The following is a 72,089-nucleotide window of genomic DNA, read 5'->3' as shown; positions in this document are numbered from 1 at the left end:
GCTATCCATACTCGGTCATCCCGCCATCCATACTCGCCCATCAATACTCATCCATCCCTCCATCCATACTTCCATACTCATCCATCCCATCATCCATACTCGGTCATCCCACCATCAATACTCAGCCATCAATACTCATCCATATGATAATCACTCCCCCTACAGCAGCTTTAGCCATTCTTAATATAGGTGTAGACTCTTTCCCGCCTGACTCTCGCAGAATAGTCACTCATATTCTGTTGGCTGCAAGGATGCTTATAGCCAGAAAATGGAAGATGAACCTAGCACCTAATATATCAGAAGTAATAGATATGGTGAAATATAATTTTGCTTTTGAGCACATATTGGCATGTAGACAAGGTACAAAACGGCCCTTTGACTTTCAGTGGAAATTTTGGTCGTCCTGGGCGGAACGTCGATAGATTATAAGATTTGGCCCCAAATGGGGAGAGGCAGTAGCTCCCGAGGTTGCCTGTGTAGACCTTCATGCTGAGATGTCGAGACTTTCTCAATAGATTTAAGTTGCGTTAATTGACTTTTGTTTTTACTTTCCTTCTCTTTGCACTATCTAATGTTTTGCAATGAGGTCAGTGTTGTCACACAACTTTAACAGTAATAATACCCTAGATGGAAATGTTTATAGCAAGATTCCAATAATATACATTACAACCCTATGAATGTGAATCACATGTAAAGCCTCACTGTTTATGTTTTAAGTTACTGTATACATTAAATCTTTTCAATAAAAACAAATGTAATAAAAAAAAAAAGACTCAATGTGCCACATAGATTATATGTTGGGTTGTTTTCTTTCCAAAATTGGGTAATTTTTGGGGTGTTTTCATTGTCCTGGTACTCCAGGGCCTTCAAAGGTATAAGAGGTAATCAGGAAATTAGATGTGTAATTTATGCTCCAGAATTCCCCAAGGTGCATGTTGGTGCTCTGTATGTGGCCACGCTGTGTAAAAGTGTTACACATGTGGTATCATCATACTCGGGAGTAATAGCAACATGTGTTTTGGGGTGTAATTTGTTGTATACATATGCTGTGTGTGAGAAATAACCTAATAATATGACAATTTTGTGGAAAAAAAAAAAAGAAAAAAAATCTTGATTTTGCCAAGAATTGTGGGAAAAAATGACAACTTCAAAAAATTCACCATGCCTCTTACTAAATACCTTGGAATGTCTAATTTCCAAAAAGGGGTCATTTGGGGGGTATTTGTACTTTCCTGGCATGTTATGGTCTCAAGAAATAAGATAGGCCGTCAGTACTTCAGGTGTGATGCATTTTCAGTGATTGGCACCATAGCTTGTGGACTCTATAACTTTCACAAAGACCAAATAATATACACCAATTTGGGTTATTTTTACCAAAGATATGTAGCAGTATAAATTTTGGGCAAAATTGATGATGAAAAATTACTAATTTGCAAAATTTTATAACAGAAACGAAGAAAAATGCTTTTTTTTTTTTACAGAATTCTCAGTCTTTTTTCTTTTATAACTCAAAAAATAAAAAACCCAGAGGTGATTAAATACAACCAAAAGAAAGCTCTATTTGTGGGAAAAAAATGACAAAAGTTTCATATGGGTACAGTGTTGCATGACTGAGTAATTGTCATTCAAAATGTGAGAGCACCGAAAGCTGAAAATTGGTCTGGTTAGGAAGGGGGTTTAGGTTCCCAGTGGACAAGTGGTTAAAGGAATATTTCATTTTTATTGTTTCACTGTAATCATTATTAAAATCACTGCTCCCGAAAAAAGGCAAAAAGTTAAAAACATAAAACTTTTTTTTGCATTGATACATGTCCCCTGGGGCAGGACCCGGGTCCCCAAACACTTTTTATGACAATAACTTGCATATAAGCCTTTAAAATGAGCACTTTTTATGTTTCATGTTCGTGTCCCATAAACTTCAACGATGTTCACATGTTCGTCCAAATGTTTTGCCTGTTCGTATGTTCTGGTGCGAACGCGAACCGGGGGGTGTTCGGCTCATCCTTAATACTGACTATGCTAGCATGGATCAGCATCTGTGCTTAGCATGGTCAGTTTACAACTAAGAAGTGGGAAACTGGCAGGATCGATCAGGTACTGCCTAAGAAAAATTACATATTGATATGCTAAAAGCATTATAGAGAGAGATTTAATACATTTTATTTTTAAGGTTACAAACACCTTAACATAAACTCCCCAATCCTAAACATAGCCTAACCCTTAACATGATTCATATCATGGGATTACCCCTTAACTATGTAGTTATCATGAAAAGTATCAGCTCTTAAAGCGGAGGTCCACCTTAAAATGGAGCTTCCGCTCATCGGAATCCTCCCCCCCTCCGGCGCCACAATTGGTACCTTTCAGGGGGGAGGGGGGTGCAGTTACCTGGATAATCCAGGTAACTGCACCCACTTCCGGGATAGCTCTCTGCGGAAAGGGGCGTAGATTACGCCCCTTTCCGCAAGTGCCCGCCCCCTTCCGCAAGTGCCCCGCTGCCTGCTGGGAAACACACAGATCCCAGAGGCAGCGGGGACCGTCCTTATTGCGCAGCGCAACTCGCGCATGCGCAGTAGGGAACCGGGAAATGAAGCCGAAATTCCCATACCCAAGATGGCGGCGGCAGCACCCGAGATACGATCTAGCGATCGGCTTCGGGTGCCGACATCGCGGGCGCGCTGGACAGGTAAGTGTCACTATTTTAAAAGTCAGCAGCTGCAGTATTTGTAGCTGCTGGCTTTAAAAAAAAAAAAAAAACGCGGAGTCCCGGCGGACTCCCTCTTTAAAGTATATGTAAATCCAACATTTCATATTCCTGATATGTGCCTACTGTACCATGTACTTGTATGAAAAGTATCCTCTTTGTATTGCTTCCTTGGTGTGTCTGTCAGTCCCTTTGTTTTCATATTAAAAACTGACTACACTAGGCAGGAGAGCAAATTGTGGTTAGTTCTCTAGCTGTGCTGGGAACTTAGCCTATTCTCCTTCAATTATCAGACTTGTCCCAACAAGTTTCCCCCAGCACAGCCATTCATTGGGAAGCTTAGTGTAAGGCTGTTTCTCCTCCCCCAGCTCTTATGCAACTGACAACAGAGATTATGTGATCACTTATAAAAAAAGGTGGAAATTTTTTTATTATTATTATTATTTTTTGTTTATATTTATACACAAATGTTCTGCCTTTCATTTCTATTTTAACCTGAATGGGTTATTCTACAAGGTGAGGGGTTGCTATCACTTTAAACCTCACAGTTCCTACATAAAGATCTAGGAGATCTGAGACTGTGGTACAAAAAAACAAATTTTTCAAACCTGTGACTAAAGAACAATAAGCAGTGTGCTTTAGCTGTGGTCAGTGACTGGATCACATGTATCAAAGGTGAATTATTTAGCTATAATTGTTTTAAAGGTTGTAAGAGAATAAAAATACCAACCCGAAGTAGATGTTATTGTAGATTCTGACACTTTATTTCAGGTACATTTGGTACACAAAATAGTATTTTGTAAAGATAAGATGAGAGAAGGTTCTAATGACAAACCACATTTTTTGTATGTGAAAGGGAAAAAAATGAGAATAGTACTTGACTTGCAAATATATTCTTTTTGACAAGCACACTATTACCAGATAAGGTAGTGTCAGAAAGTACTCCATACAGAAACTGCACACAAAAGAAGATACAACAATCCAGAAAACAAAAATCCAACACTTTAGAGCCCCTATGGGAGATTCAATGTGGCAGGAAGTTAAAAAGAAAAAAAACAACTTCTGGGTTGTCTTCAAGAAGTAATACAACGTAGAAGAAACTTACCTTTGAAAAATTTGGCAAAAAACATGCCCATCTAAAATTACAATCTTCACACATTTTATATTAAAAGGGAATAAAATCTTGAAACATTTGCTTCCCAGAAAAAGGAAATACGAAGTTGGAACGTTTTCTACTAACCCGCATAAATCATACTTGAGATCTTCGGCATGTTTTACTTAGTCATCACAGTTGTTGCGGTTCACAGTACACTTCTTGTAACTGGTTTATCTGGAAATATTTTTATCCTGATAGTTCACTTTCTAGGCTGGCTTAACACACATGAGCATAATCCTTGTGACATCATCATCAACAGCATTGGGACTTCCAACATCTTTCTTCAAGGAGCTGTTGCTTTCCAAGAGATTACTTTCTTCATGTTTCCATGTTTATTCAGTCAAGCATGGGTATCTAATTTACTCATAGGCATCATGACATCGCTGGTATTATCCAGTCTTTGGTGTGCTACGTGTCTTTGTTTCTACTACTCCATAAAGATCATCACTATCAATAGACCTTTGTTTTATATGTTGAAGGCAAATCTTCCCAAAGTAGTACCTTGGCTAATAGTTTTCTCGATTATTCTTTCATGGTCATCTGGAATGCCAGCCTACTGGGATCTGTACCATGACATATCTTTTTTCCCGGTTAATATTACAGGAAATGTAACAATATTAATGTTTCATCATTATCGAGACAAATGTAATTGTTTTTTTCAGATGAGTATGTTTCTTGCTTCTGTGGCCTTTTCTATAATTATCTTGACAGGTGGAGGTCTTGTAATCTCTCTTTGTAGGCACATGTCAAGGATGAGACAGAATAATGAAGGGTCTGGCCGTTCTAGAATCCAAACTCACTTATCAGCTACTAAAACTGTAACTTCTCTCCTACTGCTTTACCTGATTTTTTATATTACCTTTGCTGTATTAAGCAATCCCACAACTATGAAAGATAGCACAACCATCACAGTTGGGTTCATTGTGGTTGCTTGTTTTCCAACAGTAAATTCTATTATTTTAATCGTGGGGAACAGGAAATTGCTAAACATTCTAAAGAAGATTTGGGGTATGAATTCAAGCTTGAGCAATATTGAAGTCTCAGTTACTACACATGATTAACTTGCATACAGAGCTGTGCGCCAAAGCAAACTCAGCTCATGATTGAACTTATTTGTTATGTCCAAAATACAAGTCTACTCCAATTAGAAGGGAAAAGAATTTAAAAGACCTGTTATTACTTTAGAGCATGCTGTGTATATTTTGCTAATTTTCTACAGCTGCAGCAACCATTTATTGCAGACGAGTCACCTTTCTGACCCATGTCTGGAATTTTTATTAGTCATGTAAAAGGTCCTAAGCTAAGTTAGAAAACAAAACGTCAATTTATTATTAGTCAATGAGATAAATCTGGCCTAACTAGTGGCCCAATCTATTGCACATACACAATTGTTGTAGTTTATAAAGTAATCATCTATTAGGCTAAAATGTTTGAGAGACAATTAATCACCAGCTTGCAGCTCCCACAATCTGTTGAGACCAGCTGTGCCTCCCATTCTCTCCCTCCCTGGGCAATGTAAAGAAAGGTTGACTAAGACAGTAATAGGGGCTGAGTACAATAATGGGGGCTGAGGAATGTAATGGGGGCTTAAAACAGTAATGGGGAGCTGAGGACAATTATGGGGGCTGAGGACAATTATGGGGAGGCTGAGGACAATTATGAGGGCCAAGAACAGTAATGCAAGGGGGGCTGAGGACAGTAATGGGGGTACTGAGGACAGTAATGTGAGGTGGGGCTGAGGACAGTAATGGGGGGACTGAGGGCAGTAATGTGAAGATGAGATTTTAATGTGAAGGGGAGGAAACTGTGATGTAAAGAGAGGGACTGTGATATGAGGCTCAGTTCAGATCTGTGCATGCATATTTGTGCGCGCACATCGCAGGTTGGGCAGCCAATTCATTTTAAAGGGCTGCCCTACTTGTGAGAAGGGAAAGAAGTCCTAACTCCCCTTTTTATTTGTGGATAGTAGGTTCCATAGTAGGTAAGGTTGAATAAAGACGCTAGTCCATCCAGTTCAATTTCCCATATCCCTGTATGTTGTCTTCACTAAGACGCAGAACCAATAGTCTTTTAACCCTTTCACTGCCAGATCCGCACGCACCTTAAAAAGTGCCTGCAGGTGGCCAAGTTCGTATACCATATGGACCTAATTTTTAGACATGTGCACTGACAAAAAAGTGTTAGTTTTTGTTTTATTTGTTTTTTTGCTTTTTTCAGAAATTTGAACATTTGGATTTTGAAATTTCCAAATTTTAAAATTCTGAATTTCAGAATTTTTGAATTCCAAATTTCCAAATTTTCGGAATTCGGAAATTCTGAAATTCAAAAATCTGAAAATTTGAAAATCTGGAAAAAAAGAAAGAAAATCCCTTAAAATTTAAATTAATAACTAATAATAACTATTAAATTATAGGTATTGGAATTTCCTTTCAAATTTGTCTGTTTGTGAATGTAACAAATACAAATTTATCTGAAGTTATGAATTATCCAAAATAACAAGTGGTGCATCTAAACAAATGGAATGGAACAAATAAATAATAAATAATAATAAAAAGGTTTTATTATTATTGTTATTTATTATTATTAGATCATTATGTTCCATTCGTTTAGATACGGCATTCGTTATTTCATATAATTTGTTCAAATACGTTCACTAACAGCCACATTTGAAAGGAAGTTCCAATACTTATAATTTCATACTTATTATTAGTTATTATTTCAGGTTTTCAGGTTTTCAAATTTTCAGATTTCCATTCTTATGAATGTTGAGATTTTCATTCTTATTTTTGGATTTTCAAATTTCCAATTTTTTGAATTTTTGAATGTCCTCATTTCGAATTTTGAATTTTCCAATTTTCCAATTTCTGAAAATACAGAAATTTGAAAATTTGAAATTCAGAAATTTAAAAATTCAGAAATTAATGGATTTGTCAAAATTTGTTAAAAAACTAATTAGAAACTAAATGAATTGCACATGTCTACTTATTTTTCCATCTCTTCTAAGCTTATGGTGACTTCAATGACCATAAGCTTATATCTGAATTGTTCAGCAGACTATGCTGAACAATTCTCTAACTCTGATCAGCAGAATACAACCTGCCGAGTTATTAACCTCTAATGTGACCGTCCCCTCCCCCCACCAATGCTACTGCTTCCCTCCCCCCTGTTTCTTCACCTACCGCTGCTCCCTTCCACCTAAAACTGCCCTCACTCACCTTTCTTTTCCTATCCCCTTTACCCCCTTCCTTCCCCCATCACTGATTACCCCCCCTCCACCGGATCTGGCCCCCCGCAAACCTGATCCACCATCATTAGCCGACATCCCTGCTCTTCCACTCCCACTCCAAAAAAGAAATTTAAAAACGTACACTTTTTTTTTTATTTATTAACTGAATACAGTTTTACCTTTTATATTTGATAGGAATTTAGCAGGAATTTTGTACATTTTGCCATGTATGAATCCACTATTAATGATTTTAGTGTATTTTTAGGGAAAATTTTGTGTTGATAAACATTTGCGCAAATACCACTGGGCCTAAAAAATCAGTAGTACCTTTTTATTCCAGAGGTCATATGCTTTCAGAAAATATATGGTTTGGGGGTATTTTACAAACTCTAAGAGCTGTAGGTGAAAAATGAAAACTTCCAGATTTTTTGAGAAATTTTTTGGGTACGTTCAAATTTCCCAGTTTTGCAAAAATGCACAATTAAGAATTTACAAAATTTGTTATTTATTAACTTAAAACTTTATATTTTTTCGTATGTTCGATGTTCATCATTTTGCAAAAAAGCACAATGTAAAAATTTAAATTGTTTAATATGTATTACCTCCATACAGGTTAAGCTTTTTGTAAAATTAGTTGCGTTTTTATCTGCTAATAATGGTTTAAGTGTATTTTTAGCGACAATATTGTTTGATAAACATTTGCGCAAATATCGCGGGGCCTGAGAAATCAGTAGCACCTTGTTTTTATTTTAGAGGTTATATGCTTTCAGAAAATATATGGTTTGGGGGGTCTTTCACAAATTCATACAAATTGATTTTGCGAATGTTCTCCAGCCACAGAGATGTGAACCTAAGCTAAGAGAAGTGGGGTGGGGTCTGTGATGTGAGGGATCTGTGTTATACAGTTTGATTTCTTTCTGAAGAAACCGCAAACACAGTAAAAAAGCCTACCCCCTGTTAGCAGCTGCAGAGTAAGACCCTAGCTCTCTGTTGTGCGGTGACCCTTGCTGGGATTCACTGACTTTTTGGATCTGGAGAGAACTTGTTTCAACAGTAGCTGTACATATCGTTTCTTTTCATGTGGGATACCATGCAGAATCACCATTGATGTAAGATCTTATATCTTTCTCCATGTCCTCATTCATTTGCCCTTGTACACTACATTTGCTGGACAGAAAGAAATGTATGTTTTAACTGATATACTAATATAATATGTTCTTTCATTAGACATTTGGCTTTATACGTTTGTAAAGACCCTGAAGAAGGGCATCAAGCCGGAAACGATCGTTGGGTCTTACTATGAGCCATTTTTATGTATTTTATTCAAATTGGATTTGTATATTCCACATGATTTATTTTTATCCCATGAATGTTTGTACTATATAAAATAAACGTTATACTTTTTTGATACACTGTTTTCAGACACTTTTAAAATCCCATTCCCTAGGGGGATTGTTCTATTTTGTTCATATAACCGGGATAAGTTGACTGTCAACATTTGCTCTCTGTGAATAGTGGGCTTCTTTCTTTTAGCTCTCTGTAAGGAAGCAGTTGTCTCTTTCAGAACTTAAACACAGAGCTATTGCACAATAGTTCAAGCTCTGTCAGATTGGATGGAGAGCATCTGTTAACAGCAATTTTCAAGTCTTGACACAGATTCTCAATTGGATTTAGGTCTGGACTTTGACTAGGCCATTCTAACACACGAATACACTTTGATCTAAACCATTCCATTGTAGCTCTGGCTGTATGTTTAGGGTCGTTGCCCTGCTGGAAGGTGAACCTCCGCACCAGTCTAAAGTCTTTTGCAGACTCTAACAGGTTTTCTTCTAAGATTGCCCTGTATTTGGCTCCATTCATCTTCTCATACCTCTCTGACTCTGACCAGCTTCCTTGTCCCTGCTGAAGAAAAGCATCCCCACAACATGATGCTGCCACCACCATGTTTCAAGGTGGGGATGATGTGTTCAAGATGATGTGCCGTGTAAGTTTTCCGCCACACATAGCGTTTTTCTTTTAGGCCAAAAGGTTCAATTTTGGTCTCATCTAACCAGAGCATCTTCTTCCACATATTTGCTGTGTCCCCCATATGGCTTCTCACTGCGAACAGGACTTCTTATGGCTTTCTTTCAGCCACTCTTCCATAAAGGTCAGATTTGTGGGGTGATTGACTGAGGCCCCTTTCACATAGGCGAATCATATGTCCGTTTTACATCCATCCATTTTCGGATAGCGGATGTCAGCGGATGAACATTCGCTGACATCCGATGACATCAGTCTCCGCTATGCTCCGAAACTGATGACAGAGGAAAACCCTATTTTTCCATCCGTCTGTGGATCGGATTAAAATGGACAGACAATTCATTTTCATCCAACCCCCCCCCATAGAGGAAAGCGGAGGGAGATCTGAGCGGTCCGTTTCTGCACAGTGTGCAGAGACCGACTAGTCATCCGCCGGAACAATGGAGGGATGCCCACTGAGCAAGCGGATGTCCAAAAACAGATCCTCCCGGGATCCGCACGTGTGAAAGGGGCCTAATAGTTGTCCTGTGGCAGATTCTGCCACATGAGTTGTGGATCTCTGCAGCTCCTTCAGAGTTACCATGGGCCTCTTGGTTGCTTCACTGATTAATGCCCTCCTTGTCCAGCCTGTCAGTTTAGGTGGATGGCCATGTCTTGGTAGGTATGCTGTTGTGTCATACTCTTTCCATTTTCCAATGATGGATTAAACAGTGCTTTGTAAGATGTTCAAAGCTTAGGACATGTTTTTTATAACCTAACCCTGCTTTACAATTCTCCACAATGTTATCCCTGACCTGTCTGGTGTGTTGCTTGGCCTTCATGATGCTGTTTGTTCACTAGGTTTCTCTAACAAACCTCTTAGAGCTTTAGAGAACAGCTGTATTTATACAGAGATTACAATTACACACAGGTAGACTTTATTTACTAATCAGGTGACTTCTGAAGGCAATCGGTTCCACTAGATTTTAGTTAGGGGTATCAGAGTAAAGGGGGCTGAATACAAATGCTTGCCATACTTTTCAGATAGTTATTTGTAAGAAATTTTGAAAACCGTTGATCATTTTCCTTCCGCTTCACAATTATGTGCCACTTTGTGCTGGTCTATCACATAAAATCCCAATAAAATACATTTACGTTTTTGGTTGTAACATGACAAAATGTGAAAAATGTCAAGGGGTATGAATACTTTTTCAAGGCACTCTATGTACCATATGCACAATTATTTGTTTGATTAAATCGATTAATAAACTGTATTATGCACATTCTAGCATGTGTCATGTTTGATTCTTTTTTTGTGAAGAAAGGGGGGGTCAGGAAACTAAACAGATGTTTGAGCAATGGGTTACTGCCCCCCACATTAAGCTGCAAAACCAGCCGGACAGGGTTGTATGTATGCAAAATGTATCCCCCCATTGCACTCAACGGGCATTACCACTGCCAAAAGTGGCCCATTCAAATTCACGGGCATCACCACAATTGCATTATATGCAGTTGTGGAGTGTTGGGGCTGCATTTACAGGATTTAAGCAGATGATGAGGGGGAAACACATCCTCTCCTCACTGAATATCAAGTGCTTGTAGGTGGGTGGGCTACTTTTTCAGGCTTTTTGGATTCAGCCTACCCACCGGTGATAAAAATATGGGTGAAGGCGGGGTTTAGGGTCTCTTTTTGGCTGCACTAAGCAGGACATGCTGTGACTACTGTAGAGGAGGATCAGCCAACACTTGGAGGATGCCTTGATGCACTACTACCTTTTGGAGGTATGCCTGGGCAACCAGGTTAGGATAGATAGGGTTCTTCTAATACTAATGTTTACCATGGACTTTAATGCTGAAAGGCTTTTAAGTAAAGATGCATCAATTGTTCTAAAGGCTGGTCTGAAGTTAGTCAAAGGGTTTCCTATTGGTTCAGACTCAACAAAAGTACTTGGGTAAGTAAAACACGTATGAAGTAAAGCCACTACCAGAGGTTTACCCGGCAGGACAGGTAAGAGGAGTAATGTAGTTACTATGGGTAAACAAGGAATAGTTTGAAGTACATTGCAGTCAGTTGTGAAGCATGGTACCTGGTATAGGTGACGGGTCCCTTGGTAGCAAGGGGCACAGTTATCTAGCTTGAAGCTTCCTCCCCAGTAGCAATCGGGACTGAACCCACGTGTCATGGACCAGAATTGTGTGGACTGAAACAGAGTGAACCAATCTTGTGTAAAGTGAAAATAATATAATTTATTATAAGAAAAGTAAATTATTATTATTATTATTATACACAATTTATATAGCACCAACAGTTTACGCAGCACTTTACAATGTATAGGGGGACAACACAATTACAGTACAGTTCAATACAAAAGGTACAGAAGGGCCCTGCTCGAAGAGCTTACATTCTAAAAGGGAGGGGGTAGTACAAAAGATAATAGCTGCAGAGAATGATTTCATGGGGGTGGCTCGGGGACAGTTAGGTGTGTGTGGGATAGGCTTCCCTGAATAAATGAGTTTTCAGGGATCTCCTTATAGGTGGACAGGGTAGGGGCTGATCATATATACTGGGGCAGGGAGTTCCAGAGGATCAGAGAAGCTCTGGAGAAGTCTTGAAGGTGAGCATGGGAGGAGGTAACAAGGGAGCTAGAGAGCAGGAGGTCCTGGGAGGAGCGGCGGGGACAATTTGGGCGATATCTGCAGATGAGGTTGGTGATGTAGATGGGGGCGATGTTGTGAATGGCCTTGTATGTTATGGTTATCATTTTGAATTTTACACGGTGGGGTAGGGGGAGCCAGTGAAGGGATTGGCAGAGAGGAGTAGCAGTCACGGATTGGTTAGTGAGGTGTATTAGTCTAGCAGCAAAATTCATAATAGACTGAAGGGAGGATAGCCTGCTTAAGGGTAGGCCATTAGGGAGAGAGTTGCAGTAGTCAAGGCAGAAAATAATCAAGGAGTGAATAAGTTGCTTTGTGGTGTCATTAGTCAGGAAGGGTTGAATTCTGGAGATGCTGCAGAGATTAAGGCGGCAGGATTTAGCCAGTGACTGGATATGGGGGCTGAAGGAAAGGTCAGAGTCAAGGACCCTGGCATGTGTGGAGGGACCAATGGTTGTGTTGTTGATATTAATGGTGAAGTCACGGGGGGGGGGGGAATCATCATGAAGGAGGAAATATAACAAGCTCAGTTTTAGAAAGATTGAGTTTGAGGAAGTGGTGTGACATCCATTTCGAAATGTCATTCAGTAAGTTTGAGATCCGTAAGGAGATTGAGGGGGTGAGTTTAGCAGTGGAGAGATAGATCTGGGTCTCATCGGCATAGAGGTGGTATTGGAAACCATGGGAGGTTATCATCTGGCCCAGGGAAGAGGTATAGACGGAGAATAGGAGAGGCTCAAAGACGGAGCCTTGGGGTACCCCAGCAGAAAGAGGAAGGGGAGTAGAGGAGATGGAGTTGTAAGTGACACTGAAAGTGTGCTGAGATAGGTAGGAGGAGAACCAGGATAAAGCAGAATCACGGAGGCCAAGGGAGTATAATTTGCTGAGGAAGAGCAGGTTGTCAACTGTGTCAAAGGCAGTAGAGAGGTCTAAAAGTATGACTATGGAGTAGTGCCCATTGGTTTTAGCAGTTAGTAAGTCATTGGTGAATTTTAGTAGGGCAGTTTCAGTAGAATGTTGTGGGCGGAAGCCAGACTGTAGTGGGTCGAGAAGGTTGTTGTCCATGAGGTAGCGACTCATTCGGTGATGGACAAGGCGTTTGATGAGGTTGGAGGAAAAGGGGAGCAGGGAGATGGGTCTTAAGTTATTCAAACAAGTTGGGTCTTGTGAGGGTTTTTTGAGTATGGGGATAACCAGTGCATGTTTCAGCAGGGAAGGAAAGGTGCGGGAGGAGAAGGAGAGGTTGAAGATGTGGATTAGGGAGTTTAGGATAGAGTGGGAAGGTGGTCACAGTAATTGAGAGGGCACAGGGTCCAGGGGACAGGTAGTGAGGTGGGCCATGGAGCCTCAGAGAGCTCACCATCAAAGGTAAAACACTGGCACTCCACAGCAAGATTCTCTTTGTGTTGCAGTACCTCGCCACTGAGGCTTTGTATCAACAACAGAACGCTGAACAGAAGGACCATTCCTAACCAGTACACCACCCCATGAACAGAAGAAGCATTGCAGAGCTTGTCAGGGGCAAAATGATTCAGCGTGCTTAACCTAAAGAGCGGGTACTATCAAATCTCCATGCATCCTGAGGATCGGGAGAAGACCGCCTTCATTACCCCGGTGGGGTTCTTTGAATTCGACCACATGCCTCAGGGATGTCTTGCACCCCAGCCACTTTCCAAAGGCTCATGGAGAAGACTGTGGGTGACATGAACCAGATAGAGGTGTTGGTGTATTTAGACAACATCATCGCCTTTCGGAAGACCTTAAAAGGAGCACAAAGAGCGTCTGGAGAAGGTTCTGAAGAGCCTCTATGATGAGGGGGTTGAAGCTGTCTCTGGAGAAGTGCCAGTTTTATCAACCCTCGGTCAACTACCTTGGTCACCTCGTGTCTGCCGACGGAGTGGCCACTGACCCCCAGAAGCTGAAAGCCATCACCTCCTGGCCGAAGCCCGCTAATGTGACTGAGTTTAGGTAATTTCTGGGATTCTGTTCTTATTACAGAAGATTTGTCGAGGAATTCGCTAAAATAGCTCGCCCACTCAATGAGCTACTGAAAAGCGAAGAGGAAGACGATGACCCGACAAAACCTGTCAGACAAGCCGGAGGGCCCAGAAAACCCAGAAATCCATTCAGGAACAGTGGACTGCCCAATGTGAAGGGGCCTTTAGGCAGCTAAAATGGAGCCTAACAACTGTTCCAGTCCTGGCCTATGCAGATATAACCAAGCCATATGAACTACACGTTGACGCCAGTTGAGGTGGGTTAGGCGGGGTGCTGTATCAAGAGCACGGCAGCCACCTATGGCCTGTTGCTTATGTGAGTCTGAGCTTGACACCCACTGAGAAGAACTATCCCACAAACTCGAGTTTCTGGCCTTGAAGTGGGTAGTAGTGGATAAACTGTCGGATTATGGAGCGGAGTTCGTGATTAAGACTGACAATAATCCTCTCACCTACATCCTCACCACTGCCAAGTTAGATGCCACAGGTCCCAGATGGTTGGCTGCCCTATCAGGGTTTACTTTCAGCCTGAAGTATCGACCGGAGTTGGGAATAAAGACGTTTTGCATATTGTGCATTTTCTGTTAATCCAATAAACCTCATTTCACTACTGAAATATTATTGTGTCATTCAGTTATTTGATAGCTCAAAATGAAATTGCTGATCCAAACACCCAAATTTCTATAAATGACAATCATGGAAATTGTCAGGGGTTCCAAAACTTTTGCATACAACTGTATAGCCACTATTATGCATGCTTATAACAGCACCGCAAGAGATGCCACAGGATACTCCCCCTATCGTCTGATGTTTGGACGGGAGGCCCGGCTGCCAGTAGACTTGACCTTTGGCACGTCCTTAGACTATACCTCTACAACCTCCCACAGAGGGTATGTGGACCACTTACAGAAAAGTCTGAAGACCGCCTATGACAAGGCCCAAGCTGCCTCAGATGCCCGAGGACAGAGGAACAAAAGAAACTTTGACATCAGGGTATGATGGCAGGACTTGCAACCAGGCGACAGAGTGCTGCTGAGGAATCTGGGTGTCCCTGCAAAGCACAAGTTAGCTGACCTCTGGAAGCACGGTTGCTTCCTGGATCCCATTGTGCGAACACCATCCTGTTGCTGTGTGAAGGGATTGCGGCCTACCAATGGGGACACAGCCTAAAGCTCCAATCCAGAGGGTCAGGACGCCATCTGCTTTCAGAAGGACGCTCTGCAGCAATGATATAGGCCATTGAATCGACCAATTCACCAGGTCAGCAGACTGAACGCCATTGCAACTCATCTGCGATTAGGAGAATTGTTTGATCGCTCTTCAGAGAATAGCTAAATGTGTACAGGATTGATGAGGGGGCTCTTGACCAGGAATCTCATTGCCTTTAATAAATTACACATTTGAACAATGTGCACAGACATCTGTTACCTGGATTGTGTAGAGGAGTGTTATATCACAAGACAGCTATCTTACCCTGTTCCTTATCACTCTGTTACATCAAAGGAGTCTTGTTCTTAGAGCTCCAACATGGTGGTGAAGATAGTGTGAGGCCTCACTCTTAGGACACTGTTATTTACTGGTCTTAATGGGGACACAACACTGATACCTATAGTGTATTATTCCCAATAGACTTTGAGGTATTATAGGTTAGCCCGGGGTTCCCCTTTAATGATATTAATATCTACAAATATTCTTAGCTTGCTTAAAGATGTGCTGGTTACTGTTTAACACTGTACTCACTGGTGTTACTTTTGTTGTTGCTAATTGCCATTTATTGCTTTAACAGAAATTGTTTCAACCAAGTCCTGGCTACTTATAAAGGGCTTGGCTGACCAATATCACTTTAAACCTTTCTCTGGTCCAAGTAAACTTGAGAGAGCAGAACTGTGTCTGTGTGTTATTACTGTGTTATTCCATTAATCACATGCGTCAGAGGGACTGGGGCAGTTCTTTGGGGTTGAGAGGCAGAGTAACGGACTAAACAAACAAAAACAGCTACTTCGGGGGTATCGCTACATATAACTAATAAGGCAAAGCTTTTTTTGGGGTTTTGGATGCTGGGGAGAGGGATTAGAACACTTGTCAGTTTTTATAGCTGTCTGTGCCCCCAGTAGGAAGATTCACCCATTTAATTTCTCCTGTTTACCATTAATATTGAAAGTGAATGTAAAAAAAAAAAAAAAAAAAAAACACATTTTGCGTTCTCCCCAGAAAACTAATAGAGGGGAAATTTTCCAATAGGGACACTAGTTCTGGTGACCTAGGGGATCCCCAAGAGATTCCCTTAATTTTCAGAGATTTCCTCTCACTTCTTGTTTGGCTATGACGCAGGAAGTGAAGGGAAATCTCCCTAATGGGACAAAGATGGCAAAAAATAAACCTTACAGGGGTTATTACCCTCCCTTACGCTATCCAAAATGAAAAAAAAAAAAGTTTTGCCTATAGTTCTAATTTAACTATTGCAATAAGCTATACATCTTTGGCTGTGCAGGATACAACATTAATGGACGAGTATTTATAAAATTAGCAAGCTCTACGGTGGAAAAATTAGATAGTAGGCTCAGAGGAGAACAGACGTAGCACCCTTTAGTGTGCTAGAATATTTTTTTTAGTGTAGGAACATTGTTTAGGCTTGGCTAGCAGATAGGCCTATGTGTTTTTTTCTGGGCCAGGGTGAGTAACTCAGGGAGGGCTGAGTAACAGGCAGGCAGACCTCCCTCTACTTCTGGAACTTGCTGGAAACTTCCAGAAGAATGGGAGTGGAGGTGAGGAGGAGCTGCCTGGATTATTCATGAGGACCATGACCATTTCCCAACAGATGGGTTGGCATGGGACAGGCTCCCTCAAATACTCTGGGTCAGCCCAGCTGGGGCAGTAGAGTTTGGGTGGAAGCTGGAGATGGAGTATTAGGAGACACTTGAAGGTAATCCCCTAGTCTGGAGGGGTGGCCTCGGGTCTGCGAGCTCAGGTGCAGAAATGAGGCATGGGAGCAGGAGAAGGACAGCAGGAGGAGAAGACTGCTGGGCAAATCTCCAGGGAGGAAGACAGCCAGGTGGGCTGGTGAGTGTTGCAGTTAAAGAGGACTGAGAGGCAGCCTGAGGACTGGGTGAGAGCAGTCTAAGATGGATGCATAGTAAGTCCGGGAGGACTGTGGAAGTTTAGCCAAGAGGGCTGGAGAAAGGGGCAGCTGCAGCCAGGTGGGCTGGCAGTGCCTGAATAGGTGGTGGTGCCGGGATCAGTAGCCACAGAAGGACAGCCGGGCACTAACTAGGATTTTGCTACACAAACAAGGGGTCCATGGTCCCTGCCTGTAAAGGGCATTTTCTACCAACCTAACAGTGTCAGCTGGTCCTGGGAGTTTTAGTGCTTCAAGCAAGGGTTGTACTGGAGGAAGCTGAGGCATGTAAATACCTGAACAGAAGAAGTTTATCCCTAAAAGCTCTACTAAAGTCAAGTGGGCGTCCCATATTACCCTTCTCCCTATCCAAGTTAAACCCCCTAATAAAAATTGAAAAAAACTAAGTACTGTACTGTTCCTTGCCTCAAAGTGTGCTGTGAAAATGCGGTGTGCCTGGCTGTGCAGGGTGGGGAATCCCTTAGGGGGGATGCGCTACAGATAGAAATCAATTAACAGACACCATTTAACTACAGGGCAAACATTCACTTGGTCACAGAGTTTCATGCCCTTTGTAGCAGAACTACCTCAAATGATAAGCAAAATCATTCCTTCTTTGCCACACGGGGGAAGTTAATGCTTTTTTGCTCAGCTGGAAGCCCCTTTTCCTGAATTGTTTCAGTATCTCTCACACCAGTAGACCTTTGCCCTCTAGAGCCCAGCTTTACCGTAGCTAATTAAAAAGTCTGAACTGCTCAACAATGAGATCTGCTTTTTGCTCTAGGCTGGTTATGAGCTGATACTGCCAATCCATATGGGAAGGTTTCATGCCTTCATGACCTCACTTACATGGCTACTGGAACCAATTTCATCTTTATATCTGGTTGCAGGAAATACTCTACTGAGAGTGCTACCTAAGCTTTTTGATATGAGAATGCCTTTACCGAGTGCTGAGCAAATATTGATATTTTTGACAGTCACTTACTATGAGAAGAATATTACAGTTCCTTTTAAAATGTTGCTTTATGTTATATAGAAAGATCACTCATATATATCAGCAGCTTTGGAAATCCACTGAAATTAGTTTGCTTGCTAGGTGGGCAGAAAATGAATTGACATTCACTATCAAACTTGTCAGAAAGATGGAGCATCTGTGCATTCATTATTAGAAAAAAGTCAAAGCTGGACGAGCCACATTGTTTGTATATGTCAAACAGAAGCCAACTGATAAATGCTGTATTGACTTGCAAATACTGTATCTCCCTGTCGATTTGTTTGTCCATGGATGGTAAAACAAATTTTATAAATGACAAGTCCTACATTTTTTTTGAATTATGAAAGTGAAAACAGGATGTAGCGACAGGGAAATACAGAACCTTGTCCATCGCTGGTCACAGATGAATAATAAGAGCACTAAACTCTTCATTTGTAAAGGACAGATGGATACTGAATATATTTAAACTAAAGCTGCTGTTTTCTTTAGCAATGAAGCCAGTGATCATCTTACAACCAATGCAATAATATATCAAATTTAAGAATTAATTTATAACATGAATTAATCAAGATAGGCTGTCCAAACGATAACTATCAGGAACCATAATCATAACTCATCAACCTTCTGAAGACTGAGGCCTTGTTTTTTCTTGATTCAGAATGTCGGAATTAAACCCTATTTTGGCAGTGGTTATTCACTGTTTTTTATTTTTGTCAGGTGTAACAGGAAACATTTTTATTCTGATTGTCCACTTTGTAAACTGGTGGAAGACTCGGGAGATCAGCCCCTGTGATGTGATCATCAACTGCATTGTCATATCCAACATAGCCCTCCAAGGAACAATTCTAATTAATGAGGTCTGCTTTTTCATGTTTGTGACATTTTATTTCCAGAATAGGACAGTCAATGCTCTGGCAACGGTTATGTCTTCGTTGGCATTCTCCAGTCTCTGGTGTTCCACCTGTCTGTGCTTTTACTATTGTGTGAAGATTGTTAATATCAGTGGGAAATTTTTCTACAAACTCCAGGCAAGACTTAAAGTGATAGTACCTTGTCTGTTGGCACTATCAGTTGTTATGTCTTGGACAGTTGGCTTGCCCGCCTATTGGGATATGGCCTTAACAAATGCCACCTTTTCTGGAAACATCACATATCCCATGTCTTACAATATTAAGAGCAGTTGCCATTGCCTGTTTCAGGTATTCATGCTGTTTTCCTCCATTGCATTCACCATTGTCTTCATTACAGCTGGGACAATTGTCATCTCTTTATGCAGGCACATGAAACGACTCAAACAAACCAGAGAAGGATTCAGCAATGCAAAAGTCAGTTCTCACTTGTCTGCTGCTAGGACTGTTACCTTTCTTCTTATACTTTACTTAGCTTTTTATGGATCGCTTAATGCCATATTCAATGAAACTACGGAAATAGGCACCTTGATGTTTTCTATTTGTTTTATAATGATTTCAACTTTTCCAACCATAAATTCTATTATATTAATCACAGGAAACAGAAAACTGTCTAACGCTATCAAACATCTCTTGGGTTTGAAGTCTAGTACTGACTGTGCTGAAATTAAAGCAAGCCATACATGAATCGAAAAACGAATGATCTGTTGAACGAAAATCAACTGTGTCATTCGATTGTTCATCATTATGCCATCATTGTTTTGGAAATTGCCCTGCAAAACCCAATTATTTTTCCTTCATTTGCCTTTTCCTTTCATTTGGCTGATACACATTTCTTTTTCAATTTTTTTTTCTCGAATGAGTCTCTCATCAACAATTAGAAAATCATTTGTTCTTAAAGAAATTTCCAGCATGTTAGCTCAGTCATTTTCGATGGCCGCACGGAACCCAGCTGTCGTTGTAGGCACACTAATTATTTGAAAATCAAACAATCTTTCTTTGACGTGAAATTTTTTTTGTTTTTCGACTCGTGTATGGCCTGCTTAATGCTACTACCAGCTAGACACATTTCATATTCTATATGTTTTTCTGTTTATGCTAATATAGTTTTAGGATGATTGCTTTCATTTTGATGGAGGTTGGCTTAGCACTTTGTTTGTAGGAGTTTCTATGACAATTTATCATGTGAATAATCAATTTCAAAATCTAAATTTAAGTTTTATTATAGTATACATACATTATTTTGAAGATTATATATTAGTCTTTGCAATATTTAGGGACACCAGCTGATCTCGAACAGCAGTGATGGAAGATGTAGTCCAACTTGGGCAGCATAAATATACGATTGCAGACGTCAAAGATAGACTGCCAGTTTAGCCTCTTTGCTATCTGGTTGAGATACCAAAAATCTGTATTTATCTGATTTGTTTGTCACGTTCAACTGCCAGTGTTGGGTGCTTCTACTCCTAAGTCATATGATATATACAGTAGCTTCTTTTTTATTTTTATTTCATTTGCTTACTTATAGTATCTTGATGCTAATTCATAAAAGTTAAGGATAGGAGGCTCAGGGGGAATTTTTGGTCATACAGATTAGATACACATACACACACATACATAACCTTGTGAATGTGGATAGAATTTAAAGTGTTCCTGACTTTACTGCTTTGCTTTCATACTTCAGCTTCAGAACTGGTATTTGTTTCCATGCTAGTCAAGTAAAGCATTCTCTGTGTTTCTGCATATGCATGTATACATTTAAATTTAAAACATAACTATCTTAATAAAGATATTGAAATATTTGACTAAATTGTTCTGTTAAGCAAATTAATAGAAAGATGAATATTATTTTGTTGAAAGTTGTTTTAATTTTTTCACAAGTTTGATGTGAGATAAAGGTGTTTTGCGTGTGTTCCTTTATCTATGGAACAAAGTACAAATGGTATTATAGGTAAATGGGAGTCAAGGACATTACCTTTACATTATCATTTTTACAACTGTCTCCTAATCTTCCAAAAACAAAATATAGATGTTGTGTATGATGTTAATTGTAGCTCTGCGTTCTGAACGTAGAACTCTGGATCCTGCTCAGGCCACTATTATGCAGCAATGGTGGAGCACATGGGATAGAGATGTACACTCTCCGGGCTCCCTCCTGTCCTGTACAGTTGTAGTTCAGGCCCCATTACTTTCAGTGGGCAATGCACCCAAGGGGACTACATATCCCATGATCCTCCCCCAGCTTTCCAGTTTTGTCCCTCTGCAGCTTGCCAGGAGGGATTGATTGAGCAACTATATGGCAAATGAGGTTTAATGTTGATCATTGACTTAATAATAGAATGAAATACCAAGAAATTTCTAAAGCAAGAAAAATTATTTCTTGTATTAAAGCAATATGGACTCCAGAGAGAGACATAATTTTGCCCTTGTACAGTATGGGTAAAATGTCATCTGGAATATTTAGTTTTGGGCACCAGTTCACAAAAAGGATATTGGAGAATTGGAGAAAAGGCAGAGAAAACCAACCAATCAAATAAGAGGCATGGAGGAGCTCAGCTATGAGGAAACATTAGGTGAACTGAATATTTTTTTTTTTAACCACTTAAGCCCCGGACCAATTGTCAGCCTAAGGACCAGAGATTTTTTTACAATTTGGCACTGCACTGTTTTAACTGGTAATTGCGCGGTCATGCAATGTTGTACCCAAACAAAATTTGCGTCCTTTTCTTCCCACAAATAGAGCTTTCTTTTGATGGCATTGATTGCCTCTGCGATATTTATTTTTTATGATATAAAAGGAAAAAGACTGAAAATTTTTTAAAAAAAAGATATTTTCTACTTTTTGTTATAAGAAAAATTGAATAAACAAAATATTAGTCATACATTTAGGCCAAAATGTATTCAGCCACATGTTTTTAGTAAAAAAAAGTCAATAAGCGTATATTTATTGGTTTGCGCAAAAGTTATAGCGTCTACAAACTAGAGTACATTTTCTGGAATCCACACAGCTTTTAATTTATGACTGCCTATCTCATTTCTTGAGGCGCTAAAATGGCAGGGCAGTACAAACCCCCCCAAATGACCCCATTTTGGAAAGTAGACACCCCAAGGAAATTGCTGAGGGGCATGTTGAGCCCATTGAATATTTTTTTTTTGTCTCAAGTGATTGAATAATGACACAAAAAAAAAAAGTTTACAAAAAGTTGTCACTAAATGATATATTGCTCACACATGCCATAGTTATATGTGGAATTGCACCCCAAAATATATTCTGCTGCTTCTCCTGAGTACGGGGGTACCACATATGTGGGACTTTGTGGGAGTCTAGTCGCATACAGCACCCCGAAAACCAATCACTGCCTTCAGGATTTCTAAGGGTGCAAATTTTTGATTTCACTCCTCACTACCTATCACAGTTTCGAAGGCCATAAAATGCCAAAATAACACAAACCCCCCCCCAAATGACCCCATTTTGGAAAAGACACCCCAAGGAAATTGCTGAGAGGCATGTTGAGCCCATTGAATATATTTTTTTGTCCCAAGTGATTGAATAATGACACAAAAAAAAATGCATGTTGAGTCCATGAAATATTTTATATTTTGCCACAAGTTGCAGGAATATTACAATTATTTTTTTTTTGCACAAAGTTGTCACTAAATGATATATTGCTCACACATGCTATAGGCATAAGTGAAATTACACCCCAAAATAAATTCTGCTGCTTCTCCCGAGTATGGGGATACCACATGTGTGGGATTTTTTGGGAGCCTATACCTGTACGGGACCCCGAAACCCAAGCACCGCCTTCAGGATTTAAATATAAAACGCTACTACAAAAAAACTGTTAGCGATCGCAGGGGTCTGAAATGTATAAATTTTTCTAGCGGTGTTTGGGGTGCCATTTAGAATGAATGGCACCCAAATGCATGTTGTGCGTTTTGCACCGATTGCCATTTAGAATAGTGGGCAGAATCGCAGTGATTACGCTCGAAATTCCAAATCGCCAAGCGTGAACTCTGAGCAATAGCCTGCTTGTAGGGTCTGTAAGGTCTTGTAGTTAGTGCAAGGGCATGGCTAGGATTTCGTTTTTTGGAATTTGGAAATGTTTAAACACACTGCTGTTTGTCTCTACTAGGAATGAGCCGAACACCCCCCTGTTCAGTTCGCACCAGAACCTGCGAACAGACCTAAACTTCGTGTGAACTTTAGAACCCTATTAAAGTCTATGGTACTCGAACGTTCACAATCTAAAGTGCTCATTTTAAAGGGTAATATGCAAGTTACTGTCCTAAAAAGTGTTTGGGGACCCGGGTCCTGCCCCAGGGGACATGGATCAATGCAAAAAAAAGTTTTAAAAACGGCCGTTTTTTCAGGAGCAGTGATTTTAATAATGATTAAAGTGAAACAATAAAAGTGTAATATTCCTTTAAATTTCGTAGCTGGGGGGTATCTATAGTATGCTTGTGAAGGGGCGCATGTTTCTGGTGCTTAGAACTGTCCCTGCACAAAGTGTCATTTGTGAAGGAAAAAAAGTCTTTTAAAATCACTTGCGGCTAAATTGTCGGCTCCCCGTAATACAGAGAACACTCAATGAGTGTTCTCTGTATTAGCCGACAATTCATTCATTCATTGATAAAAAAATAAAAAAAAGCGTGGGGGTTCCCCTAAATTCAATTACCAGGCCCTTCAGGTCTGACATGGATATTAAGGGGAACCCCGTGTCAAATTTTTAAAAAAATTGACGTGGGGGTCCCCCTAAAAATCCATACCAGACCCTTTATCCGAGCACGCAACCTGGCAGGCCGCAGGAAAAGAGGGGGGACGAGAGAGCGGCCCCCCTCCCTCCTGAACCGTACCAGGCCACATACCCTCAACATTGGGAGGATGCTTTGGGGGTCTGTGACCCCTCAAAGCACCTTGTCCCCATGTTGATGAGGACAAGGGCCTCATCCTCACAACCCTGGCCGTTGGTTGTGAGGGTCTGCGGGCGGGGGGCTTATCAGAATCTGGAAGCCCCCTTTAACAAGGGGACCCCCAGATCCCCCCCCCCCCCTGTTTGAAATGGTAAGGGGGTACAAATGTACCCCTACCATTTCACAATGAAAGTGTCAAAATGGTTAAATAAGACAAACACACTTTTGAAAAATGCCTTTATTAAAAATAAAAAAAAGATTCCAGCGGTGCTAATCCACTCTTGCTATCCAGCGACGAATCTCCGGGGTCCAGCGATGGATAATCATATCCAGCGACGGGGGATCTCTCAGTCCAGCGCTGTCCATACATCCTTCTTCTGTCTCCACTGCGGAGACCCCAGCGCTGACGTTTCTTATATTAGGAGGGCGGGGCCACTCGTCACCTGACCCCGCCCCCTCTGACGCTGGTGAAGGGAGCCAGGGGTTCCCCAGTGACGTATGGGTGACCCCGCCCCCTCTGATGTAACGGAAACCTGCGTTACATCAGAGGGGGCGGGGTCACCCACACGTCACTGGGGAACCCCTGGCTTCCCTCTCCAGCGTCAGAGGGGCGGGGTCAGGTGACGGGTGGCCCCGCCCTCCTAATATAAGAAACGTCAGTGCTGGGATCTCCGCAGTCTCTGCAGTGGAGACAGAAGAAGGATGTATGGACAGCGCTGGACTCAGAGATCCCCCGTCGCTGGATATGATCATCCATCGCTGGACCCCGGAGATCCATCGCTGGATAGCAAGAGTGGATTAGCACCGCTGGAATCTTTTTTTTATTTTTTTTATTTTTAATAAAGGAATTTTTCAAAAGTGTGTTTGTCTTATTTAACCATTTTGACACTTTCTTTGTGAAATGGTAGGGGTACTTTTGTACCCCCTTACCATTTCATACAGGGGGGGGATCTGGGGGTCCCCTTGTTAAAGGGGGCTTCCAGATTCTGATAAGCCCCCCGCCCGCAGACCCTCACAACCAACGGCCAGGGTTGTGAGGATGAGGCCCTTGTCCTCATCAACATGGGGACAAGGTGCTTTGAGGGGTCACAGACCCCCAAAGCATCCTCCCAATGTTGAGGGTATGTGGCCTGGTACGGTTCAGGAGGGAGGGGGGGCCGCTCTCTCGTCCCCCCCTCTTTTTCTGCGGCCTGCCAGGTTGCGTGCTCGGATAAAGGGTCTGATATGGATTTTTAGGGGGACCCCCACGTCAATTTTTTTTTAAAATTTGATGCGGGGTTCCCCTTAATATCCATATCAGACCTGAAGGGTCTGGTATGAATATTTAGGGGGACCCCCACGTCATTTTTTTTTTTTAATTTGACACGGGGTTCCCCTTAATATCCATGTCAGACCTAAAGGGCCTGGTAATTGAATTTAGGGGAACCCCCACGCTTTTTTTTTTTTTTTATCAATGAATGAATGAATTGTCGGCTAATACAGAGAACACTCATTGAGTGTTCTCTGTATTACGGGGACTGACAATTTAGCCGCAAGTGATTTTAAAAGACTTTTTTCCTGCACGAATGACACTTTGTGCAGGGACAGTTCTAAGCACCAGAAACATGCGCCAATTCGCAGGCATACTATAGATACCCCCCAGCTACGAAATTTAAAGGAATATTACACTTTTATTGTTTCACTTTAATCATTATTAAAATCGCTGCTCCTGAAAAAACTGCCGTTTTTAAAACTTTTTTTTGCATTGATCCATGTCCCCTGGGGCAGGACCCGGGTCCCCAAACACTTTTTAGGACAGTAACCTGCATATTACCCTTTAAAATGAGCACTTTAGATTTCTCCCATAGACTTGTATAGGGTGTTCCGGCTTTTCGAATTTGCTGCGAACAGCCCAAATTGTTCACTGTTCGCTGAACAGGCGAACAGGCAATGTTCGAGTAGAACATGAGTTCGACTCGAACTCGAAGCTCATCCCTAGTCTCTACACTACTGGACTGGTATCTGCTTAAAAGTCACCAGGGAACATTTTACATGCTACCTATCCCCAACTCCCCAATATATATATTTGTTTATTTTGGTGTATATATATCTCCCCAACTCATTTTATATATATATCCCCAACTCATTATATATATATATATATATATATATATATATATATATACACACATACACATACACACACAGTATATGTATGTATATATATATATATATATATATATATATATATATATATATATATATATATATATATATATATATATGAAACTGTATAAGTTTTAGTATGTCACTCCATTGATCCCCTCCAAATTACTCATTTAATTTTGTTTTGTTTTGTTTTTTACATTAAGTTTAACTAGACAATGGAAATATATTTTCATTGTAAATCACATATATCAGCAGCATCTTTTCAAAGCAAAGCGTGGTCTTTCATTGTCACGCTTTCACAAAAATAAGAGCAGTGCAGTGAATGCTCTGAGTTTGCATAAAAAATGAACTACGAGACAGGATGTAATTTTAGTTATCCCACTAATATACATTTGGTGTTCTGTGTTGTGGGAAATTTTAGCAGGTGTTGCTAGGTTATTTTGCATAAACAAATCCAAATTTTAATGTGGTAATTAATTCTGCATACTATGTCTCTACTTTGCACACCACAAACCAATGTCTAAACAGCATATAAACCTCTAGACCAGCCTTTCTCAACCTTTTCAACACAGAGAAACCCTTGAAATCGTTCTCCAGTCTCAGGGATCCCCTGCTAAAAATTAGAAATCTACAACCCATGATACATTAGTGTGATGGTCAGTGGGAAGAATGGTCCTTACACTTGTGGTCATTGGGAAGAATTATCTCCTTACAGGTAGCTAAAAAGATCAATGGTGTCAGTGGCAACTTATCTGAGAGGCAGAAATGGTCCAATGCTGATGGAACACCTAGCAACCTCCGGAGGAACCCTGGTCGAGAATCACTTCTCTAGATTCAAAGACGAAGCAAATCCAGAATGTTCATAATAAACACCACAATTATTACATTTGCAGAAAAACAAATACACTTGGACAATATTGCATTAACCACTTGCCGACCGCCGCACGACGATGTACGTCCTTTTTTTGAAGAGGGATATCTCGGTAACGGCAGCAGCTGCTGCCACAACCGAGATATCCATCTCTTCAGGCGGCGGTCGGCTGTACGATAACGGTGGTCTCCGCGGTGGATTCGCCGCGAGATCACCGCTATCGGCGGCGGGAGAGGTGCCACCCCCCCTCCCGCCACCCTCCCGCACCTTCCGCCGCTTACCGGAGCCGTCGGTAGCGGCGGAGGCGATCGGGTACTCTTCCTAGCTGGGCATAGAGACAAGTGAGGCTAAGATGGCCCCCACTCGTCTCTATACCATAGGAGGGCGGAAGCGATGTCAAAACGTCACTTCCGCCCATACCTCTTAAAGGTATATATTTTTTTAAATGTCGCTTATGGAGATTTTTGAGGCTAAAAGTTTGACGCCATTCCACGAGCGGGCGCAATTTTGAAGCGTGACATGTTGGGTATCAATTTACTTGGCATACCATTATCTTTCACAATATAAAAAAAATTGGGCTAATTTTACTGTTGTCTTATTTTTTTATTCAAAAAAGTGCATTTTTTCAAAAAAAAAAGTGCGCTTGTAAGACCGCTGCGCAAATACGGTGTAAAAAAAAGTATTTCAATGACCGCCATTTTATTCTCTAGGGTGTTAGAAAAAAAACAATATAAAATGTTTGGGAGTTCTAAGTAATTTTCTAGCAAAAAAAACTGTTTTAAACATGAAAACACCAAGTCTGAAAAAGAGGCCTGGTCCTTAAGTGGTTAAGCAAAACAGCTCTCTTATAAAGAGACATCAATAACACTTTTTTTTTGTAACATGGCAACCACTCAGAGATAAAACAGGGGGTGGCTGAAGCTTGATGAAGATCATAAACCACCAATTACAAAAGATGCTGTTTTGAAAATGAAAATGTATTTTTTTTTCTGTTTTAATTTTTTAAAACCTTGTAACAAAAATTAGATCTGCAAAATACTCACCATGCCAAATACCTTGCAGTGTCTACTTTCCAAAAGGGGGATCATTTGAGGGGTGTTTGTTGGTCAAGTTGTGTCATTTAAAACCCTGAAGGTGCTCATTGGATTTTGTTCCCCCCGTACACAGCTAGGTTCCCAAAAAGTCTCACACATGTGGTATCCCCATACTCAGGAGAAGTAGCAGAATAATAATAATAAAGGAAAAAAACTCAAGTGTGATCAAATACCATCAAAAGAAAACTCTATGTTGTGTGAAAAGGATGATATAAATTTTATTTGGGTACAAGATTGCATGACCAAGCAATTGCCAGTTAGTAGTACAGTGATGAGTAGAAAAAAATATTCTTGTCATGAAGGGGGTAAAACCTTCCGGAGATCAAGTGGTTAAAGTGAAAATTTTAAAATGAAAAAACTCCAGTAAATCACATGCTTGGTGGATGCACTCATTTTTTTCTGTTGGCGATTTGGCGTCTGCTAAAAGTGGTCCCGTGGACTCATTCACCGCGGATCACTTTTAGAGGTGGCGTCAGAGGTGCTGCCCCCTCCCGCAGCTTCCTGGTCGCTTTCTTAGCTTACCGGAGCCATAGGTAAGCCCATAACCGATGCGGTACTGCCGATGGCTAGGCAGGAAGTCGAGTGAGGGCAAGATAGCCCCCACTTGACTCTATGCCCTTGGAGGACCAGTGTGACCTTTGACGTCTCTTCTGGTTTTCAGGCTTAAAGATTTTTTTATTTAACCACTTAAGGACCAGAAAGATTTGCCCCCTTAAAGACCAGGTCATTTTTGCAATATGGCGCTGCATCGCTTTAACTGACAATTGTGCGGTCGTATGACACTGTACCCAAACAAAATTGATGTCCTTTTTTTCCCCACAAATAGAGCTTTCTTTTGGTGGTATTGGATCACCCCTGCAATTTTTATTTTTTGCGCTATAAAACAAATAGTGTAAATTTTGGAAAAAATGTTTTTTTACTTTTTGCTATAATACATATTAAATGTATTAACATTTATTCAATAGTATAGGCCAATATATATTCTTCTACATATTTTTGGTAAAAAAAGAAATAAAAAAAACGCAATAGGCGTATATTGATTGGCTTGCGCAAAAGCTATCACGTCTACAAACTATGGGATAGATTTAGGGACTTTTATTTTATATTCTATTTTCTAGTAATGGTGGCAATCTGTGATTTTTAGTGGGACTGCGACATTGCGGTGGAAAAATCTGACACTGACACTTTTTGGGGACCAGTGACATTATTACATTGATCAGTGCTATAAAAATGCATTGATCAATGTAAAAATGACACTGGAAGGGAAGGGTTAACACTAGGGGGCGATCAAGGGGTTAAGTGTGCTCCTTAGGTGTGTTCGAACTGTGGGGGGGATGGGCTCACTGGGACATGACAGAGATCAATGTTTCCGATCACTGGGAATAGAAGATCTCTAACCTGTCTACTGTGAGAATGGGATCCGCTTGTTTACACTGGCAGATCCCCGTTCTGCCTCTGTGACAGGCGATCACGGGTCGCCAGCGGACATCAAGTCCGTCCGACCCACGGGTATGCTCTTGCAGCATACAGAAGGAGTAAGAGCGAGTTGGCTGCGGCGAGCAACTGCCACTGCACAAGCCACCGTTCAGGTACAGCGATTCACGCAGCGCTGTCAACCTGCCACAGTAAATGTACATGAGCTGGTTGGCAAGTGGTTAAAGTCAAAGTTTTAACTTTTTTTTTCTTTTGGTTGTCTTTTTGACCCCAGATTTCTTAATAAAGAGATAAAGAGGACACATCATGCTTATTTCTATTACAAATTATCAAATAAATAAATAAATGGGACAGTAAAAAAATAAAAAGGAAAAAAAAAATGATACATACACACACACACATACACATTTTATATATATATATATATATATATATAAATAAAGCACCTCATCCCTCCGTGCTCGCACTGAGAAGCTAATACATTCACCGTAACCGTTGCGATGCTACCGATGGCTAGGCAGGCTCTATGCCCTTGGAGGACCGGAGTGACCTATAATGTCACTTCTAGTTCTCAGGCTTAAAGACATTTTTTATTGAATTTTTTTGCCAAAAACATTTTGTCAAAAACATATTTTTCTTTTGCTTGTTTTTTTGACCCTAGATCTCTTCATAAAGAGGAAATGCCATGCTTATTTCTATTACAAAGTATCAAAAAAATAAATAAAGGGACAGTGCAAAAGTAAAAAGTTAAAAAAAAATAAAAAAAGCGCCCCATCCCTCTGTGCTCGCGCTCAGTAGCGAACACATATGTTAAGGCCCATACACACGATCAGACTTTTTGACAACAAACATGCAAATTAGCTGTTTTGGAGCAACATCCGACTGTGTGTACGCTCCATCGCCCAAAACTTTTTTGGTTTTCATCAGACTTTTGTTGGCTGTGCGAACGGACAAACTTTCTGGCAACAAAAGTCCGATGGAGCAAAGTCTGATCGTGTGTACAGAACACCATAGGACTTTTGTACAAAGTACAAACAGGCATGCTCAGAACCAATGCAAAAGATCAGACAACAATACAGAAGTTGACCAAAGGTGGCGGTAAAGAGTAGAAAAACCACGTGATTTGGTGAAAGTTGGCTGAAAAAGTCCTGCTGTGTGTATGCAATACAAGTTCAGGGCCGACGTCCTTTCTACAAAAATCCACGGGAAAGTTTGTACAAAGTCCTATCGTGTGTATGAGGCTTAAGTCACACCTGCATATGTAAACGATGTTCAAACTACACATGTAAGGAAATTGAGGGACTATCCCTGATTTGGAGAAAAATCCCTCTGTCCCTATTTTCCTCCTCATTTGTCCCTCATTTTGGTTTGATCTATATAATTGTATATAAAATACACTTTTTATCTTTCAAAAAGTGTTTTAGTGCTAAACCTTTCATCCAATTTATAAATTGCTACATTTGTAAATTTCAAAAGCCAATATAAAGGAATAGTAGTGGTGGTAAAAGCACTTGTGGATTTAATTAACCTTTTTTTTTTAATTATTTAAAATGATTATTTCCCCTTTAAAAGGGAGTGGCAGGGGGCGTGTCCTATGCCTACATAAGTTTGCTAGTTGGTGTCCCTCATTCTCATCTCAAAATGTTGGGAGGTATGCATGTAAGGTAATGCCACGATCATTAGAGCAAGAGCAAAAATTGTAACGCTAGATCTGCTCTGTAACTCTAAACAGGTAACGTGTAAAAAAAAATTAAAGTGTCGCCTATGGAGATTTTTACACCTGTAAGGCAAAAGGCATAATGAGCTAGTATGCAACGCATACTAGTTCATTATGAAATACTTACCTTAAAACGAGATGTCGCTATCTCACCTGATCCGCGCTGAGGTAGCTGACATGTAGGGTTTGCCACCTTTTCTTTAAGTCAAACCCGAACACTTTAGCGGCCACAGCAATTTTGTTTTATTTATTTTTTATAGCATATACTATGCAGTACATATATTTTGTGATTAAAAAACCTTTATAATTATATGAAGTTAATCACAAGAAATTCCTCTTACATCAGAGTCCCCAGAGTTCCCCTTTTAAACCTGAATCCACAGAGTTCCCCTTTTACATCTGAACTTGCAGAGTTTCCATACACTGTAAGGGGAGACTCTGCAGACTGATGTAAGGGAGAACTCCGGGGACTCTGACCTAAGGGATGCTCTGGGAACCCTGATTTAAGGGGGAACACTGAGAACACATTACACTTGGCTTAGACAACTACAGGCAGCAACCATGCTGGGAAGCCAGAGTCTGGTCTGAATAATGTGTCCGGGTTTCAGGTGGTCTGAAACCTGGACACATGATTCAAAACCCGAACTGTCCAGGGGAATCCCGGACAGGTGGCAACCCTACTGACATGTTGCCTCGGCGTGTCTTCCGGTTATCGCGGCTCCAGCAGTATGAGTGGCTGGAGCCGCGATGTCGTCGACTTCTTTCTGGCAAAGTCCATCGTCTACCAGGTTTTCAGCTGAGAATTTTTTTTTTCCACCTATAGGTTAAGCCTTATTATAGGCTTACCTGTAGGTAAAAGTTAAAATTTTGACTATACAACTGATTTAAGTACCGTAGTTTGTTGCCATTCCAGGAGCGTGCGCAATTTTAAAGCGTGACATTTTAGGTATCTATTTACTCAGCGTAATATCATCTTTCACATTATACAAAAAAATTGGGATAACTATTGTGTTTCTTTTTTGTTTTTCTTTCATTAATGTGTATTTTTTCCCCCAAAATTTTTTTGAAAGACCACTGCGAAAATGCAAATACAGTGTTACATAAAATATTGCAATGATCGCCATTTTGTTCTGTAGGGTCTTTGCTTAAAAAAAAAAAAAAAAAAAAAAAAAATTATATATATATATAATGTTTGGGGCTTCTAAGTAATTAAGTAGTTTTCTAGCAAAAACTACTACTTTAGACTTGTAAACAAAAAGTTCCAGAAAAGGCCTCGTCCGCACGTGGATTATATACTATAGAGAGAGCCTACATGTCTTCTTCCCTGCTGCACTCACTGCAGTCACCAGCAGATGGCGGCATGCACAAGGTCATACAATAATCAAAAGAATAAACTTTGTCTTTTCCCACAATGCTGTGCGGTGTACTGTGTACTCGGAGGGAGCAGACATGTCTAAGCGGAGGGTGCTGGAGCTCTTCTATGATGTGGTCTCCCCGTATTCCTGGTTGGGGTTTGAGGTGAGAACCTGCAAGGAGAGTTCCCATTACTAGTCAGCTCTGTGTTGCTGCAGTGGTATCTGTGTACTATGGCGGCTGTACTATGTGATGAGAGCAGAGGGGGGAGCAGACTGCTCAATGACAGTATAGGAGGGGGGAGGAGGTTCTGTTTTTGTAATGTATTACATTGTGGGGCAGCTGATGTTATGTTTTTCGTTTAAACGCCCCCCCCCCCCCCCCCATGCAGTATTAGTTGGTATGACCCAGGAGGACAATAGTAAGCAGTCACAGTGTAGGTCAGACCCTTCCACCTTCCTCTGCACTCTATTCATTGTATATACACTCAGTCTTTTCAATAGATTTTCTGTCCAATTGGGAGATTGAAAAGACGGTTTGATGCCCCCATACACTTATATTGAGCTGTCTGCTGATTGGAATTTCCATCCAGACTGATCAGATTAATTCCAATTGGTTTGAAATCGATCGATGATGCAGTATGTGTCTTTTTGGTAATGCATAGATCGGATCATATTGTAAAGAATCCTTCAATCCGATCGTTATGTTTATGACCACCACTAGGCTGACTGTAAACTAAACAATCTGGTTGTACAATCTCCTTTTAAGAGCCAGTTCCCACAGGGGCAACACGACTTCCAGCGCGACTTTGGGAGGCAACTTGGACATGACTTGAGTATGAATCAAAGCGCGACTTCAACACAACTTGGGGCGACTTACAACATGACTTTAAGTTGCCCTCAGGCCAGGCAACTTTGGCCGTGGCAAGTCACAGAATAATCAGCTTTCGAGGGGGAACTCCACGCCAAATTTTAAATAAACCGGCATGGGTGTCCCCCCAAAATCCATACCAGACCCTTATCCGAGCATGCAGCCCAGCCGGTCAGGAAAGGGGGTGGGGATGAGCAAGCACCCCCCTCCTAAACCGCAGCAGGCCACGTGCCCTCAACATGGGGGGGTGGGTGCTTTGGGGAAGGGGGGCGCCCTGCGACCCCCCCCATTCCCAAAGCACCTTGTCCCTATGTTGATGAGGACAAGGGCCTCTTCCCAACAACCCTGGCTGTTGGTTGTCGGGGTCTGCGGGCAGAGGGCTTATCGGAATCCGGGAGCCCCCTTTAATAAGGGGGCCCCCAGATACCGGCCCCCCGCCCTATGAGAATGAGTATGGGTTACATCGTACCCCTACCCATTCACCTGATGGAAAAAAGTGGCAATAAAAAACACACTACACAGGTTTTTAAAGTAATTTATTAGATGCTCCAGGGTCTTCTTCCGACTTCGGGGGTCTCTTCTGACTTCTCCGCTCTCTTCTCCCGGTGTCCAGCCTCTTCTCCCACTCTCCGGTTCTTCTGCCGGCTCCTCCGCTATCATCTTCCAGCTGTTTTGCTAGCAGTGGCCCGGTCTTCTGCGTCGTCTTCTTCCCTCTTCTCTTCCTGTGATGTAGACACTATGCTCACTTCCTCTGTAATGCCGTGTGCGAAAACTTTTATAGGCATGGGGCATGGTCACCGGGTGATGGCACATGGTGACCTCGCCCCTTATGATGTCACAGTTCCAGCATGCCCCATGACTGTGACGTCATAAGGGGCGGGTGACCACGCCCCATGCCTATATAATTCGTTGCACACTGCATTACAGCGGGAGAGAGCGTTTTGTTAACATTGCAGGAAGAGGAGAGGGAAGAAGACAACACAAAAGACTGGGCCACCACTATCAAAAGAGCTGGAAGAAGATATCGCAGGAGCCGGCAGAAGAACCGGAGAGCGGGAGAAGAGGCCGAAGAGAGAGGAGAAGTCGGAAGAGACCCCCGAAGTCGGAAGAAGACCCTGGAGCTGCCTAATAACTTACTTAAAAAACCTGTGTAGTGTGTTTTTATTTTTTTTTATTTTTTATTGACACTTTTTACCCTCAGGTGAATGGGTAGGGGTACGATGTAACCCATACTCATTCACATAGGGTGGGGGCCGGGATCTGAGGGCCCCCTTATTCCAATAAGCCCCCCGCAGACCCCAACAGCCAGGGTTGTCGGGAAGAGGCCCTTGTCCTCATCAACATGGGGTCAAGGTGCTTTGGGGTGGGGGGGCTGCAGGGAGCCCCCCTTCTCCAAAGCACCCAACCCCCCCATGTTGAGAGCATGCGGCCTGTTACGGTTTAGGAGGGAGGGGCACTCGCTCGTCCCCACCCCCTTTCCTGACCGGCTGGGCTGCGTGCTCGGATAAGGGTCTGGTATGGATTTTGGGGGGAACCCCCCACAACATTTCTTCGGGGTAGGGGGTTCCCCTTAAAATCCATACCAGACCTAAAGGCCTGGTATGCTCTTGGAGGGGGAACCCATGCCGGTTTTTTATTTAAAATTTGGCGTGGAGTTCCCCCCTCGAGCTGATTATTCTGTGATTGGCCATGGTCAAAGTCGCCTGGCCTGGGGGAAACTTAAGGTCATGTTGTAAGTCGCCCCAAGCCGTGTTGAAGTTGCGCTGTGATTTATACTCAAGTCGTGTCCAAGTTGCCTCCCAAAGTCGTGCTGGAAGTCGTGTTGCCCCTGTGTGAACCGACTCTTAGGGTCACCTAAATTTAGATTTATCAGAACTGTGTATTATGAGCACCTACCTAATCTTACCAATCATGTATCTAGTCCACTACATAATTGATGGTAGATAAACCTGATTTCCCATCCGTTACTGTATATAGTGCATGGGCCTGCCTGATTGGAAAGAGACTGATAGGATTGGTTGCTTGTTGTACATTTTGATAAATCTAAAGGAGATTGTACAATCAGATTGTATAGTGCATGGCTAGCTTTAGTTTTCTCAGTTTTTTTTTTTTTTTCCTCAAATGCTGACTGCTACCTAGGGTTGCCACCTCTTCTTCCTTTTAAACCAGAACACATATGAATTATGTGAGTTTAATTATCACTTTAATCAGCCACAGAACCTGTGAAATATGTGTTCGGGTTTAAAGGGGTGAGGTGGCAACCCTACTGCTACCACCCCTAATGCTGGTCATACACTATACAGTCTGATTGTACAATCTCTGTACAACTTCAATTAAATATTTACCAAAATGATCTAATACAAGGATAGACCTAAATTTCAGTTTCTATCCAATCAAGCAGACCCGTGTACTACATAACTGATGGTAGATCTACAGTGTATGGTCACCTTTAGACAACATCTAAGAAGGTGGGGCACGGTGCGACATTTACTTTGTTGAACAGAACACATTGGCTTCTACTATAAGCCCTCGTTCACATTGGAGCGGCTTGTCATGCGATTTGATAGGTCCAATGGCACGAAAAGTCGCACCCTATTGTGGGCAATCGCGCTGTTCAAATTGATGCAATGCTGATTTGAAAAAGTAGCTCCTGCACTACTTTTGCCAATTTCGGGTGCAACTTGCATAGACATCTGAGCATGAAGCCGCACGGATATCTTCCAAGTCGCACCCGAAGTCACACTGATGTGGCTTTGAAATTGTGTGATTTCAGATAGTCGCATGATTTCACAGCCACAGTCAATGTGAGCGGTAAGGCCGCTTTCACATGGCTGTTTACTTGCAGCCTCAGAATTCCAGCAGCAAGAATCAGCGGGTTCTTGTGCGAGAAAGACGGAGGCATGTGAATAGCAGCAGCCTACCCACACAAATGACAGGCTGACAGCGGGCACCGCTATTGGCATGTAGCCGCGCACAGAGAGATTACCTGTAATTAGAGAAAGATGCAGCCAGCTACAGTCAGGCTCAGACATCTCTGCATGCCAATAGTGGTGGGCGCTGTCAGCCTGTCTTTAGTTTAGCAGCCACCAAGCCTACCCAATCTCATACCCTCCATGATCATTCCAGCTGCAAGGGCTGGCTGATTCTTACCTCTGGAATCTGGTGGCTGCATGACCCTTGACCCTCTGTCTGGTTAGTGCTGAATGGCTCTGCGCTGATCACATGTACCCTCCTAAGAAAAAAAAAAAAAAAACTCTCTAGCAATACACACCAAACTGAGCATGTGCAAAGTTCCCCCAAGGCCCTATACTGCCAGGAGATGGATTGGGGACTGTGGAAGAAGGGGAGGATCAGAGAATACAGGATCAAACAGCCTACACAATGCCAAGGATTAACCCCTTAGGTTCCACAGTGAGTATAACAAGTATGCTTTACTGCATATACAGATTGATTTTACTGTTGTGGGTTTATTAACACTTTAAATGCTTGTTTATGTTTAGGGCTTTAAACAATGTAAATCGGGTTATATAAAGCGAAGGTAGTGCTGCGCTATGAACCTGAATACTGTGCGTGATAAAGTGCAAAGGTGCTCCATGAAAGATATGTGGTTCAAAGAGGCAATGTTCAAAGGTCAATATATCCAGTCCAAGGCAGTATAAAAAATGTGTTGCATGCCCTGCGATTTCTTCAGATAAGACAATAAAAGCGTATCAATGAGACAATAAAAGTATATCAAACACTCAAATAATTCTTCGTAGTACAGTGATAGGACAAATCTCCATATGGTGTGCACATGAAGCGAAAAAACAGTGCTCAAAAGGAAGGTGCACTACTATTGCAATAAATCCTGAAGGAATAGGTGAAATCCTAAACAGAATACAAAAAAAGTTTCCTCCATATAGGTATACGCTGCAAATGTTCTTATAGGTGAAAGCAGAACAGATAAATAGTGTCCATATAAGGTGCAAGGTAGGTAAGTAGCTGTATATTAGCAATGACCTGGTACTGGTGACAGTCCTCTGGCATAAAATGCTGACGATAGGTGACCTCCTGGTTCCTGTACAGAGTAATGTATAGATGTACCCTTAGAGCCGGATCACACAGGGGCGACTCAGATCCGACTTCAGGTCGCCCCTAGTCGCCTCAGGTCGGACAACATGTAAAAATCAATGTAAGTGAATGAGAGCCGTCTTAATGCACGCTACTGAAGTCGCTCCGACTTCAGAAAAGGTTCCTGTACTACTTCAATCCGACTTTTAGGCGACTGGTACCCATTGATTTCAATGGAGGTCGCCTCCAAGTCGGATCTCCGTCTATACGGAGGCGACTCTGACAGAATTATCAGCTCTCAAGAGGGAACTCCACGCCAAATTTATTAAAAAAATTTGGCGTGGGTTCCCCCTCCGAGAGCATAGCAGGCCCTTAGGTCTGGTATGGATTCTAAGGGGAACCCACTACGCCAAAAAAACGGCGTGGGGGTCCCCCCCAGATCCATACCAGACCCTTATCCGAGCACGCTACCTGGCTGGCCAGGAAAGGGGGTTGGGACGAGCGAGCCCCCCCCCCCCACCCCAAAGCAACTTGTCTCCATGCTGAGGGCATGCGGCCTGGTACGGCTCAGGAAGGGGGGGGCGCTTGCTCGTCCCCACCCCCTTTCCTGGCCGGCCGGGTAGCGTGCTCAGATAAGGGTCTGGTATGGATCTGTGGGGGACCCCCACGCCGTTTTTGCGGCGTAGGGGGTTCTCCTTAGAATCCATACCAGACCTAAGGGCCTGCTATGCTCTCGGAGGGGGAACTCATGCCATTTTTTTATTTGGCGTGGAGTTCCCCCTTCAGAGCCACGGCAAAAGTCACCTGTTCTGGGGCGACTTAAAGTCGTTTTGTAAGTCGCCCCAAGTCATGCCCAAGTCGTGTTCAAGTTGCCTCCAAAAGTCGTGTTGAAAGTCGTGTCGCCCCTGTGTGAACCCGCTCTTACCTTACCACTGTAAGGTAACAGCATGTGGGTATATCTCAATGTGTTTCTTGGCAGCCGTCCAGTATGGCGTATCCGGCTCCACTGATGTGTGTCTCTAGTCTGGAATCAGAGTCCCCCTATTGTCCCTGGTGTGTCCGCATCCAATGAACCTCGCCATGGGGCATGGGGCATGGGGGGATGTAAAGGGGGATGCACAATAGTGTTGTATTTCCAAATGTTTATTGACAAAACAGTAAAAGTAAAATAAAGGTACTCACAATAAGAAGTATCAAACAGGCCTATAACAAGCGAGCTGCGAGCTCGCCCCCATATCACTTCCGGTGCCTCGTGTTATCGCGCGCGTTCGTCACTGTCACATGACTTCATCATGTAAAGTTGGTTCCTGATATTGAGGTTACACCTATAGAGAAACCTGATATTACTAGTCAGCCTAAAGTAATAGGATGAATCTGAGCCAATCAGCGGACTGCAGTATGAACAGTCTTGTTACAGCACAAAGTATATATAGTGAGGGGGGGGAAAAAAAGTATTTGATCCCCTGCTGATTTTGTACATTTGCCCACTGACACAGAAATGATCATTCAATAATTATAATGGTAGGTTTTTATTTTAACAGTGAGACAGCATAACAAAACAATCCAGAAAAAGGCATTTCAAAAAAGTTATAAATTGATTTGCATTTTCAGTGAAATAAGTATTTGACCCCTTCGCAAATCATGGCTTAGGACTTGGTGGCGAAACCCTTGCTGGCAATCGCAGATGTTTCTTGTAGTTGGCCACCAGGTTTGCACACATCACAGGAGGGATTTTGTCCCACTCCTCTTTGCATATCCTCTCCAAGTCATTAAGGCAGGGGTGCTCAACCTGTGGCTCTCCAGCTGTTGCAAAACTACAAGTCCCATCACGCCTCTGCCCCCTGCATTAAGGTTTTGAGGCTGACGTTTGGTAACTCGAACCTTCAGCTCTCGCCACATATTTTCTTTGGGTTTAGGGTCTGGAGACTTGCTAGGCCACTCCAGGATCTTGATTTGCTTCTTCTTGAGCTACTGCTTCATTGCCTTGGCTGTGTATTTTGGGTCATAGTCATGCTAGAATACCCACCCATGACCATTTTCAATGCCCTGGCTGAGGGTTAGAGGTTCTCACTAAACATTTGCCGGTACATGGCCCCGTCCATTGTCCCTTTGATGCGGTGAAGTCGTCCTGTCCCCTTAGCAGAAAAGTACAATCTGCTGCTTTTTTTTTCCTGCACAGAACTGTACTGGAATGCAGTAAAACGCATTAAAAAATTGTTCAAAATGACCATACAGGAACAGATATGGAGGGCATTTTTGTGGTGTGAATGGGCGCTAGCATTCTACTCTCCATGGGATAGGTGGGGGATATACTGTATGTGCTCAGCGCACGGTACAGATTGCTTATTCAAAAAGGACCTAGCAGTAACCCACAGCAATCAGCTATTCTTTTAATTAGAAGAGGTCTGATTGATTGCTGTGGGCTATTAACTATTAATAGTACTTCAAATTCAATTGGCTCCTAACAGCAAGGCTCTTTATAATTCTCATATCCAGACAAAATATATCTATTTCAGATTCATAAAACTGTCTTTCAAGTGGTATTAAACTGGAATTTTAAACTTGTGTCTACAGGTAAGCCTATAATAGGTCTCACCTGTAGGTACAGTGAATATATCCTAAACTGGAGCCATTTAGGAGATATTCACTTGGGCTCTGGCCGATGACATTACTTGTACATGCGCAGTATGCTGTACATTCATGGCTCACTGAGGGTGCCATGAATGCAGAGGGGGCCGTACCACAATAGTGATTCCCGTATGTCATTTCGGCCTGACCTACCAGAGAGCGTGAACTCCGAATACACAATAAGTATAGGTGCAAACACCTGGGAATATACTTTATTCCCATAAGAGTATCATCAAGTCCATAAACAAGTCCATGGGACTGGGGAATGATATGTAATAATTAGTCCATGCACGAAGGTCAGCCTCCATTGAGGAACATAAGCCGGGTTCCAGCTGGGCTGAAAAGACAAGGAGAGAGGTGCATCTAAGTGCAGGATGTAAAACAATTTATTGGGCACATAAAAAGTAATCTCATATGTTGTCATTATAAAACAGACACATCAAGGAATTAAGGTCCCACATCTGGTCATCGGCAGACGGGTCCATCGCTGTAGTCACTGTATTCCTGGAAAGCCGGACATACACTGGGGAGGCTCAGAATGAGGCTTGGACAGCGGAAGGGCAAGTGTCCTAGGCAGATGGCATCACTGGAAAGTGACGCGTTTCCTGAGCATGCGTGCTGCAGGGGGTATGGCAGCTACGCTTCTTTGTCAAGCTTGAGTATGGGACCATAGTGCCTACAATATAAACAGTATAGAGTGGGAGGGGCCGGTGTCCGGAGGGAGGGGAATATAAAATAGCATAGCAATGAACTGCACAGGCTGAATTAGCTCACACAAAAGTAGAGGAGTAAACAGCAATTAAAAACAATTAAAATTTAAAAAAACAATAGTGAATAGATGAACAGCAAGTTAGCAACTATAGTAGGATAAAGGATAATATATATTATCCTTTATCCTACTATAGTTGCTAACTTCCTGTTCATCTATTCACTATTGTTGTTTTTTTAAATTTTAATTGTATACACCACATATTAAAGGTATAAAGGAGAACAAATTAAGGGAGAGATGTTATCTCCCTATGACACTTGCCCTTCCGCTGTCCAAGCCTTGTTCTGAGCCTCCCAGCATATGGTCGGCATTCCACCTTGTGGGGACTTTTCATTTTTTTTTTTATCTTAATGCATTAAGATAAAAAGCCTTCTGTGTTCAGCTGTCCCCTCAGCCCCTCTAATACTTACCTGAGCCCCATCTCTCTCCAGAAATGTGTAGAAATGTGTATGAGTGAAGTCTTTTATTTTATTTTTTTTGAAGTTATGCACACTAGGTGTTTAGCCCCTGTGCAGCAAGTCTCTTAATTTTCGAACTTCTAGGAGGCACAGGTGCAGCATCCAGCCCCACTACCTACAGTCTGTCAAAGCCATGAATGCGTTTCGGACATATGTCCCTGAACACAGAGGGTCCTAAACACAAGTACCACTCAGTATAATGCCCAGCCGCGGTGTATTTTTAGCCTGCCAGGCTTTGACAGGCAGCAGGGCTGGATGCTGCATCTGTATCTCCCAGGTGCACGGAAATGCTGGGCTTTAATGCACAGGGGCCAAAAAGTGTATTTTGAGGCCTAGCTGGACTAACTTCCTACACAGTGTCGGTGCAGTGTTTTACAGAAAAAAATGCATTTGTGAAACAAAGCATAAGGATGTTATTTAGACATCAGATATGTATGGGTATGTGATAAGATATACGTATGCATGAAATAAATGTTACATTTCTCTTTGTATCAGATCATGTGCCGATATAGAAATATATGGAATGTAGATGTTCAGCTTCGGCCTGGACTCCTCGGGGGAATAATGAATGCCACAGGTATGCAAACCAGAACTGAGCAAAGTACTTTAACCGCTTGCTGACTGCCCCACACAGATTAATACTGCTGCAGGAGGGCCGCTCTGCGCTGGATCACGTATCTGGTACATAATCTGCACTTTCGGGTAGGGGGCATGGGAGCCTGCCTCCTCGGCTGTGATTTGTTACAGCTTAAGCCGATCAGCGGGTCCCGACTAATGGTTGATCGCCGGGACCTGTTGATCGGCTTCATCATTCACGGAAGGGAGCTCTGTGTTGTTAACACGGAGCTCCGAACATGTTGCCGCCCCCCCTCAAAGCAGAGAAAAAACAAAGGGTGCTTGGTTCGAGTACAACATAATACACACATTACACATTGTTAGGCACACACATAACTTGATCGCCCCTAGATGTTAACTCCATCACAGCCTGTGTCATTACATTAGAATTTTAGTGACCGCGTATAGCAAGGATATGCTATTAACGGACCTCCAGCTGTTGCAGAACTACAAGTCCCATGAGGCATAGCAAGACTCTGACAGCCACAAGCATGACAGCCAGAGGCATGATGGGACTTGTAGTTTTGCAACAGCTGGAGGTCCACTAATTGCATATCCCTGGTGTGTAGTATTAGTACTGATCACTGTATTAGGCCTGATTCACACCTATGCAGGTTGCTGGTGCATTTTGCGTTTTTCATTTTCATACATTGAAGTCTATGGAGCCAAAAACAGAAAAAAGTCCCTTGCCCTTTCCATAAAATGCACAGATGTGAACTACATCCATATAGACAGTAGTGTGTTTCTGCAAAACTTTTTTAGTTTATATCGCAAAAAAAAAAAAAAAAAACACCAAAAGAAAGCTCTATTTGAAAAAAAAAATAAAAAAATGTAATTTGCATACAGTGTTACATGATATACTGCATATTCCCATCGCAAATATCCCTGGATAAGCTCTAAATGATTTGGGTGCTGCAGCAACAAGCACCTGGGAACTGGTTCGGGAAGTCACAATGGAGATATTTGCCAGCACACCATGGATCAGCATGTATGCAGTCTCTGGCCGTCTCCTGTAGCATGTCTGCAGTCTCTGGCCGTCTCCTGTAGCATGTCTGCAGTCTCTGGCCGTCTCCTGTAGCATGTCTGCAGTCTCTGGCCGTCTCCTGTAGCATGTCTGCAGTCTCTGGCCGTCTCCTGTAGCATGTCTGCAGTCTCTGGCCGTCTCCTGTAGCATGTCTGCAGTCTCTGGCCGTCTCCTGTAGCATGTCTGCAGTCTCTGGCCGTCTCCTGTAGCATGTCTGCAGTCTCTGGCCGTCTCCTGTAGCATGTCTGCAGTCTCTGGCCGTCTCCTGTAGCATGTCTGCAGTCTCTGGCCGTCTCCTGTAGCATGTCTGCAGTCTCTGGCCGTCTCCTGTAGCATGTCTGCAGTCTCTGGCCGTCTCCTGTAGCATGTCTGCAGTCTCTGGCCGTCTCCTGTAGCATGTCTGCAGTCTCTGGCCGTCTCCTGTAGCATGTCTGCAGTCTCTGGCCGTCTCCTGTAGCATGTCTGCAGTCTCTGGCCGTCTCCTGTAGCATGTCTGCAGTCTCTGGCCGTCTCCTGTAGCATGTCTGCAGTCTCTGGCCGTCTCCTGTAGCATGTCTGCAGTCTCTGGCCGTCTCCTGTAGCATGTCTGCAGTCTCTGGCCGTCTCCTGTAGCATGTCTGCAGTCTCTGGCCGTCTCCTGTAGCATGTCTGCAGTCTCTGGCCGTCTCCTGTAGCATGTCTGCAGTCTCTGGCCGTCTCCTGTAGCATGTCTGCAGTCTCTGGCCGTCTCCTGTAGCATGTCTGCAGTCTCTGGCCGTCTCCTGTAGCATGTCTGCAGTCTCTGGCCGTCTCCTGTAGCATGTCTGCAGTCTCTGGCCGTCTCCTGTAGCATGTCTGCAGTCTCTGGCCGTCTCCTGTAGCATGTCTGCAGTCTCTGGCCGTCTCCTGTAGCATGTCTGCAGTCTCTGGCCGTCTCCTGTAGCATGTCTGCAGTCTCTGGCCGTCTCCTGTAGCATGTCTGCAGTCTCTGGCCGTCTCCTGTAGCATGTCTGCAGTCTCTGGCCGTCTCCTGTAGCATGTCCGCAGTCTCTGGCCGTCTCCTGTAGCATGTCCGCAGTCTCTGGCCGTCTCCTGTAGCATGTCCGCAGTCTCTGGCCGTCTCCTGTAGCATGTCCGCAGTCTCTGGCCGTCTCCTGTAGCATGTCCGCAGTCTCTGGCCGTCTCCTGTAGCATGTCCGCAGTCTCTGGCCGTCTCCTGTAGCATGTCCGCAGTCTCTGGCCGTCTCCTGTAGCATGTCCGCAGTCTCTGGCCGTCTCCTGTAGCATGTCCGCAGTCTCTGGCCGTCTCCTGTAGCATGTCCGCAGTCTCTGGCCGTCTCCTGTAGCATGTCCGCAGTCTCTGGCCGTCTCCTGTAGCATGTCCGCAGTCTCTGGCCGTCTCCTGTAGCATGTCCCCAGTCTCTGGCCGTCTCCTGTAGCATGTCCCCAGTCTCTGGCCGTCTCCTGTAGCATGTCCCCAGTCTCTGACCATCTCCTGTATGAAAATAGTTTTTAAAAAGTCACTCCCACCACCATGCTTGACTATAGGCAAGACACACTTGTCTTTGTACTCCTCACCTGGTTGCCGCCGCACACTCTTGACACCATCTGAACCAAATACGTTTATCTTGGTCTCATCAGACCACAGGGCATGGTTCCAGTAATCCATCTCCTTATTCTGCTTGTCTTCAGCTAACTGTTTATAAGCTTTCTTGTGCAACCTCTTTAGAAGAGGCTTCCTCCTGGGACGGCAGCCATGCAGACAAATTTGATGCAGTGTGCGGCGTATGGTCTGAGCACTGACAGGCTGAAACCCCACCCCTTCAACCTCTGCATCAATGCTGGCAGCACTCATACGTCTATTTCCCAAAGACAACCTCTGGATATGACGCTGAGCATGTGCACTCAACTTCTTTGGTAGACCATGGTGAGGCCTGTTCTGAGTGGAACTTGTCCTGTTAAATTGATGTATGGTCTTGGCCACCATGCTGCAGCTCAGTTTCAGGGTCTTTCCAAACTTCTTATAGCCTAGGCCATCTTTATGCAGAGCAACAGTTCTTTTTTCAGATCTCAGAGCGTTTCTTTTCCATGAGGTGCCATGTTGAACTTTCAGTGACCAGTATGAGAGAGTGAGAGCGATAACACCACATTTAACACACCTGCTCCCCATTCACACCTGAGACCTTGTAACTCTAACTCCTGACACCGGGGAGGGAAAATGGCTGATTGGGCCCGATTTGGACATTTTCACTTAGGGGTGTACTCCCCTTTGTTTCCAGCAGTTTAGACATTAATGGATGTATGTTCAGTTATTTTTGGGGGGGGGGGGGGGGGTCAGCAAATTTTACACTGTTATACAAGCTGTACGCTCACTACTTTGTAGCAAAGTGTAATTTCCTCAGTGTTGTCACAGGAAAAGATGTAATAAAATATTTACAAAAATGTAAGGGGGTGTACTCACTTTTGTGAGATACTATAGGTGAATATTTCAAGCAATGGTTATGTCAGATCATTCAAAAACTGAAAATATTGTGTATAAGATATATAGTATATCTATATCTCTATTTAACTTATTTTTATAGGTAATTCTCCACCTGCAATGGTTCCCAAAAAAGGAGCATATATGCACTACGATCTACTGAGACAAGCTGCATTCTGTGAGGTTCCTCTGAAAGAGCCAAGTGACTTCGCTCAAGTAATGTTTAGAAAAGGTTAGTCCTTTGCTGACTTTGGTCAGTGCTGTTTCTGAGAAATAATCATATAGGCAATCGCACGAAATCTGCATCAAATACTGCAATTTTTTTTGCATGGCAAGTAATCCGGTTACCTATGGTTATTCAGAGGTTTTAGTGTCCGCTATATGGTCTTGGGGTCCTTTCACACTGATCTGTTTTTGCTGCATGTTTGGTGTTTTAAAGCTGAAAGAAATTCATGGCAAATGTATTCCTTTAAGGCTGGGTTCACACCGCTGCGGCAGCGAGAACCGGATGTGATTCACACCGCACTGCAGTGCAAATCACATCCGATCTCTGTACGATGCGAGTTCAGCTATACAGATAGTATGGCTGAATTCGCATCGCACCCGCCGCAAACTCGCGCGGGACCCTTTTTTTGGTCCGCAGCAGAATCGGATCGCATGGGTGTTCACACCATACGATCCGATTCCTGTCCGAGTTTGCAGATCGCACTGCGATATGCGAACTGATCTGGGGGTGTCATTAAGGTTTCACTGACACTCCCAGCAGTCCGCATAGGGCAGTGTGAACTGCCAGCGGGAGGCATGCGATGCGGGAAAACGCTGCGGATTTGCGGCGTTCCCGCATCGCTCCAGTGTGAACCCAGCCTAAATCCTATGGAATATCTCACCTCAATGCACTGCGCTGTGCTGATAATCAGCAGATTGATTATCAGCACAGCCCCATCAGATGTGCCCATCAGAAACAGATGTCAGTGCCAATCATTGTCCAGCAGTAACACCTGTCAGTACCTCATCATCAGTGCTGCCCATCACAGCCCGTCAGTGATGGAGAAAACAGAATTTTATAACCGAAACAAAGAAACTTCTTTTTTTTTTCAAAAATGTTGGCCTTTTTAGCAAAAAATAAAAACCCCAGTGGTGATGAAATACAACCAAAAGAAAGCTCTGTTTGTGGGAAGAAAATGATAAAAATGTAGTTTTGGTGCAGTGTTGCATGACCGCCCAATTGTCATTTAAAGTGCGACAGCACTGAAAGTTGAAAATTTGTCCTGGGCAGGAAGGGGCGAAAGTGCCCGGTATTGAAGTGGTTAAAGTCCTGCATACTGCAGTTTTGGTGAATGTTTAAAAAACTAACCAAAAAAGCACATCCTCATTGAAATAGAAAATGCATCAAAACAACATCAAAAATGCGTTCTTGGTGGGCTTTTTGTCACAGGTGCAGGATGGAAGTCGGGTGCTCAGAGAACGCATCAAAAATGCATATGCGTTTTCTTTCAGTGGCGCAGTGTGAAAGGGCTCTTATTCTCTTATTCATTAGGGAGGCATAAAGAGCAGTGTTTGTGTGCCAAGTGCAGTGATTTGTTGCAGCTTATCAACTGTTTCTTTACTGTCATCAGATCAATGAAAGACAATCTCTTGAAATTACCAGCTCTTAAAAGAGAAGTTTGGGTGTTCTATTTTTTTTTTTTTTTAAAAGAACCATACTTGCCTAGGTGGATGCAGCATCGTTACGATGCTGCACCTGTCCTCGCCAGCTCTAAGACTGAGAGCTGAGTGATCAAAGGCCGCTGATTGCTTTGTTCTCAGAGCTCTGTGAGCATAGAGCTAGTGACTGTCAGTCACTGCTTTCTGCTCTGCACCCCCCCCCCCCCCATTCTCAATGGAGCGCGTGGCTGTGGATGGGGTGGGACCTCCTGGGTTAGGTTCTCAGTGGCCTCTTGAGAGACTGTCAGCTGCCGATCCCCGGTTGTGGGCGGATCCCAGCCTGGACCAGATCTGTGATGTCAGCTGACAGTGAGCTTCAGCCCTCTGCCTGCTGAAAATGGGTCGTCACAAGAGTGCAGAATAATCAGGCTTTTTTTTGGGGGTGTTATCTGGTCTTGACAGGTACTTGCTCCCGCCTTCTGCCTGGACTGCCTACTCATCACAGATCCCAGAAGAATTCACAATTGGTTTTCTTTAGTTAATATGCCAGCTCTAGGGGCCAGAAGGTTGCAGACAGGGAGTGGTGAGGCCAAAACTGGTTACTCGCTCCCTTAAAAATTCCATCTAATGACGGAGAAGCGGAGTAAAATGAGCGGAACTTCCGATTTCATGTGAAATTCCACTTTAACTGCTGACTGCATTTCTGGCAGATTAACAGGTATTGTTCTGCACTTGTAAGGTCTTTAACCGCTTGCCAACCAGCTCACGCCGATATACGTCGGCAGAAGGGCACGTACAGGCATATTAAAGTACCTGTACATTGCCCTTTAAGAAAAGGTTTGCGGGTGCGCATATGCCCGCCGCGAGCTCCATGAGTGTGATCACGGGTCCCACAGACTCGATGTCCGCGGGGTTACCTGCGTTCTTCTCATGGAGAGGAAGAATGGGGAAATGCTGATGCAATCAAACATTTCCCCGTTCTGCCTAGTGACACTGATGCTGATCACAGCTCCCTGTAATCGTTAGCGGTGATCAGTGTCATGTCACATGTAGCCCCCCTCCCCCCACAGTTAGACTCACTCCCTAGGACACACTTAACCCCTACAACGCCCCCTAATGGTTAAGCCCTTCACTACCAGTCACGTTTACAAAGTAATCAATGCATTTTTAATCGCACTGATCGCTGTATAAATGTGAATGGTCCCAAAATAGCGCCAAAAGTGTCCGATCTGTCTGCCCTAATGTCGCAGTCATGATAAAAATCGCTGATCACCGCCATTACTATTAAAAAAAATAATTAATAAAAATATCCCCTATTCTGTAGATGCTACAGCTTTTGCACAAACCAACCAATACACGCTTATTGCGATTTTATTTTTTTCCAAACATATTTTGAAGAATACGTATCAGTCTAAACTGTGGAAAAAAAAATGTTGTGTTTTATATATTTTTTGGGGGATATTTATAGTAAAAAGTTAAAAATAATGCGTTTTTTCTTTTTCAAAATTGCTCCGCTTTTTTTCTTTATAACACAAAAAATAAAAGCTGCAGAGGTGATCAAATACCACCAAAAGAAAGCTCTATTTGTGGGGAAAAAAAGGACATGAATTTTGTTTGGAAGCCACGTCGCATGACCGCGCAATTGTCAGTTAAAACGACGCAGTGCCGAATCGCAAAAAGTGCTCTGGTCTTTTGCCAGCCAAATGGTTCGGGGCTGAAGTGGTTAAGGGGATAAAATGTGGTAAAATATGTACATATTGCACAAACGTACTACATACATTTTTTTTTATTTATTTTTTGTTAATATATTATGCCTTGACCTATGCTTTAACTCCATACATGAATAGTATCTGCTGGGTGCAATACATTCTGAGTCACAAGCTTGCATATTGGAGGTCAAAATTAAATTAGAACTCCTAGTCTGCATAGTTGTTCCAAGTCAGAACATAACATGACAGCCAGGCAGCTAGCATTTTGAAAAGGTCATCTGTAGCAGCCACAGTATTTTTAAAGTATAGGTTACATTTTATGTAATTGTGGATTTTATTGAAGGGCCATAATACGTAAATTAAATAATTTTCAATAACTGGTGTGAAAGATTTGTTTCCAAGTGCAGAGGTATGGATTTCAGTAGGAAGAGTCCAAGCGCCCCTTTTGTAGCAATGATAATTTGGCGGCAGGGTCAGTTACACCATTTTTTATAAATTTTCCCCAATTTTTAAATCAAATAAAATGGTCTCCTGCCTCCTGGTCACAATTTTTGGGTGGAATATTTCTGGGCTTTGCTTTTCCAGCTGAGACACATCAGTGGCAGTTGACCACTCCTCCAATCGGCAATGAATGTGACTTTAGGAAAACATTCACTGGTGGCAAATTATTTGTTGTATATTAAAACACATTTACCTTCAGTGAATGTTTGGTAAATGTCATATTCACTGCTTTATAAATCTGCCTTATAGAAGGGTGTTAAAATCACCTATAAAAATGACTCTTGCAATATGCCCGCACTGCAAGGGTTAAATTCATTTTTTATTTTAATTTTTTTGTCTAGGGGGATCAAAATAAGCAGTTAAATCTACTTTGTTCATCATTACCCCAAAAGCCAGCGCTCTTCTCCACTGTCTGACGTCCTGTGACGTTGGCGGGCCTGTGCCATCAATGCAGGACTGCTGAACCTTTATTGTATGTGATGAGAACAAGTGAAAAAAAAGCATTGCTGCTTATTTGTATCCCACTAGGCAAGCCTTTCATTCTTGTGGTGGTGGTGAGTCCTCAGTAAGGGTTAAGTGTCCTAAAGTGAGTCCTCAGTAAGGGTAAAGTGTAAAGGATCCTTTTATGTTCACACAGATTTTTTACTTGGATATTGCAAAAGAGCAGAATAAAAGACAGGCCCTTATTCACCATAATAGTACTCAAGTGGTCGCTCGAAATACAACTTTCCCATGAAAGGAAAGGGACCACAGCGTGCATGAACAGTATACAGCATCCATTTTCTGAGAAAAGGCTGTGTGACTTCATTGGGGGATGCATAGTGAAGATTGTTGCATTGGTACTGAAGGTAAGTATAACACCTAGGGGGCAGCACTTGAAGGGTTGGAGGTAGGGATCGACCAATATCGTTTTTTCATTGCCGATACAATACAGATATTTCGGACACCTCTCCTGCCGATATTTTTTGCAATATTTTGTACATTTACATATTTTTTTTTTTTTTTTTTTATCACTGTTTTTGCTGTCACAAGGAATATAAACATCCCTTGTGAGAGGTATTCTTTATGGAGCGATCGAGGGTCTGTAAGACCCTAAACCTCTCCTCTGCACTTCAAAGTATTCAAAATGTCAAGATCAGTGTTTTTGAAAACCTTTATTTTTTAAAACTAGTGCCTTTTTAAGATGCCAGTAATCCAGGAAGTGATGTCATGACATCGCTTCCAGATTACTAGATCTGAGACCCCATTGGCTTTGTTCAGGTCTTTAGCCAGCCGACGGACATGCCGGCTGGTTGCTCGAGCCTCCTGGTAGGACTGAAGAGCCCGGGCGGGAGGTGGGGAGGGCGTCCCTTGTAAAAACAGCCGAGCGGCTGCTGAGCCACATCAGTTGTTGTTACAATAAAACTGACCATCCGCTCTAAAGAGCGGTATTGGGGTGATGCATGCATGATGCTTGCAATTACGCCGGTAAAACCCTTTGAAGCAGTATCGGTAATATAGTCAGTTTTTTGACCGATACTTCTTAAAAAGTGAATATCTGCCGCATCAATAATCGGCCAATCCCTAGTTGGAGGAATTAATTAAAAGTAAAATATACAGATGTATGTGTGCTTTTACATGGCTGCTATAATTGAGTTGTCCAATGGATAGCAACAATCTCAAGGTGAATATTGTCACATTTGGTAGAATGTAGACTATCGTCTCTAGGCACCATTACTCAAAGCTGAACTCCCAGAGAAAAAGAAAGCTCCTTTACAGTGGGACTGTCCCTTAATTTCAGGAGTAAAATGCTTGTTTAGCTCTATGGGGCCCCAAAAAGCAGTTTTAATGACTTGATCACAAGTCCATGCAGGCTTCCTCCAGGCTGTAAGACCAGTGCTTGCAGCCTCTTCTATTCTGCACTCTAATGGACGCAGTATTTCTCAAACTTTTTTTCAGTAGGGATACCCTTTAAAATTTTGCACCCCATTCCAAAATGTGAAAAACTAGATTAATAGTTTTACATTCACAGGTCAGGCACCAATCATTAGAGGGGATTTATTTTTCCAAAGCAAATACACATTTGCTTACTGGTTCTGACTAGTATTCCAATGTTTCTCTTCTCCATCACTCAGCTAATATGACCCCATTGCTGACTGAGAGAGGCAGGGGAGAGGCAAACTAGGATGCTGTGCAGGTGCCCAACATCCTTATCAACTGGTGTGGTGGTTAGCACTCTCACCTAGCAGTAAAAAGGGTCGCTGGTTCAAATCCCAACCACGACACTACCTGCCTGGAGTTTGCATGTTCTCCCTGTGCCTGCGTGGGTTTCCTCCGGGTACTCCGGTTTCCTCCCACACTCCAAAGACATGCAGGTAGATTAATTGGCTTCTGTCCAAAATTGGCCCTAACATATGAATGGGGACCTTGGATTGTTGGCTCCGTGAGAGTAGGGACTGATGCGAGTATGCAATGTACAGGGATAGGGACAATTGTAGACACTCACTCAGGTTGAACTGGATGGACTGGTGTCTTTATTCAACCTAACTAACTATGTAACTGATGACATAATGTCATTGATTGTTAGGATGCCAGCAGCTGGAAGATTGGTCACGGTGCACAAAGAAAACGTGGCTTTGGGTAACTAACAGGCAGGCTTCATCCACCGGCTGGCATGTATCAAATTTTGGGGAAATTTTTAGGCATTTTGCCGAGGTACCCTTGAAGAAACCTGAAGGCACCCCAGGGTTTCTGGGCACCCTGGTTGAAAAAGGCAGCTTCATAGTCACCAAGACAATGCCTATAACCCTGCGTTAGATATAAGGACACAGAGGGACAGCCCACTGTCAGAACATGGGGGAACAGGATCTAGTACAAACAACTTATTTTTGCTGCCTCTGGACCCAAATTAACATTTAATCATTGCAGTTTGGGGCAGCCCCAATGCAGGGGAGCATTTTTCCTTTCCTCAGAGAAGGCTTTAAGCATGGTGGCTGCATTAATTAGTTAAGGTAGCTTTTTTCAGTTTTTTGTTACCATGTATTGCCATCTGTCAATTCTGCCAATAATACACTTTCTGCCCTAGGGTAGCAACGTACACTCATTGCATTGTATCTATAGAGGAGCAGCTTGGGCACCCTAGCCACTTGCAGACCGGACCATTTTGCTGGTCAAAGACCAGACCACTTTTTGCGATTCGGCACTGCATCGCTTTAACTGACAATTGCGCGGTCGTGCGACGTGGCTCCCAAACAAAATTGACGTCCTTTTTTTCCCACAAATAGAGCTTTCTTTTGGTGGTATTTGATTACCCCTGCGGTTTTTATTTTTTGCGCTATAAACAAAAACAGAGCGACAATTTTGAAAAAAACGCATTATTTTTTACTTTTTGTTATAATAAATATCCCCCAAAAATATATAAAAAAAATTTTTTCCCTCAGTTTAGGCCGATACGTATTCTTCTACATATTTTTGGTAAAAAAATCGAAATAAGCGATTATTGATTGGTTTGCGCAAAAGTTATAGCGTTTACAAAATAGGGATAGTTTTATAGCATTTTTATTAATAATTTTTTATAATTTTTTTTTTTACTAGTAATGGCGGCGATCAGTGACTGCGACATTGTGGGGGACCCATCGGACATTTTTGGCACATTTTTGGGACCATTGTCATTTATACAGTAATCACTGCTATATAAATGCAGTGATTCCTGTGTAAATGACACAGGCAGTGAAAGGGTTAACCAGTGGGTGGCAGTGTAGGGGTTAAATGTTCCTAGGGGTGTGTTACTAACTGTGGGGGGGTTGGGCTTTCATTTAGTGAACACTGATCTTTGCTCCAATCACATGGAGCAGAGATCAGCGTCACTAGTTGCTAGGCAGAATGGAGAAATGTTGTTTACACAGCATTTCCTCCATTCGGCCGCTCCGTGAGACGATCGCGGGGATGTCCGCGGGTCCCGTGACCGGACTCACGGGGGTCCCGACCAGCGCAGGAGCGCGCCGCCGGCGGCGTGCTCCCGATGGCAGGGCGGCATTGAATATTGGACGTACCTGTACGCCAATATGCCTGCCCGTGCCATTCTGTCGACGTACATCGTCGTGCGCTGGTCGGGAAGTGGCTAGACTGTCCTTCAAGTATCATTTCACAAAAATCTTCCCATTTTTTCCACTTGTGTTTGACATGCCTGGTGTAGCTGGAACTTACACAGGGCTGAGAATTGTCCCTTCCATGGTAATAGTACTGTGCCAGTCACTCAGCTCTATTCCATATTAGAAGGGTAAATGAGTCGCAGGCTTCTCCATACTAAAAGGTACCTGTTGTTTTTCTTACAGGAAGTCTCTCAGCCATGCGTTTTGTCACGGCTGTTCAGATGATGCATCCTGAATTCTTAGAACCGGTTTCAAGGGAGCTTTGGGTGCGAATCTGGTCTGAGGTCAGTTCTGCTTCATGTGCCTATTTGTGTTTGTCTGTAATTGACATATAATAATGTATATGGTGTATCAATGCTTATAGTATGTTATTGTTTTATAGGATAAAGATATTACTGAACCAGAGAGCATACTGGAGGTAATGACTTATTATTATATGTATTTCTATTTTTTATTTTTTTTGTATTAGTACTATTATTACTTCTCTGCTATAATGTGCTGTGATTATTTAAGAAAATCACATTCTAATGTCAGGACATTGGTTTGACAGCTGAAACGTCTGTTTCCATGGATATTCAATGCCAATGATGGTTTACTCAAACAGTGTGAAACATTGAGGTGATCATTGCTTGTACAGATTATGAAGTAGATCTAAACCCAATCACTAAAATATCATATAAGATCTGCTATGTTAACATCATTTTGCTCTGTCTTTTTAAATATGCAGTTTGCTTAAAGAGTACCAGGAGGTTTTGCCATGGAAGTCCTTGTTTAGGCAGTTCTTTTTGGTGGGTGACTTTATGCAGTGATGTCTCCCAGCTGTGCCATTTTAGTCCTAAGACTAAAACCCCTTTCACACCAGGGCGTTTTTCAGGCGCTATAGCGTTAGAAATAGCGCCTGCAATCCGCCCTAAAGAAGCTGCACCATTGTTTGTAGTGTGAAAGCCCAGAGGGCTTTCACACTACAGCGGTGCGCTGGCAGGACGTCAGAAAAAAGTCCTGCCAGCAGCTTCTTTGGAGCGGTGAAGGTGCGGTGTGTTTACCGCTCCTCCACCGCTGCTCCCCATTGAAATCAATGGGGCAGCGCTGTAATGCCGCCGGCAAAACGCCGCTATTGCGGCGTATTGCCGGCGGTTTTAACCCTTTCGCGGCCGCTAGCGGGGGGTAAAAGCACCCTGCTAGCGGCCGAAATGCGCCGCAAATCCGGCGGTAAAATGCCGCTAAAAATAGCGCCCTTTTACCGCCGACGCAAAGGGCAGTGTGGTGTGAAAGGGGTCTAAGACTACAACTAAATTGAAATTTGCTGCCAAAATTAACACTGGTTCTGTCAATTAACCTTTTTCTTAGTATAGTTATGGAGTCATTAGAAAACTTTAATTTACGTAATATTGTGCTTCATCTGAATATAAAATACATTGGAAAATTTGGCTTTGCACGTGAAGTCCAAAAATGTAAGCAGGGTCACAGCAATTAAAGGGTTCATTGCTGTATTTCCTCCCAGGACATTCTTATACATTTCATAGTGTTTTGGTTACATTTTTTTTTACACTTAAAATGTATGTTTTTTCTTTTAGGCTGCTAAAAAAGCTGGCATGTCGGAGGACATTGCTAAAAAGGCTTTGGCCAGCATATCCTCACCAGAGGTTAAGAACAAACTCAAGGAGACTACTGAAAATGCATTAAAGTATGGGGTAAGCTTGAGTAATAGCTGCTGGATTTTGCTTACAAGGAAGCAGAAATTCAAGAAAACTAGCAAGCTCTGTTTTCATTCCTTACCCTAATTTTTGTGTTTTCCTCGCAGATATTTGGCATGCCGTCTATTGTGGCTCACATAAATGGAAAGCCACAGCTGTATTTTGGATCTGATCGCTTCGAACTTTTAGCACACAATCTAGGTGGGTTTTCTAAACATATTTTTACGTATTATTACGTTTTATTAAAGTGGAGTGCAGTAGCAGCTCCGGGACTCGAGTCAGGAGAGGCAAGCGGGTGAAGTTAACGTTGCCCGGCCTGGCCTGGCCGGGGCTGTGCTGCGGCGCCTGTCAGTATGCTGAACTGTGTACAGGTGAGCAGCGCCAGCACTAGGATAAGCACCTCATAAGGAACCCCTGGCTTTGGCGCCACCCCATGCTGGCCCCGGCCCTGCCTACATAGGTGGATGCGGCATTTGTCCCCCGCCAGCTATAAGACTGAGAACTGAGCAATCAATGACCGCTGATCACTCAGTTCTCAGTGCTCCCTGAGCACAGAGCTGGTGACTGTCAATCAGCGGCTCTCTGGTCTGCCCATCCCGCATTCACTGGGGTGCTGGGCTGTGGGGCGGGGGTGGGGGCTGGAGCGACTGGCTCAGTCTCTTAGCAGCTCGTTAAAAGGCTGGGTCAGCTGCCAGTCCAGGCACCTGGGCAGATCCCGACTGTATGGTCACAATCTTTCCCTAATCTTGCTCTGTGATGTCAGATGACAACGGGTTTCTGTCAGCTGAAAATGGGCCACAGGAGTGCAGAACGGAGTGATCCACAGGAGAACACAGCCAAACAAGCTTTGTACTTGTTCTTTAAACATAAGAGGTAAAGTGCAGCAGTTTAGTATTGCGTAGTCAAGAAAGGGCCAAAGGCTACAGATAACAATAACCCCATTGTGCTCATTTATATCTTTTTGTGTAGTGTGTTGGTGCGAGACTTTTGCATTGTTTGGGAACAATATGGTTTAATCTTTAGGTTCTCCTATGCCTAGACCAGGAGTAGGCAACCCGGGCCCCTTCAGCTGTTGCAGAACTACAAGTCCCATCATGTCTCTGGGAGTAATTGTAACTGCCAGCCTTGCAATGCCTCATGGGAAATGCAGTTCCACAACAGCTGGAGGGCTGGAGGTTGCCTACCCCTGGCCTAGACTATCCAAAACCTTTCTTTCTCAAGTCATCTTCCAGGACGGCACACCTGAGAGATGAGAGGCTCCTCCCTACAGGAAACACAATCAATCGACAGCTGTTTTAATTCCCCACCCTTCCCCTTGATCCTCAGTTTTTGATTGTGTTTCTCCCTACACAGCGAAACTGTTTGTTTTTTTCCAAATGACCCGAGGCCTGGGGCTGGTGGTCTCCCCCTGGGAGCCGGACCACAAGCCTGGGAAGCCTCTGGGTCTGGTAGGATATTCTTGTCCTTCCTGGGGGGTTCCCCTATCTTTTCCTCAGGGCGGGCAGCAGAAATTGGAAGAGCCCCCCTGAGAGCTGAAGGACCCTGGGTACAGTGGTGTACCCAGAACTTCAGGGGCCATTATCCTGTCTCCCCCTCCTTACCTGTACAGGTGGCTGTTCAGACGGGGGTGCTGGCCATCGGTTCTTTCCAGGGGGATCTTGTCCCCGACTCCTGGGTCCCCGGTAGCTCGCGTGGGCTGCCGGAGAGGGCGTGGCAACAAGCACCCGCGTCATTTTCAAACTTCGGGAAAATGGCAGCGGCGTTCTTACCCAGGAGGGAAGGCTGAGAGTCAGTAGGAGCAGGCGCCCACATCCTCCTTTCTCTAGAGCGAGGAGGCACCAGTTTACTACGGTGTATGTCTGCCTTAACCACCTCAGATATGAAGATGGGAATGAGGAATGGAAGGCATTGCCCCCCCCCATGTATATAGACTGACTGACTGGTACAGTGCAGGACACAGCCTAACCTAGCACCTCCCTATGGGGACAGCAGTTGGGGGGGGGGGAGCACTTTGGCGGCTATCCTCCTTGCGTGTGGACCATAAGGATGGAAAAGCAAGCCCGCTGGCTGTGGCAAAAAGAGGAAGACGACAACGGTGAGTACTTTACTTTCCTTTTGCCGTGGGAAATTAGCTGCAAAATCCCCAATTCCAGCCAGAGGGTTTCTGGGCATTTGAGATCTCACCTGGGGTCTGGATTCAAATAGCCCTTAAGCTTCTGCTAAAAACACCAGCTGCAGCCCCTCTTACATCAGAGAAGCTGTATGGTGGACAGGTGGTGCAGAGGAACGAGTGTGCCTAAACCACCTCAGATGAGAAAGAGGTAGGTAGGCCATTGCTCCCCCTTCCCCGTATATATACTGACTGGTGCAGTGCAGAACTTGGGGTCGGGATACAAATAGCGCAGACGCCACTGCTAAAACCACCAGCCACAGCTCCCTCTTACAGCAGAGACACTGTGGTTATCGCAGCAGTAGGTTGCCAGCCTCTCCCTACATGCCCAGTTGTGGTACATTTAGTAGGGATGAATATAGCGTACAGAGGGGACCTGGTAGATACAAAGTTACTTACAGGCCAGGTATACCACTGAACAGGTTATTAATTGGGCAGTGGTTGGTGGATTCAGAAGCTCCCCTGGTCAGCAGGTGCACTAGGTTACCGGCCCTATTAGCCCAGCTGCTAGGAATCTGAAGTTGCTTCACAATGTTTAAAAGCTGACCTAACATTCAAGGATGGGCAGAGACCAAGCTACTGTGTGGCACAGTAGGGGTTCCCTTGTCACAGATCCTCCTTTTGGAGGTTGCCTGCTATAGTTAACTTTCATAAGCTCCAACCTCCCACTCCACCTTTACACTGTGTTTATATTATAGTGTAGGAGGTAAGAAGAAACTTTTTTTATTGGTTTGGGCTACAATCCACTCAGTGGCAGATCTAAAGGCGATTCACCATAGATCGCTCCCTACATCCTTTTAATTGAGGATTTTCTGTGCAAACCTATGCAAGAGCTACATAATTGATTGCTTGAAGCCTGCAAATAGCTATTTACCTCCCAGGCTAAACTGGTAACCACCTCTTCTAGAGAGGTCTTAAATTGGTCTCTAGGGCTGGGCTCATTGAGACTTTAGTTGCTAATCAGCACCACCTGGATATGTGCTGGCTAGCGTTTGCTCAGTCTATGGAGGTAAGGTAGGACAACAACTACTACTAATAGTAGGGTGTCCAACCATTTTAGGATCTGTTCCTTCTCTGGTGGTGAAGGTTTAGTATCTACAGCCCAGGCTATGCCTATGAAATAAATTGCCTGTTGGTTATTTCATAAAGGGATAGACCATGACTCCTCATTGGCTGCACACCAGTAGACCTCAGTAGTGAAGGTTTGTGCTTGCTGGGATGTTTTTGTGGCACAGCAGAAATACACATTGAGATTTGTGACATCTCTGCTTAATAAGGACTATATTGCTGTACATCAGAAATGCACTGCACTGAAGCTTGTTTTCTGTCCTTTATATACTAAAGGTACTGCTTTGTTTGGCTACAGATCAGAAAAATACAACAGTGAAGGTGGTCTGTACTTTCTGGTTTTGTGTTGCACAGCAGAAATGCACATCATTGAGTCTGGTGACATCTCTGCTCATAATGGTTATATTGCTGCACATCAGACATACACAAGATTGAGGTCTGTCTGTGGGGCTTTGTGTCCTGTTTTACTGCCTTGTTGGTTACTTATCAGAAAGGCAGCAGTGAAGTCTGATGGTCCTGATTTGCGTGGCGCTGTGCTGATTCAGACAGTGCTATTAACAGCAATGGCTGCCGAGTTTAAACATGCGATTTGACATGTTGAGTCGCATGACAAATCATTTCAATATGGATGTGCTATCTCTATTCATAGTGTTTTATTGTTGCACATCAGATTTATACAGCATTAAGGTCTGTGAGGTTTTGTGTCCTGTATTACTGCCTTATCAGAAAGGCAGCAGTGAAAATTGATGGTTCGAATTTGTTGGGCTACATAGTAGAAATACAAATTGAACCCCTGCCAGGTGTAGTACATATACTGCCTTTGGTAATCCATGTAGCACCACAAAGTGGTGTTGTGCTGATTTTAGCCATGCGATTTGACACGTTGAGTCGCAAGGCCAAATCGCTTCAATATGGATGTGCTATCTCTATTCAGAATTGTTATATTGTTGCACATCAGACATATACAAGATTGAAGGTTGTCTGTCCTTTTATGTCTTGCATATACTGCCTTATTGGCTGCATATCAGAAAGGACACAGCAGTGAAGGTTGCTTGTCTTTTTCTGATTTTGTTTTTGCTGCTCAGCTGAGAGACACATTGAGGATGGTGGCCTCTCTGCTCAGTATTGGTATATTACTACACATCAGACATACACAAAGATTGAATGTTTGTGTCCTGTATGTCCTATATTTACTGCCTTATCGTTTGTATATCAGGCTAAGCAGTGTTTTTCATGGATCTACCTTTCTGCATCTTAGGGATACACAGCAGGGGTTTGTTGGCTGCAATCCTCCAGGGAGTCACAGCATTGGGGACCCCTTACTTGTTCGACCTGAAAATTGCTATTTGTTTTTTTTTCCCTGCGACCTGTGTAATCTTGAGGTCTGTGGATCCAGGAATCAGGGACTGCTGGTGTCGCACAGACACAAATGGTACCCATTGGAAGCCATAGTATATGACTTCTCATGCGTCTTGCAGTCCCAAGTCGCAGTTTTGGTCGCACGGGTGTGGGAACCCTAAACTTATCTGTCCCTTCTGATTGAGGTTTTGCTACACAGCAGGAATACTCATCATGACGTTATTGTTTTATTTTGCAGCAGACCAGAAAGATTGCAGCTGTAAAGGCTGTCTGTCTTTTTCCTCAGTGTCTGCTTTTATGTTGTTGCACAGCAGAAATACTCAAGATTGAAGCTTGTTGGTGCTTTCTGTTTCAGAAAAACACAATGCTGCAGGTTGCTTGTGTCCTTTCTCAGTGTTGGTTCTATCTGAACTACACTACAGAAGTGCATGACAGAAAGGATTGTCTTGTGTTCCATATTTTTCCCTGTGGCATAGCAGAAATGCACAACACGGGAGTTGGTGTTCATATTAATCTTATAACTGTGGTGGTTTGTCAGAAATACACAACATAGAAGTTTGGGTCTTTCTGTCTTTATAGCCTTGTTTTGCTGTACATAGGTAAAGCACAACAGTAAAGGGGGTTCCTGTCCTTTCCGTATTTGTATATCAGTTATGACCTAGCTAGCTGCACTAAAGAAATACGCAGCATTTAGGGTTTGCTTGAGTCTTAATGTTTTTACGTCTTGGCAGCACATCAGAAAACCAGACTATGAGGACTGTTTGTCTACGTTGAGGTTCAGATTTGGGTCTCTTCCCATATTTGATATATTGGTTTAGCTAGTCACACTCAGGCACACAACATTGTTGTCTATGCTTGTGTCCTTTCTGTCTAAATCTATTGTGCCGTGCCCACAATCTATGATCATTTTATTTGTGATATTAATAATACATGTATCACCTTTTTGTATTTCAGCCTTCTTTTCCATGGAGGGGCCAGGAGTTCGGGCTGCAGCTGCCACATGTCAGAAAACCTTGACCACTTGCATTCAGGGATGCCAGAACCATTTCCTAGGGTTGAAGCCCTGTAGGGTTATGGGACACTGGAGGAAGGGGATAATGATTCGCCCTGTTTAGTAAGAACTTGGAGAGTTCTATTCAGAGGAGTATTAGGGCCTAAGGATGAAGTATAAAGATGTATACCCGATCGAATAGGTTTCGGCTCGGTGCATGGCCTTCATTTTGCCCTTTTAGCAAAACTAGACATAGCAATATGGGTAGTCTACTCCTGCTAGGGACTTTAATCTCCTGAAGAAGGCTCTCAGGCGTAAGTAAGGACATAGATTGGGCGTGCCTTAAACCCAGGGTTCAAGCTTCTGTTAATCTATTTCCCTTAAGTAGGCTTCCCTTTAGTCTTTTGCTGACATAAAGATAAAAAGGAAGCAGTTTTATTTCCCTCAACAGGATAGTGTTAAGACAGGCCCTCTTATTGATTAATGTAGTGTCCTTGTCTTACACAGGTCTCTTATTTATCTTTTTAGTGGTTCTAAGTAGCACCTACAGGCATAATAGGCCATGGTTGTTAGATGTGTGAGATAGGCAACATTGCTAACCTACAAGTTTAACATGTTTTCTGATTCCATTTTTAAGAGCCCATTTCACCTAGATACTGCATCTGAAGCGGAAAAGGCAGGAACATCTGTGGAGCAGACCTGCAGATCAGCCGCATGATCCAGCTAAGATGCCTTCATCAAGCATATGAGCGTATGGAATGGAGGTAAAGCTCACTGCAGAGCCAAGGTTCGCCAAGAGGGTTTTGCAGTGGCCCCACCCTAAGGTAGGCCTGAGGTACTTGTTTATCCTCTCAGGTGTGCCGTCCTGGAAGATGACTTGAGAAAAGTACCAGTTACTTACCGGTAACTGTCTTTCTGGGAAATCTTCCAGGACGGCAGGCCTACTTCCCGCCCGTTGGAGGAGGGAAAATTCTAGAACACTAGAAGGTGAGTACCTATGAGGAATGATTTCCCTTGTGAACCTGGTTCAGGAGTTACTTCTCTACAAACTGAGGATCAAGGGGAAGGGTGGGGAATTAAAACAGCTGTCGATTGATTGTGTTTCCTGTAGGGAGGAGCCTCTCATCTCTCAGGTGTGCCGTCCTGGAAGATTTCCCAGAAAGACAGTTACCGGTAAGTAACTGGTACTTTTTTTGCAGATTGGGGAAGTGTTGGAGACTTAGTTTTCTTATTTCTGATCTGCTAACAATGTTTTACCATACAGCAGCAACACAGAGATAAAAATGCTTTTCTTTATTGTTCATCATAGGACACAGGGTATCTTCATCTCTATTATGATAGTTATGCTGTCACCTTCAGCTGATTCAATGCTGACAAAAAAAGACAGGACATTTGCTCAAAGGCATAACCCTGCCCAGCTACCCAAGGCTTTTGATTTTTTTTTTTTTTGATTTTTTTTTTGTTTTTTCTGCTAGTCTTGGGTCCTTCTTACACAGGTTATTTTGCTGGTTGCCATTCCTTTTGGCTTGGAGAGTTTCAGAACTGCCTGCTCTTTCCTTCATGGAACTGTTCCTGGTGCTGCACCGAGACAAGGTGGTTCTCCAGCTTCAACTGTAGTTTCTTGGTTCCATCTCAGCCAGGACATTGTCTTGCCGTCCTTTCATCCCAAACCTTGGGCGATGGAGGATAAGGCTTTTGGAATGTGTTTTGTGCTTTTACATGTTACCTGAAATTGACTGCTGTAATTTGTCAGTCAGTTTAATTCTTGGGCTTCTAGAAAACCCAAGGAAGGGTCACGCAGCATCCAAACCTACAATTTCTCAATAGATTTGTCAGCCAATTTCTTGTTTTCAGTGGCGACTCAAGTTTGTAAAGCGACCTACCTGGTCTTTGGTTCATTATTTTACATGCTGCTACATTTGGTGAGTTTTGAAGGCTGCTGCATGAGGGTCTAACTTCTTTTGGTTTGGTTGTTTGGGGCCTGTTGCTGTGTTTTCCTCCCATCCTATTCAGTGCTTTGGGACATCCCTATCATAATGGAGACAAAACTACCCTGTGTCATGGGATGTATGATAAAGAAAAGGAGATTTTTGGTCTACCTGTACAATCCTTTTTTGGAGTACATCACAGGACACAGGGATCCCACTCATCTGCCTTTGTGCTTTATGGCTTGCTACAAAAACTGAAGCCTTGCCTCGTAGTGTGCAGTTATGGCTAGGGGGGAAGTTCCTTTTTTTTTTTTTTTGCCAGTGTCCTATCACCCAAAGGTTGCAGCATAACCCTGTTGTAATGGAGATGAAGATACTATGTGTCCTGTGTGTATTTTAAGAAAAGGGTTTTACCGGTAAACCAATAACCCCCCCCCCCTTTTTTTTCTTATTTAATAGGGTAGGGCGGGGCTCAAAATATCCAGTCCTGAGCTACTGGCCAGGCCGCAAGGGTTACTCGCCCCCAGTTGCCGCACCCAACCCCTACCCTGCCCCACCCCTAATTCCACCACTAAACACGCCCTCATAAATGAGCTCATGAAATGACACCTAAATGTTTTATGCAGAATTAAGTTATAAAAATAAATATTAAAGAGGAACTGCAGTCTGCTCACATAATTTTGTAACAAAAACATATTTGCCATTCTGAAGCTTCCCTCCAACCACTTTGCATATTATTTTATAGCTACTGTGATTCTGTACTTGCCAAGTATGCTGCAGAAATCACCCTCCACTGAGTCTGGCTGCATCCATTTTAACTGTGGGCATCTGAAGATGCTGCCTGTTCACTTCCTGGATTTGCACAGAGGCACGCCTCTGGCTCTCATTGGCCCTCATATGACTCACCACCCCCCCCCCCTTCCTGAAAGAGCTATGGATGATGTCATAAGCCTAGACTTTTTACCAGACAAGAAACAGGAAGTGGGCTGTATGAGGTTTTTACTGGCAGAAAAAAAAATCTTTACCATGTAAAGTTAAAACAACAAGGACAGAAGATTTAATACATGGAAAAATGAAAAAAAATGACTGAAGTTCCACTTTAACAACAACTTTATCGGTGCAGACTAACCTGTGTCCATCAATGCAGCCTCATCTGTGTCCCTCAATGCTACTTCGCCTGCCCGTGCCCATCAATGCAGCCTGCCCGTGCCCCTCAATGCAGCCTGCCCGTGCCCCTCAATGCAGCCTGCCCGTGCCCCTCAATGCAGCCTGCCCGTGCCCCTCAATGCAGCCTGCCCGTGCCCCTCAATGCAGCCTGCCCGTGTCCCTCAATGCAACTTACCTGTGCAGAGGAAGAGAGAGGAAGAGGATTGCTGGCTGGTTCACCAGAGCGCCGAGGAACATCACTGTAATAGCTTTTATTTCAATTGATGTGTGTTCCCGCCATTTGCCATCACATACTGTCCCGCCTCCTGGCCCGGGGACTTTGATACACGTCAAACATCCCGAGATTGGACGGGTGATCTATCTATCAAAGGCCCCAAGCCAGGAGGCGGTGCTGTAAGTGACGGCGAGCAGTGGAAACACTCAGCATTGATGATTTGGCCGGCTCTCTCTTCCTCTGGGCGATCCCTGGGAGAAGAGCTCCCATGCAACCCAGCCTGCCAGCAGTGCTCGCCCCCCAGCTCCCAGGCAGCCTGAGTTTGCCACCCCTCATTTTCACTTGCAAAATGTGAGTAGGTGAGTGGAAATTTGAGGGCTGGGGTAGGGGATAGCTGGACCCCGGTTTAAATGTAAATTTCTGTCTTTTGTCCCTGTTGCAGATTTTTCCTTCCTATCTGATACAGGTTACAGCATCTCCTGGATGCTTTCTTAAAGTGATATTCAGCCCTGGTTCACAGTTATGCGATGTGGGAAATGCAGAAAATCCTGTGTTTCCCGCCCTGCATTGCAATCATACGGCGCCCATGCAATCTGCTTTGGGTGTCAATGGTATCTTAATGACACCCCAAAACAGATTGTAAAATGCAGTGTGAATGCCTGCATCACATCATGGCATCATCAGCCTGCATCTGAATGTCAGCCAATCAGTGGAAGCCTAGTATTCATTCATAAAAATACAGAGCTACCTGTGAAAAGCTGAGCAGTGCTCAGCCTGACTCTGTTTTGCTGTGACCTGGATGGGAAGGCTTCATCCTGCTGCCAGAATACAGTGTTGTATATTATATGTAGCTAGCTACAGTTTATACAGCACTCAGAGCAGGCACACCTGTTAGTAAAAGTAATAATTTGTTTGGACTAGCTTGCTCCAAATTAACTATTTCAAAGTGACAGCTGGAGTTCAGCTTTAAGGGCCAGTCGCACGTTTTTGATGTGTTCCAGTGCGTTTTTGATGTAGTCCATTCTGTTTTTCCCTCTCCTTTTTCTTAATCTTAACTGCTTCAGCCCTGGAAGAATTTACCCCCCTTCCTTACCAGAGCACTTTTTGCGATTCGGCACTGCGCCGCTTTAACTGACTATTGTGCGGCCGTACGACGTGGCTCCCAAACAAAATTGACATCCTTATTTTTCCACAAATAGAGGTTTCTTTTGGGGGTATTTGATCACCCCTGCGGTTTTTATTTTTTGCGCTATAATCAAAAAGGCGTCAATTTTGAAAAAAACACATTATTTTTTACATTTTGCTACAATAAATATCCCTCAAAAATATATTTAAAATAATAATTTTTTCCTCAGTTTAGGCCGACACGTATTCTTCTACATATTTTTGGTTAAAAAAAAATCGCAATAAACGATTATTGATTTTGATATTGATTGGTTTGCGCAAAAGTTATAGCGTTTACAAAATAGGGGATAGTTTTATGGCATTTTCATAATTGTGACTGCAACTTTATGGCGGACACATCGGACATTTTTTTTGACACATTTTTGGGACCGTTGTCATATACAGCAATCAGTGTTCTACAAATGCACTGATTACTGCGTAAATGACACTGGCAGTGTGGGGGTTAAGTGCGTCCTGGGGGCATGTTTATAACTTTGAGGGGGCGTGGCTGTGTGTGTGTGACACACCACTGATCTCTGCTCCTGATCATGGGGAGCAGAGATCAGTGACACTGTCACTAGGCAGAACGGGGAGATGCTTGTTTACATTAGCATCTCCCCGTTCTTCCTCCCCGTGAGGCGATTGCTGGTTTCCCACAGCGATAGTCCAGGGGACCCGCGACCCGACTCATGGAGCTTGCTGCGGGCATGTGCACCCGCTGGCCGCCTCTTAAAAGGCAACGTACAGATAAGTGATTCTGCCTATACGAGCCCTTCTGCTGACGTATATCGTCGTGAGGCGGTCGACAAGTGGTTAAATAAGAACACGTGTTCCAGTGCGTTTTTGGTGCATTTCTGATGTGTTTTACAGCGTTCCAGTGCAGGAAAAATGCATCATGTTATACTTTTTTTACTGGAACGGCAAGTACTGGTGTAAACTATGCCATTGAAAAACATACAACCTATGTTCCATGTGGTTTTGCTTCAGAAAAAAAATGCACTGGACTGCATGTGGTGTGAACTGGCCTTTAAGCAGTATTAACAACTTGCCGCCCGCCATATAGCAAAATGACGGTGGCAAAGTGGTTGTAATATCCTGACCAGACGTCATATGACGTGATCAGGATATTAAGCCACGGCGCGCATCGCGGCGATCGCTGTTGCGGGGTGTCAGTCTGACACCCTGCAACTACGATCTCGGTAAAGAGTCTCCGACGGAGACTCTTTATCACGTGATCAGCCGTGTCCAATCACGGCTGATCACAGTGTAAATAGGAAGAGCCGGTGATCGGCTTTTCCTACCTCGCGTCTGTCAGATGTGAGTAGAGGAGAGCCGATCGGCTGCTCCTCTGACAGGGGGGTCTGTGCTGATCGATTTTCAGCACAGCCCCCCTGAGGATGCCCTCACTGGACCACCAGGGACACCACTAGACCACCAGGAGATGCCCAGCACCAGGTATGCCCCCCTAGACCACCAGGGATGCCAATCAGTGCCCATAATGGATGCCAATCAGTGCCCACAATGGGCATCACTGATTGGCATGCATTGTTGTTTGGCACTGATTGGCATCCATCCCTACAAAACTTTAAATTACAATGCCGCCTATCGGTGCCCATCCTAGCCGCCTATCGGTGCCCATCCTAGCCGCCTATCGGTGCCCATCCTAGCCGCCTATCGGTGCCCATCTTAGCCTCCTATCAGTGCCCATTCTAGCCGCCTATCAGTGCCCATCCATGCACATCTGTGCCGCCTATCCATGCCGCCTATCCGTGCTAATCCGTGCCACCTATCAGTGTCTATCTGTGTCGCATATCAGTGCCACTTCATTGGTGCCACCTCATCGGTGCCCATCAGTGCCACCTTATCAGTGCCCGTCACTGCAGCCCTGTCAATGCCCATCAGTGAAGGAGAAAACTTACTTATTTACAAAGTTTTGTAACTGAAACAAAAAAAACATGTTTTTTTTTTCCAAGATTTTTTTTTATTTGTTTAGCAGAAAATAAAAACCGCAGAGGTGATCAAATACCACCAAAAGAAAGCTCAATTTGTGGGAACAAAATGATAAAAATTTCATTTGGGTACAGTGTAGCATGACTGCGCAATTGTCATTCAAAGTGCGACATCGCTGAAAGCTCAAAATTGGTCTGGGCAGGAAGGTGTATAAGTGCCCAGTATTGAAGTGGTTAAACTTAAAGTGGTTGTATAGTCTTTTTTTCACTTTTACTTACAGGTAAGCCTATAATAAGGCTTACCTGTAGGTAAAAAAAATATCTCCTAAACCTGTATGGTTTAGGAGATATTCCCCTGGCAATGAGCAGAGGCGCATGCGCACAGGGGTTTCTCAGCTAGAAGCCCGGCAGACGCCGGACCCTGGCGGAAAGAAATCTCCCGCGCGCATGCGTGGGAGTGATGATATCGCTGCTCCGGCCACTCATAGCGCCAGAGCCGTGATATTCGGAAGACACGCCGAGAGGACATGTCAGCTCCCTCGGCGTGTATCGGGTGGGATGTCGGGGCCTCGTTCTAAGGTAAGTATTTCATAATGAGCTAGTATGCGGTGCATACTAGCTCATTATGCCTTTTCCCTTGCAGGTATGAAACTTTTTCAGCGGGTTTACTACCGCTTTAAAGCAGAGTTCCTGATCCCTGACATGCCACATTTGGCATATCATTTTTTAAGGGGGAGCAGGTACCTAGTTTTTGAAGTTTTTCTCTCCCCCTCCCTCCCTGCAATCTTCTGGGACATGTCAAAAGTCCCAGAAGATTGCCCTGCCATTCAGGACACATCTCGTGCATGCGCAGTGTGCACCCGGCTGTGAAGCCACAAGCTGTCACAGCCCAGTGCCCACATTTGTAATTCTGGTGCCAGGGAGAGCCAAGGGAGAGAGCCAAGGCTTCGGGCGGCTAGACTGTGGGACAGGTGGGAGTGTGTTTATTAAAAGTCAGGAGCTACACTTTTTGTAGCTGCTGATTTTTAATAAACACAGAAACGGCTGGAACTTTGCTTTACAAGCAAACATTTCATTATATTTTAGGCTTGCTTTCCTTTATATTAAACTGGGGATCATGCCAATAAGTTTTCTCATTTTCAAGAGAATAAGCTGTCCTTCAGATGTAGCTTAGGGCTGCGACAAACCATATAACACTGACAGGGTTGCTTACAGTGATCAGCTTTTATGTATTTATGTAAAGCCTTTATCCCGAAGGGAACAATAATATTGTGTAGCTGTTTAAAAAGTGTTAGCTGGAATTTGTCTTTGTTTTGTTGGTTTATCTAGATCTGCTAGTATATCATAACTCTTCTCTCCCTCCTTATAAAAAATGCTGCTGTCCAAAGGTTTCTCAGTTGCTCTTTCATCCAGAGTGGGGGGCACAATACAGGAGGGTGTGTTACCTACTGGATCACCAGGTGAAAAAAGTTTAACCACTTGCCTACCGGGCACCTTTACCCTCTGACTGCCCAGGCCAATTTTCAGCTTCCTGTCGCACTTTGAATGACAATTGCGCAGTCCTGCAACACTGTACCCAAATTGATTTTTTATCTTGTTTTTCCTCCACAAATAGAGCTTTCTTTTGGTGGTATTTAATCACCACTGGGTTTTTTATTTTTTGCTAAGTAAATGAAAAAAGGCCGAAAATGTTGTAAATAAGTAATTTTGCTTCTTCACTGATGAGGCGCCACTAATATATTAATATGAAGCAATGATGGGCACAGATTTGTGTCACTGATGGGCACGGACTGGCATCACTGTTGGGCACTATTGAGGCTACACTGATGATCAGTGTCCTGATTATCTGTACAGGTCTCCCCTGCGAGAAGACGCGGCTGATCGGCCCTCCTCGCCTCACACTCTCAGTGTGAGGCGAGGAGAGCCGATCAATAGCATCTCCTTGTTTACATGTGATCAGCTGTGATTGAACCCAACTATTCACATGGGTAAAGAGCCACGTCAATCAATGCTGCCACACACATTTAATGATAGGCTGCAGTATATCAGATTTTGGGGTTTTGGTTCAGTACCACTTGATTTGTAAGCAAACAAGGTTTTCATCCAGCATGTTTCTCTTCTTTATTTTTAGGTGAAAAATGGTATGGACCAGTGCCTCAGAAGTCCCGTTTGTAATGTATAGAAAAGGAGAATACCAAATTCCAAGACCACTTGACCTGTTGCCAATGTAGCATAGAGTGCCCACCACGGCAATATTTTGTAAAATTATATTTAAATTACTAATGCTGTAAACATTGTATACAAGTAAATATAATTACCATTAATAAAAGGAAATGCCTCTTTAATACAAAGTTGTTATTGGATCTTGGACTATTTTTGTATGTATTCCGGGATCTGGGCCAAAAACCCAAACCAAAAGTGCCATTTTACTTCGTTGCATTTTTGTGTTTTTTTGATTAAAATACACAAGCAATGACCTTTTTATTGTGTTTTTGATTTTTACTTTTTTTTTTTTTATATCTGAAATATAATAGATACCACTGAATATAGCTGTCTCATGTTACACTGCAGGCACAAGGGGTTTCAGTCTTCAGAGCCTGTTTAGAATACATGAAAATACAATACAGAGAAAGAAGGGCTGCATCGTGATGACATCACTGGGCACTATAATGTTTGTTCAAATGCTACAACATGCCCCCCACACCTCTCTAGCATATTTCAACATTTGGGGATCAATCATAGAATACTCTTTATGAATTCAGTGAAGACCTAGACACTCTCTGTGATGAAGCCCATAAGGGTGAAACATGTTAGATACAGGATGTCTTCAGGCGGATACATGTTGCACTGTTTGTATAGCTCAACAAACTTCCTAGACCCCGGTGACATCGTCCATGTGCGGCTCTCCTTTCTCAGCATTGTAGATACCACTGAATGTTTGGTTACTTCCTGTTGGTTTTGTTGAAAGTGTTATACGATGATACAACGTTAAACAATTATACAAGCCTGTTGGTGACTGTGTATTGTGGATTTTGTTGTGTGCGCTTGGCCATTTAGACAGGGCAAACCAACAGTGTCTGCACATAGGCCACCCCTCCAGACATGCATACCCAGTCACACTGCCTTGCACTGTCTGCAGCCTCCCCCAGATATATCAGTTTTTTTTCTGACAAATCCTAATAAATATTAGACTTCCAGTAGATGTAAAGTAGTATATACAGTGCTGTGAAAAAGTATTTGCCCCCTTCCAGGGTGTTTTTTTTTTTTTGCATATTTTTCACACTTAAATGATTCAGATGATCAAACATATTTTAATATTACACAAAGATAGCCCGAGTAAATCCAAGATGCAGTTTTTAAATTATTTAATTTATTAAGAGGAAAAAGCTGTTCAAACCTGCCTGGTCCTATGTGGAAAAGTAATTGACCCCTCCCATGCTGAATTGTGAATGAACTGTGATTAGCCACAATTTTTTTTGGAAAGCTGAGTTAAATTTCACTTGCCATACCCAGGCCTGATTACTGCGAGACCTGTTGAATCAAATCCCATAAATAGAAGCTGTCTGACAGTGAAGCACGCTAACAGATCACAAAAAGCCACACATCATGCCACAATCTAAACAAATTCTATAACAGATGTGGCAGCAGGCAGGTAAAGTCACCTGGTTGTATCCAGGATGGTAAATATGTGTGTCCTAGATTCAGGCTTTATGCAGACTTTTATAATTAGAGGGGAATAGTTAATGAGCCCAGCTGAAGTAAGTGGGCTCATTAAGACCTCTACAAAAAACCCCAGCATGCTTAGGGAGATGCTCCATCCTGGAACCAGTTTTGTGTTGTATAGACTGGGGAGTGTGTCACCTGTACTGTGCGGTGAGTTAACGCCTGTGTGGCAAAACCTTTACAACAAAGGCAGGGACTGGTACAGCACAAGGCTGCACCCAGTTGTTAGACAGGGAGTCTACGTGTGTAGTTAGAGGTCAAGCTGACCAGGATTTATTTTCTTGTTTTATTTTGTTTGGCTGTTATATGTATCACTGCATGTAGCATAAATAAACCGGATCTTTTGTTTTTTTAACCTACACCGCTGTCTGCTGTGCCTGACTTTGTGTTGTGAACCCATCCAGGGGGTCACACACACCCGCTGCCGAGCTAACCCCTCACACAGATTAGAAACAAAGTAATGTACATGCATCGGGCTAGGAAGGGTTGTGAAACCATTTCTAAGGCTTTAGAACTCCAGTGAACCACAGGGAGAGCCACTATCCAGAAATGGAGATAACAGTGGTGAACTTTGCAAGAGTGGTTGGCCTACAAAAATGACTCCAAGAGCATGACAACGACTCATCCAGGAGGTCATAAAGGAACCCAGAACATCTAAAGAACTGCAGGTCTCACTTGCCTCAGGTAAGATCAGTGTTTATGATTCCACTGTAAGAAAGAGACTGGGCAAAAATGGCATCCATGGGAGAGTTCCAAGGCCAAAGCCACTGCTGACCAAAAAGAACACAAAGGCTCATCTCACATTTAGCAAAAAACATCTTGGTTATCCCCAAGACTTTTAGTCAAATATTCTGTGGACTGATGAGACGAAAGTTTAACTTTTTGGAAGGTGTGCAGCCCATTACATCCGGCATAAAACTAATACAGCATTTCATAACAATAACATCATACAACAGACATGGTGATGTTAGCATGATGGTTCAGGATCTGGACGACTTACAATACAGTAATTGATGGAAAAATGAATTCTGAGCTCTACCATCAGTTCGTGACCTCAAGTGCACTTGGGTTATGCAGCAGGACAATGATTCAAAACACAACTGCAAGTCCACCACTAAATCGTTAAAACAAAGCTTAATTTATCAATAATTTTTTTGGAGAGACCAAACCAGGGAAATGGGACATTAATGGTGCAATACTCAAGAAGAAAAAGATTTTTTTTTATATATAGGTAAAAGTTTTTTCTATAAATATTTTATTATACAAATCCCATAAAAACAAAGAGGCAATCTATATAGTCATACTAAAATATTGTATACAACTTTGTGGTCCAACAAGAGGTATGGTTGAGGTAGTTGTGATTGATTTATCCCGACATGTTTCGCTTATTGCTTCATCAGAGGATAAGCCAACTACCGAAATAACAAAATCAAATAAGAGAAAGAACATCAATTAAATTCACAAAATGCAGTTCTTTACATAATTTAGTACATATAGCCAGCATATATATTGTTGTTAA

At 43.1% G+C, this 72,089-nt stretch overlaps 3 protein-coding genes across 3 annotated transcripts; all 3 read left to right on the top strand.

Moving 5' to 3' along the window:
• Positions 1-3,684: 3,684 nt before the first annotated feature.
• On the top strand, positions 3,685-5,176 carry LOC143929976 (taste receptor type 2 member 9-like). The gene has a single exon (XM_077453894.1). The coding sequence runs from the start codon at positions 3,974-3,976 to the stop codon at positions 4,919-4,921; it is 948 nt and encodes a 315-aa protein (XP_077310020.1). The 5' UTR covers positions 3,685-3,973; the 3' UTR covers positions 4,922-5,176.
• Positions 5,177-18,309: 13,133 nt separating this feature from the next.
• Positions 18,310-19,709, top strand: LOC143929975 (taste receptor type 2 member 9-like). Its single transcript, XM_077453893.1, has one exon. The coding sequence runs from the start codon at positions 18,508-18,510 to the stop codon at positions 19,441-19,443; it is 936 nt and encodes a 311-aa protein (XP_077310019.1). The 5' UTR covers positions 18,310-18,507; the 3' UTR covers positions 19,444-19,709.
• Positions 19,710-32,347: 12,638 nt separating this feature from the next.
• GSTK1 (glutathione S-transferase kappa 1) lies at positions 32,348-69,328 on the top strand. Its single transcript, XM_077455396.1, has 8 exons — positions 32,348-32,452; positions 41,558-41,639; positions 45,263-45,391; positions 53,327-53,427; positions 53,526-53,561; positions 54,718-54,834; positions 54,945-55,038; positions 68,979-69,328. Exons 1-8 carry the CDS (start codon positions 32,384-32,386, stop codon positions 69,020-69,022), a joined length of 672 nt encoding a protein of 223 aa, XP_077311522.1. The 5' UTR covers positions 32,348-32,383; the 3' UTR covers positions 69,023-69,328.
• The last annotated feature ends 2,761 nt before the right edge of the window (positions 69,329-72,089 follow it).

Source organism: Lithobates pipiens, unplaced genomic scaffold, assembly GCF_037356315.1.
Source record: "Lithobates pipiens isolate NorthernLeopardFrog02 unplaced genomic scaffold, aLitPip1_a1.2 Scaffold_25, whole genome shotgun sequence".
Taxonomy (NCBI): domain Eukaryota; kingdom Metazoa; phylum Chordata; class Amphibia; order Anura; family Ranidae; genus Lithobates; species Lithobates pipiens.
The sequence above is the reverse complement of the archived record's forward strand: the minus strand, read 5'-3'. Positions and strand labels throughout refer to the sequence as shown.

Excerpts from the sequence above, each read along its gene's own strand:
- LOC143929976 (XM_077453894.1), top strand. The coding sequence starts at position 3,974 with ATGTTTTACTTAGTCATCACAGTTGTTGCGGTTCACAGTACACTTCTT.
- LOC143929975 (XM_077453893.1), top strand. The coding sequence starts at position 18,508 with ATGTCGGAATTAAACCCTATTTTGGCAGTGGTTATTCACTGTTTTTTA.
- GSTK1 (XM_077455396.1), top strand. The coding sequence starts at position 32,384 with ATGTCTAAGCGGAGGGTGCTGGAGCTCTTCTATGATGTGGTCTCCCCG. Across the intron at positions 53,428-53,525 it reads GGGTGCGAATCTGGTCTGAG|GATAAAGATATTACTGAACC; the intron begins GTCAGTTCTGCT and ends ATTGTTTTATAG. Across the intron at positions 55,039-68,978 it reads ACTTTTAGCACACAATCTAG|GTGAAAAATGGTATGGACCA; the intron begins GTGGGTTTTCTA and ends CTTTATTTTTAG.